The sequence below is a fragment of the Sphaeramia orbicularis genome, chromosome 8 (genome assembly GCF_902148855.1).
Source record: "Sphaeramia orbicularis chromosome 8, fSphaOr1.1, whole genome shotgun sequence".
In the NCBI taxonomy this organism is placed as follows: domain Eukaryota; kingdom Metazoa; phylum Chordata; class Actinopteri; order Kurtiformes; family Apogonidae; genus Sphaeramia; species Sphaeramia orbicularis.
In genome coordinates, this window is record NC_043964.1 from 10,483,086 (window position 1) to 10,555,174 (window position 72,089).

The following is a 72,089-nucleotide window of genomic DNA, read 5'->3' on the forward strand; positions in this document are numbered from 1 at the left end:
AATATAGAGAAAAAAAAATCATTTGGGAACTATCACAAAAGTAGCACTGGGCCTTTATGGGTTAAAAGGGATTCTTCCGCAAAAATAAAACACATGGAAATGTCATGTAGAGACAGAATCTTTTAACGGTCTTCTTTTACAACATTTGATTCACCAGTAAAACCCCTGGAGTTGGATCAATAATAGCGGTCAAAGACACTTGTTTATGTTGAATTAATGATATATTTTTCCAAAAAAGTCACTTTTTCTTTAGTTTTCTGTTTTTTTTGTTGTTTTTTTTGTTGTTTTTTTTGGTATAATCTCGAATTTAACCTGAGTTTTTATGAACATCTATATGATCTGTACATTAAGGTCAAGGTCAAGGTTACTTTATTTATACCCGTATGTAGATTTGTTTTGCAGCCTAGGTGATTGCCTTGGCATTACAACAACACATACATTAAACATGCGAGACAGGCACTTGATCACGCTTACAGACAGGACAAAAAGACAGGAAAGAAAGTGTTCAGTGTTCCACCATTCATCGGTATAGCAGCATGGATAGATAAAAGAATAAAATAAATAAGATCAAATAAATAAAAACAAGATGCAATAAAACACAATAAAAACCAGAAAAGATAAAATTAAAACAATCTGGGATAAAAACCAGGATAAGAACATGAAATTTAAAAATTTAAAAAATTAAAAATTTTAAGTCACAATAATAATAATAAAATATTAAATATTGGAAATTACTGGATTTTTTTTTTGGATTTTTTTAATTTATAAATACATTTATAAATTATTTATAAATTAAAAACAAAAAAAAAGTAAATTACTGGATTTTCACTGAAAAACACTGATGTTAAGTTTCACTTTCGTTTCACGCCAGCGTTGTTTACGTTAGTTTGTCAGTTATGGACCGCACCCCAATGTATATAACTGTTGCCCACCTCCGCTCCCACAAACAAACAACCAAACAAAAAAGCCCCCCCCCCCCCCCCCCCCCACACACACACACACACACACAATGGATATCTGTACAGCTAGTTGTCAAACGCTAGTGAAGACAATTCAATTTTTATTTTACAGCCCAATATCACAACAAGGTCACCTCACAGGGCTATGGGCGAATTTGTTGAATTTATGCAAATAGTCAAATAATGAGTTAAACAGTGGATGAAGTAAATGATTAATGTACTGGACCTCCCCCGTTTTTAGACCCTCGTTTTCGGCAAAGAAAAAAAACTCCTTGGGGGTAGGACTACATAAGTTACACAAGTTTTTACTTCTTCCTACTCCTTTTCGAGCATGTATAATTTCATTTCATTTATTTTATTTAGCTGCTTCTTCTTCTATCTATTGTTCTATCGATCTATCTATATCGCGTGCTATCGTTCTATCTATCGTTCTATCTTTTGTTCTATCATTCTGTCTATCATTCTGTCATTCTGTCTATTGTTCTATCGTTCTATCGTTCTATCTATCGCTCTATCTATTCTATCATTCTATCATTCTGTCTATCGTTCTGTCATTCTATCGTTCTATTTATCGTTCTCTCTATGGTTCTATCTATTGTTCTATCGTTCTATCTATTGCTCTATCGTTCTATCTATCGCTCTATCTATATCGCGTGCTATCGTTCTATCGTTCTATCTTTTGTTCTATCATTCTGTCTATCGTTCTGTCATTCTGTCTATTGTTCTATCGTTCTATCTATCGCTCTATCTATATCGCGTGGTATCGTTCTATCTATCGTTCAATCTATTCTATCATTCTATCATTCTGTCTATCGTTCTGTCATTCTATCGTTCTATCGTGCTGTCTATCATTCTATTGTTTTATATATTGTTCTATCTATTACATTTCTTTCTTTCTTTCTTTCTTTCTTTCTTTCTTTCTTTCTTTCTTTCTTTCTTTCTTTCGTTGGTTGGTTGGTTGGTTGGTTGGTTGGTTGGTTGGTTGCTTATCAATCATTTTTGTACCTGTACTTATATTTTGTTGGTTGATTTTTGTTTTGATTTCACTGTCGACTTGTTCGAAAATAAAGATTTCATTCATTCATTCATTCAAAAAAAAAACCCGGTGGGAAAAGGACAAACCTCGAGGAGATCCACTCCCATGAACAGACAGACTGTAGATGAACCCAGGACTGATGGACGTCCATTTGCTGATGTAGTTCCAGTCTGTACAGATGCAGTAGGGTGGGGGTACGATACTCAGATGAGGGTGGGGACAGAGTAGTACCATGTAATACGAGCCCTATCCCACAGCTCTGTATATTAATCAAACGGCCGCTGATGGGGATCTGCTCTGTTTGTTTTGTTAGCCCATCAGTAACACAGTACGACGGAGGACAGCCTTGTTTATATTGTGAGTGGTCAGGAAGGGCAGGCTGAGTAGATTTCCGGAGATGGGAAGGTTTACTCGCTCATTTTCTCCCTGCCCTTCCTCTGGTCAAACCCTTCTATAACGTGCCAGCGCATTTCTCTGTGCAACACTTCGTCATATGTCAACATGTCTTTGCAATCTGTGTGTTTGGTAAGCACGAGGCCAACTGCCGCTCTAAGGTTACTGCCGTCTGTTTTATCTCGGTTGTAATTAGTCAGATTTTTTTTTTTTTTTTTTTTTTGCAGTATCCGTTTGTGATGGCTTGGATCACTTTGCACAGATAGTGACAGTTACTAATGATCTAGAATTTGTTTACTGACCCCGTAGGTCCAGCTGGATCACAGTGAAGTGGGTTGTAAAGTTCTTCTGCCATGTCTCATTAGGAAAAAAAAAACAAAAAAACAAACACTCAAAGTAAATGCTAAATGGGTATTTCTGGCGCTCGGTTAAATCGCTGTGGCCAGTATTTCGTTTTTGCCTATTCTCTGTGATGAAGTCGGGACTCTCGCGGTGTCGACACGCTGCCAACTGCTGCCCCACACCGTCCAGTTCCATTTTTTCCATTTAGATACCATGCCCAGTTCACAGATGAGGTTGGTGTCGAGCCATGTTCACTGTAAAAAAAAAAAAAAATCTGTACTTTAACAGAATTTTCACCAGGGTAACTGAGGGACGTAATGCGGGACGTACTTGTGGTCCAGATCAGGAGTCTGGAGGAGGTTTTCAACTTCTGTCTCAGTGACCGTGGACTAGTCCAACCTCCAGGGAAAAAGTTCCGATGATGATCCGTTACGATGGCTATCCCAGCCGCAGCATCGCAGCGCGGACAAACAATCAGCTTTCAGACAGGATGTAGAAAAGGGCAATTCACCGACAATTAATAATTTAATCGAGTAAATTCTTATCGACAATTAATTGTTAGTGGATTAATTGCTTACATCCCTAATAGAGGCGTTAGAAAATATCGGTTCTGCAATATATCGCGATATTTCATTTCACAATACTGTATGGATATTAAAAAAGAAATAAAAATCTTGAATTAAGCAAAAAACAATCTTGAATTAAGCAAAAAAAAAATAAAAATCTTGAAGCAAAAACAAACAATTGAATTAAGCAAAATCAATCAATCAATCATGAATTAACAAAAAAAAATCTTGAATTGAGAAAAAAAATCTTGAATTGAGAAAAAAATATTGAATTAAGAAAAAAAAAAATCCTGAATTAAGCAAAAAAAAATCTTGAATTAAGAAAAAAAAACTTGAATAAAAATTTTGAATTCAGCAAAAAATCTTGAATTAAGCAACAAAAAAAAGGGAATTTAGCAAAAAAAAAAAAAAGTTAAGCAAAAAAATAATAATCTTGAAAGAAAATCTTGAATTAAGCAAAAAAGAAAACCACAAAAAAATATATATAAAATCCGATTTGGTAAATGTATATAATTTATTGCATAAATAACACAAAGATGCTTAACGAACCTTTTCAAATATTTTACAAGTGAATATTGGTTCCAAATATTAGATATATACAATTAAAATTGTAATAAATTAAAACTATACTCAAATATTTGACATAAAAGCAGATCTTTACATAGGGTTTTTTCCCCTAAAAGTGCGGTAATCAAACACGGTTATCATGATAATAAGAATTAAACGGTAATACTAACAGTTGGGAATTTTATCGCGGTTCATTGTTATACCAGTAATCGCTACATCCCTAGTTTGAACACAGGAATATTTTGTGATACAATATCAGATCCTGTTGTGATCAAATAAAAATGTGTTTAGTATTTGTGCAGATTTCTGGTGTAATTCAGTTCTTCCAGAAAATAATCATTTAAAAAAAGAAACAAACAAAAAAATTGCCTTTTTTAACAGTATCATGATATATCATGATATATTGTATTGTGATCCTAGTATTGTGATTTATATCATGTGGCTAGATTCTTGCCAATACACACATACAAAAAGAAACAAACAAAAAAATGGCCTTTTTAACGGTATCATGATATCTTGTGATATATCATATCGTGATCCTAGTATTGAGATTTATATCATATGGCCAGATTCTTGCCAATACACGCATACAAAAAAGAAACGAACAAGTGGTCTTTTTTAACAGTATCATGATATATCGTATCATGATCCTAGTATTGTGATTTGTATCGTATTGCCAGATTCTTACCGATACACACATACAAAAAAGAAACAAACAAAGAATGGCCTTTTTAACAGTATCGTGACATATCGTATCGTGATCCTAGTATCGAGATTTATATCGTATGGCCAGATTCTTGCCAATGCACACATACAAAAAAGAAACAAACAAAAAAATTGCCTTTTTTTAACAGTTTCATGATCTATCGCGATATATCGTATCGTGATCCTAATATCGTGATTTGTATCATATGGGCAGATTCTTGCCGATACACACATACAAAAAAGAAACAAACAAAAAATGGCCTTTTTAACAGTACCGTGATATATCGTATTGTGATCCTAGTATCGAGATTTATATCGTATGGCCAGATTCTTGCCAATGCACATATACAAAAAAGAAACAAACAAAAAAATGGCCTTTTTAACAGTATTGTGACATATCGTATCGTGATCTTAGTATCGAGATTTATATCGTATGGCCAGATTCTTGCCAATGCACATATACAAAAAAGAAACAAACAAAAAAAATGGCCTTTTTAACAGTATTGTGACATATCGTATCGTGATCCTAGTATCGTGATTTGTATCATATGGGCAGATTCTTGCCAATGCACACATACAAAAAAGAAACAAACAAAAAATGGCCTTTTTAAACAGTTTTATGATATATCGCGATATATCGTATCGTGATCCTAGTATCGTGATTTGTATCATATGGCCAGATTCTAGCCGATACACACATACAAAAAAGAAACAAACAAAAAATGGCCTTTTTAACAGTACCGTGATATATCGTATTGTGATCCTAGTATCGAGATTTATATTGTATGGCCAGATTCTTGCCAATGCACATATACAAAAAAGAAACAAACAAAAAAATGGCCTTTTTAACAATATCGTGATATATCGTATCGTGATCCTAGTAGATCCTATTTGTATCGTATGGCCAGGTTCTTGCTAATCCACAGCCCTAATCCCCAATTCTGATCAGAGACAATAGGACCGAGCAGCAAGAATGCGAAGCGTGGTTTGTGAAGGCGCTGGGTCTTGTTTAACATACCAAAATACTTCTGGTTTGTCGAACACGCCGACGCCAGAGCAGGGCGTTCTTGTCTGCTATCCGCTGTCAGTTCCATCAAAGCGGACGAGAATGAAAGAGATGAAGTGTCACGTCTGGAGGCTGTGTTGGCTGTAAATGTAAAAGAGACAAGTCATCTCCTCGTGGGTACCAGGGGTCAGCTGGTCCATGTCCAACCCACCGGCTGCAGGCCTGCTCTCTGACAGGAACCCTGTCATTGGCTGGGGGGGTTCTTTTGAAAGCTGCACTCTCTCTCTCTACTCTGTCCTGGTCATAATCTGTCCATCACTTTTATTATTCTTCCTTCTGGCTTATGGAGCGAACACAGGACAGGGACTTGTATATACTTGGCCTATTGATGATGATGAGGAACCTTTTAAGCTGTGTTAATGAAGTGTAGAGCTGTCATTTAAAGGTTGAAAGTGTAACGCGACGAATAAATTTACATGTTTTTATCCGTGTTTTGGTTTCAATGTGTGAACACCTACAAAATTAGCACCTTCTGTGATTGACTGACGCCGCTATGGTTGAAAAGGCTCGGAATAAAGAGATGAAAATGTTGGTATTTCTTTCTGGGTGCATTGTTGGTTCTTATTTTTCATTAAAATATCATCTGACAGAATTTTTATTACACGGCAGAAGTTACGTTTTCATCAGGGTTTGTCTGTGTTTGTCCGTTAGCAAGATAACTCAAAAAGTTATGGATGGATTTGGATGAAATTTTCCGGAAATGTTGATACTGGCACAAGGAACCAATGATGAAATTTTGCTGATGATTGGGGGTAGGGGGGGCACTGATCTGCCTTGGCGGAGGTCTGCGCTCTCCGAGTGCTTTTCTGGTTATTATTGTTTTATATCCCAGACAGACTGATCTCATGAAATCGCGTTGTATGTCACGCCAGTTCTTGTTGCATTTGGCGTGATATACGTACGTATTTTCATCCCTTTCGCGTGTTATTCAACGCCATTTTTTCGTGTCAATGTACACCAAGATCTCCGGTTTACATATCTGTAACCGCTAACCCTAACCACTAATCGCGCTAGCTGCTAATCATGCTAATCGCTAACCCTAACCGCCAATCGTGCTAATCGCTAATGGCACTAATCGGGTGTTATTTTATGTGGTGTGAACATACACGCGGATATAATAATGTATAATGCGTAGAGATAACGCCCCAATTTAACCCTTAAGGGTCTGAGCCTATTTTGTCCATTTTTGAGTACTTTTGATTTTGCCTTTATATACTATATAAAGAAATGTTTATTATACCCATGTTTGGTGTCTTTTTTTTCAGCACAACTTCATCTATCTTATCAGCCTATTATTTTTCACTTTAACCTACTATATCAACATAAAAGGCCAAAAAATATGAAATCCAGTTTGAAAAATGTATACATTTTATCGAATAAATAACACACAGATGCTTCATGAAACTTTTCAAAGACTTTAAAAGTGAATGTTGGTTCCAAATATTAGGTATATAAAATTAAAATTGCAATAAATTAAAACTATACTTAAATATTTGACATAAAAACAATGTCTTTATGTAGGCATCCCCCCCCAGTCCTCCCGGTTTCCACATCAGGTTCAGGTGGGGGTCATTGTCACTCTTAGCTGCTATGCTAATAATACAGTGTGTGGATTAGAATTTGCAGATTCGGCCAGTTTTTTCCATTTTGAAAAAGGACAAAAAATTACAAAGATATGGTCAGAAATATAACCCCCCCCCCCCTTTACTTTTACTTACATTTGTTCGCTCCGGATTCAAACCGTCAAATCTCCGCTTGTATTTGCTCTATTAACATCAAATGAAAAAGTGGGCGAGTGTGTCTATTCCGCACTTTCGAATACAATTAGGTCTATGTGATCGAATTCCGATGCTACGACGTGTTGAAAATGTCATGTGATTCAGTCGCGGGGCTGTGACCGTGGACCCCAAAGGGTTAAAGACGCGTGTTATCTGTACACAACTCATGACATCACATTGATCCCAAACCCCTGTTGGAAAAGAAACACCTGAATTCACCATGTCCCAATACTTTTGTCCACATAGTGTATGATTTATGCTATGAGGCTAACGACCTGCCACCAAAAAAGTTTCATTTTGTTGATATGCTCAGAGCATGTAAATTGTAAATGAACTCATCAATCTTCTGGGACCAGCGTCCATATGTAAATACTTCAGACTCCAGTGCTTGATAGTCTTACAGCATCACAGCGCAAAAAAAAAATCCATAATTCCCTTTAATCACATGGTAACTCATGAGGTCATCGAGGACGTGAGACTTGTGCATCTGCTCCTTTACTGTGTTATCAGGCGGTGGAAAATCCACCCTGTGATGTAGCTGTTTTCAGACAGTTAAGGAGGTTAAATACATGATTGACAGGTGGAATTTGCAGATGCTAATCAGACTCAGAATCCGAACGTATGCAACATCAGAATGACTTCATGTCTTCTGTGTCTGAACATGGATAGATGGAATATTTGTGTCACTTTTCAGCGTTAAACATTTCAAATTCAGCTATATTTATATTTGTATTTATATTTATATTTATTTGTATTTATATTTATATTTAGTCATTTCCTGGGACACCGCTACAAATTGTGGACCCCATGGAAGGTAAATGTTGTGGGCCCTTCAGAAAAAACAGAATCTGTAAATGTGTTGTTGGAACCTGGGGGGGTAGTGTGAGGAGTGGAGGGATAGATAGATAGATAGATAGATAGATAGATAGATAGATAGATAGATAGATAGATAGATAGATAGATAGATAGATAGATAGATAGATAGATAGATAGATAGATAGATAGATAGATAGATAGATAGATAGATAGATAGATAGATAGATAGATAGATAGATAGATAGATAGATGTGGACAGGGGTCTGGATCAACACTTTGTTTTTTGTTTGTTATTACGTCTGTCAACATCTGTTTTTTTTGTTTGTTTTGTTTTTTGTTTGACTCTCGTTGCAGAAAAGCTCTTTCCATTGCAGTTTTGGTGTTATATAACATTAGCACTACTCCTGAAAAACCACCTCTTGCCAGCGCAAAAACTTTTAATCGAAAATTTGACTTGTGGCGAAATTGTCGTTTTTCCATCAGGTCAATTTTTATGCGCAAGTTATATTTGCGCAATTTGCGGGTCAATGGAAAAGCGACTACTGTTATTGTTGTAATGTGCTTATTTATTAACTCTTTGTTTCTGTATATTGTATAACCTTGTTTTTACTTTTAGCCCCCCCACCCCTTTAGGAGCCATTGCTCTATGATCAGGCTGCATTTGTGAATAACAATCTGTTCTTAATTAGAATAGAATAGAATAGAATCGAATAGAATAGAATAGAATAGAATAGAATAGAATAGAATAGAACAGAATAGAATAGAATGTCTTTATTGTCATTGTACAGGTACAACGAAATTAAAAAGTGCAATCATCCTAGGTGTCATTTAAGAAAGAAAAAAAAAAAAAAGTATAAATATATATAAAAGAGTATAAAAGCTAAAATATAAAAAGAAAACCCAGACGGCATAAATATCTAAAAAGCAGCATAAAAAAAAGAGTTTGCCTTGTAATTGCTTGCATGGGTAAATAAAGGTTAAATAAAATTAAAAAACAAAATAATAATATTAACACAAGAAGTCATTCCATAAACATGGCGACAAACATAAATATGGTGTTGATTTACAGATATATTCATTATTATTATATATTACCCCTCAATCCCGTACTAAATTTAACACATATCACATCATGTTTCTTTAAAAAACTCTTCTTCGCTTGTTGTAATGTCTGCAACATCCTTTTTTTTTTTTAATTCACATGACTGTAGTTGCAGAAAAAGCTCTTTCCATTGCAGTTTTGGTGTTATATACCACTAGCGCTACTCCTGAAAAACCACCTCTTGCCAGCGCAAAAACTTTTAATAAAAAAATTTGACTTGTGGCGAAATTGTCGTTTTTCCATTAGGTCAATTTTTATGCGCAAGTTATATTTGCGCAATTTGAGGATCAATGGAAAAGCGACTACTGTTATTGTTGTAATGTGCTTATTTATTAACTCTTTGTTTCTGTATATTGTATAACCTTGTTTTTACTTTTACCCCCCCCCCCCCCCCCCCCAAACCCTCACCCCTTAAGGAGCCATTGCTCTATGATCAGGCTGCATTTGTGAATAAGAATCTGTTCTTAATTGCTTGCCTGGGTACATAAAGGTTAAATAAAATAAAAAATAAAAAAATTTTAACACAAGAAGTCATTCTGTAAACATGGCGACGAATGTAAATATAGTGTTGATTTACAGATATATTCATTATTATTATATATTACCCCTCTACCCCGTAGTAAATTTAACACATACTGCATCATGTTTCTTTAAAAAACACTACTTCTTCGCTTGTTGTAATGTCTGTCAACATCCTTTTTTTTTTAATTCACATGTAGGACTGGGTAAAAAAATCGATTTAATCCATCTTAGATCGATCTCATTTTAATTTTGCGTAATCGATTAATAGTGGATGAGATCGATTTTTCAGAGCAGGACTGGGCGCGGGCGGCTCCGTCTTGTGAACCCCTGGGGAAGACTTGGTCTCACTCATGTGCCACTGTACAAACATGGCAATGTTTGTGTCCTGTTCATTATTTCAGAGCACATTCAGCTACTTCCTGCTGAAACGTCATATTTATTTCCTTTCTAATATCAATATCGATCCCAGTATTGATGTATTGCATGACTGCGGTACTCAAATAATCGGGTTACAACTCAAAATTGTACTTTGGTATCACTAAATTACTCTGAATCAGTCAATTAATACTGAATCGAATCGATATTGAATCGAATCGTGATTAATCGATTCAGAACCTTATGAATCGAAATCGAATCGATTATGGAAATTGGCCATGATACCCAGCCCTATTCACATGACTCTAGTTGCGGAAAAAGGTCTTTCCATTCCAGTTTTGTGTGATATACCATTTATGCTGCGCCCAAAAAATCACTTTTTGCAACCACAAAAACTTTTAATCGAAAAAGTAGAGTTTTGGCGAAATTGTCATTTTCCGTTAGGTACATTTTTATGCAGAAGTTACAGTCACAGAAAAAATTATTAAACCATCAAAAGTCATCGAAAACAATGGTTCTGCATTTCCAGTCCTAACTCCTGTGTGTATCATGTGACTAAAACAGACAGAAAAGAAAACATGGAATGTCTAAAAGCACTGTTTTTGTCAGTACACTGCCATAGACCAGTGGTTCTTAACCTGGGTTCGATCGAACCCTAGGGGTTCGGTGAGTCAGTCTCAGGGGTTAGGCGGAGGTCAAGACACACACTTGACTCATTAGTCGGGTGTGTTTGTCGGGCTAGGTCCGTGTATGTAAACAAACGGCTTCAGAGACTCTTTCTCTGATTGACATCCAATATACGCGGTGTATTGTTGTTGCTTATAACACTACAACACATCCAGAAGTGTTTATAATCTCTTCCACTCGTCTGACGATTAATTATTTGAGTATTTTCCACATCGTTGTTATGACTTTTGCTACTTCCTGTTAACCACGGAGGCAGCCATGTGTAGCGTTTGTTTACATTTTTCGGTCACCGCACTGGTCAGTTACAATCATGTGACGACCGACACATCGTCACGGACGGAGAAATCGTGTTACGCTAAAGCCGAGCTAGTGCCGTAATAAAACAACGATCACAAAAATACTGAAGGAGTAACGAGAACTTTTTTTTTTTGATACACTACATACAGTTATCTTTTTTTATGTCAAAATTGCGTGGTTCGGAAAGTTCGGAGCGAGATGAAACGAAAACTGGGTTGACCTGACGGCCTACACATACATATACACAACAGCAGAAGTCACACTGATTTGCAGTAAATATTCATTATTATTGTAGCCTAATAGAAATAAGGTGATGGGTGTGTGTTAAAATGTTAAAAATGATAAATAGCATAAATATAATAAGTTCATTATTGGAATACATAAGGTTAAAAATTAAAACCACTTCAGTGTGGTAGTATTAAAAAAGGTCATGACTTTGTGAAAAGGTATGGAATATGTTGTGAGTTCATGCACTGTGTTGGTTTTGTTCTTTGAACACAGTGATGTTAATGCACAGTTCATTTTGTGCACCAGTAAAACATATACCTGTGTCTTGAATTTGAAAAAAAATCATATTGTATTTTTTTAATAAAGAAGGGTTCGGTGAATGCGCATATGAAAGTGGTGGGGTTCAGTACCGCCAACAAGGTTAAGAACCACTGCCATAGATGATGTAAGAGCTGAAGTGATTTTGGTTATTATCAAGAAAACATGGAAAATGGAGAGATATCAGCTCTGAAATTAAACTATTATGAGTTATTTTTGTTGTTCTCATTATATTTGTCCAAACAAATGGACCTTTAGTTGTACCAGGCATTAAAATGAACAAGAAACTGAAGAAAACAAGGGGTGGTCTAATAATTTTTTCCCTGACTGTATGTTCTAATGTTCTAAAATACATGTTCTTTTCACCTTACATGTGTTTATCTTGTTTTGTTTTGTTTTTTTTTATAAATACTTCTTGGATTTTTTTTGCCACTTATGGGTAAGGAACTAAATCTGGTAACTTCATTAACCTTGATTTTCTATATAACAATAAAAAATGTTGAAAATTCTCACAAAAGTCGTAAAGTCTGAAGTCTCTAGTGTCCTATAAAGGGTTAAAACTGAACTGAGGAAACACCCTCCATGTAAGTGCGTCCCATTGCCTCCATCCCAGATAACAGCCTGTGTCCTGATTTTCTATGTCGAATATTTGGGTTGAGTTTTCTGCAGGAGACAGCCACACAAATCCTCTCCTCTGATCCTCTGTCATTAGCTTCAAATGGAGTCCCTTAACTCCAAGAAATGACTGACTGCCAGCATTACAACCGACGACAGAGGATTAGGGCCGCAGAAGAAAATAAAAACGCATAACACTACCAGAATAAAGTCGTTATATTTCAGGAATAAAGTCATAATATAATGAGGATAAAGTCGTAGTTTAAAAAAATCATTATTTAACGAGAATAAAGTTGTAATATAAGACTTTTTTCTCGTTAAATAATGTGTTTTTTTGAAACTACGACTTTATTCTCATTATATTATGACTTTATTCTTGAAATATTGCGACTTTATTCTCGTTAAAAAATGAGTTTTTTTTTTATTACGGCTTTATTCTCGTTATATTATGACTTTATTCTTATTATTTAATGACTTTATTCTTATTATATTATGACTTTACTCTCAAAATATTAAGAATTTGTTCTCATTAAATAACGAGTTTTTAAAACTGCAACTTTATTCTCATTATATTGACTTTATTCTCGAAATATCACGACTTTATTCTCGTTAAATGAGTTTTTTTTAAAACTACGACTTTTATTCTCATTATATTATGACTTTAATCTCGAAATATTACGAATTTATTCTCATTAAAAATGAGTTTTTAAAACGACAACTTTATTCTTAAAATATTTTGACTTTATTCTTGAAATATTACGACTGTATTCTTGTTAAATAAGTTTTTTTAAAAGGACGACTTTATTCTCATTATATTATGAATTTATTCTTGAAATATTGCAACTTTATTCTCATTAAAAAATGAGTTTTGTTATAATTATCACTTTATTCTCATTATATTATGACTTTATTCTTATTATTTAATGACTTTTTTCTTATATTATGACTTTACTCTCAAAATATTACGAATATATTCTCATTAAATAACGAGTTTTTAAAACTGCAACTTTATTCTCATTATATTGACTTTATTCTCGAAATATCACGACTTTATTCTCGTTAAATGACTTTTTTTTTTAAAACTACGACTTTATTCTCATTATATTATGACTTTAATCTCGAAATATTACGAATTTATTCTCGTTAAAAAAATGAGTTTTTTAAAACGACGACTTTATTCTTGAAATATTTTGACTTTATTCTTGAAATATTACGACTTTATTCTTGTTAAATAAGTTTTTTTAAAAGGACGACTTTATTCTCATTATATTATGACTTTATTCTCAAATTATTACTTTATTCTCATTAAGTAATGAGTTTTTTAAAACTACAACTTTAATCTCATTATATTATGACTTTATTGTCGAAACATTACGACTTTATTCTCGTTTAAATGAGTTTTTTTTTTTTTAAATTGCATCTTTATTCTCAAAATATTACGACTTAATTCTCATTAAAAATGAGTTTTTATAGAACTATGACTTTATTCTCATTATATTAAGACTTTATTCTCATTATATTAGGATTTTTTTCTCAGAATATTATGTCTTTATTCTCTTAGTGCCAAGTGTTTTATTTTCTTACGTGGCCCTAATACGTCCTCATAAAACAACCTTCGTATAATCACTGAGCCTGTGTGAACGTTCCATTGTGCGTCTTTAATACAGATTATATAGAAATTATTGGTGTGAGTTGTATAACCATAAACAGATTTTTCCAAAGCTGCAGTTTGTTCTGGTTGAAGCTGCTTACCTCTGAATTCCTCCCACTGTGGGCTTTCGGACTTGCCTATATGAATGTGAAGTGGAAAACCTGCAGGTGCTTTTATTAGTGGGTAGGCTCTAAAAGTCTGTTGTGCTTTGATCCTTCACTAGTGGAGGGTCCTGCTGGGGGGGGGGGGGGGGGGGGGTCTGACATCAGTAGAACATGGAGCTTCACACCAGCTCAACAGGACAAGTGGGTGTTGATGGACACTTCATTCACTTCAATTCATCACCGTTTTTGCTTTTTCCAGGAGCATATTACTGACTTTAATTGTCTGATCATATAGAAACTAATGCCAAAATGGTAATGTTTAGATAAAGTTTGGTGTGAGCGGGGGCTGATGTGTGTCACAGTTCCACATTTTTGGATTTTCCTTGCTCTATATATCACGGCGGATTTCCACTTTGATCGATGAACCCTTGGCTTTCATGCTGTATCGGATCTTCATGCTGGATAATAGCGTAGAAAAATGTGCGGTCAGGCTGGAGTTCACTTCAAATCCACCGTAAGGCGAGACTAGGGCTGTGGTTTGGCAAGAATCTGGTGTTATGATACAAATCCCAATACTAGGATCACAATACGATATGTCACAATATGTCATAATACACTGTAAAAAAAAATGTAAAAAAAAACAAAAACAGTATTATTCCAGCAGCAGGGGTGCTGAAAAAATACTGTTAAATAACGGAAAATAACCATCTCATAAAAATACGGTAATTTTCCTTAATTAAAATACAGTTTTTTGCCCTAACTTTACATAAGATTTTTCTTTTTTTTTTTTTTTTTACTTGTAATGTTTAATAAAGAATATTTACATATATTAAAACAATCAAATTACCTATAAATATATATCTAAATCATTTTCAGTGAGACTAAGTTGTACAATCCACTGATAAAAACTGTATTTGGACAGTTTATCAGTGCTTATACGTGTTATACATTACAAAAATACATTTATTCAACATTTTTGTTGTAATTACACAAGATATTTTTCAATTAACAAACCAGTCTTGTTAAACTTACAGAACAAATACTTCTGTTACGGCTAATTGTCAGTAATTGTATCTTTTTTTTTTTTTTTTTTTACAGTATTAAACTTTAAATTAACAGTTTAATCTCATAAATAGAAAAGAAATATTTGTGAAATTATGATACATTGGCAAATGTATTTTAACTGTATTTTTCTGTGGAAAAAAGAAAAAAAAAATTTAAAAAAATTGAATTTTTTTGGCTATTCACAGTTACAGTTTTTCATGTTATTTTACATTTGACATGTAAAATCAGTCTATTTTTGTCATTTCATTGATATTTTCCTGTATCTTAACAGGTGCCAAGTAAACCATTGACAGATAAGATGGACTTTTGTCGAAGAAACTTGAGAATACAGGGTGTAATCTGTAATCCAATCCTTATTTTTGAATCAAGTAAACAACCGACAACAGTTGTAAAGAGATTCACAGACTTGGAACTGACTGACACATAGTGTTAATTCAAGTTTTTTTTTTTTTTCCGCTTAATTCGACTTTTTTTTTTTTTTTTTGCTTATTTCAAGATTTTTTTTGCTTCATTAAAGATTGTTTTTACTTAATTCAAGAGGTTTTTTTTGCTTAGTTCTACATTTTTCCCCTTAATTCAAACTTGTTTTTTTTTTTTTTCTTAATTCAAGATTTTTTGCTTAATTCAAGATTTTTTTGCTAAATTTGCATTTAAAGAAATTGAATTTAGCAACAAATCTTGAATTAAGCAAAAAATATTAAATTTTGCAAAAAAAACTCTTGAATTAAGCAAAAAATCTTGAATTAAGTAAAAAAAAAAAAAATCTTGGATTAAGCAAAAAAAAAGGAGCTTGAATTAAAGAAAAAAATGTTGAATTAAGCAAGAAAAAATCTTCAATTAAGTAGAATTAAATAAAAAATAAAAAAATCTTGAATTAAGCAAAAAAAAAAAAAAATCTTTAATTTAGCAAAAAATCTTGAAATAAGCAGTTCGCCTAAAGAGGAACTTTTCAGTGAGATATAAGAACTGATTTTTAGATGATAGATCTGGAAAATCTGATTTCAACAAATCTTACCAAGATAATTTACACTTGTTCCATTGGCAGATTTTGTTGCTGAATTAACATTTTTTTGTTTTTGTTTTTTTGCTTACTTAAAGATTTTTTGTGAATTTTTGTTTTTGCTTAATTCAAGATTTTTTGACTTAATTCAATTTTTTTTTTTTGCTTAATTCAAGATTTTTTTTGATTCATTAAAGATATTTTAAACTTAATTTCAAGATTCTTTTTGCTTAATTCTACTCTTTTTTTCCCCCTTAATTCAAACTTTTTTTTTTTTTGCTAAATTCAACATTATTTGCTTGATTCAAGTTTTTTTTTGCTAAATGTGAATTAAAACATTTTCAATTGAGCAACAAATCTTGAATTAAGCAAAAAAAAATAATTTTGCAAAAAACTCTTGAATTAAGCAAAAAACTCTTGAATTAAGCAAAAAAAAAAATAGCTTGAATTAAAGGAAAAAAATCTTCAATTAAGTAGAATTAAACAAAAAAAAAAGCTGAATTAAGCAAAAAACAAATCTTAAATTTAGCAAAAACCTTGAATTAAGCAGTTCGCCTAAAGAGGAACTTTTCAGTGAGATATAAGAACTGATTTTTAGACGATAGATCTGGAAAATCTGATTTAAAGAAATCTTACCAAGATAATTTACACTTGTTCCACTGGCAGATTTTTTTTGTTTGAATTAAGTAAAAAAAAAAAAACTCTTTAGGTGATTATGTCTTATTTTAAGTGTGATGAGATATTTTGACTAGAAATAAGAAAAATACACTTGGTAAGATTTAGATTTTTGCAGTGCATGCACCATCCCATACACTGCGATTCATACCAATGTTAAATAATAATAAATAACATATAAACAATAAAGATAAACAAAAAAAAAAAAACCTCCGCCATATCTGCATTTGAAAAAATACCTTAAAAAATCTATACAGTACTTTTTAAAATCGATACAGTATTGTGAAATGAAATATCGCGATATATTGCAGAACCGATATTTTCTAACGGCCCTAGCCCAGACCTGAATCGTCGGTAAACGTGCCTCTGCGGAGCGTATGAACGGGCCGTTAAAGGAACTAGTAAATGTAGCGTTTGTGCTGGTAGGAGGGCTTTATTTGTAGCAGTCATTAGCTCATTGTGCTTACCGTTAGCTGTGTTTATCTCAGAGGACAGTGTCAGCTGGATGTCTGTTGTTTCCTGTCTGTGTGATTGAGAGATAATGGGATTTTCACTGTGTGTCCTTGGGCAGATCCTTCCTAAATGAGATATTCAGGGCCCACTAACGCAGTTGCATGGCAGATACCGATCTACCACAGGCCATTTGTCTGTTTAATTACTGGTGTGTGTGTGTGTGTGTGTGTGTGTAGGCTATTCCTGAACCACTGTTTACCCATAAAAATGTTAAGTGCTTAAACCAAGTGCATTTTAGTCTGTGTTTGTGAATCAGAGGTGATTTCTCACAGACTGCAGGGGAAACTCATCTTCCCCTAAAATTACTCCAATTAAATGGTCAAACATTTTCGGTCGTATTTAGGGATGGAATCAAGAACCGGTTCTTTTTGAGAACCGAATCCCAGTAGCTCGATTCCTTGAAATCATTTGCCTGCCCGCTTAACGAGTCTGCTTTTATCGATTCCACCTTCGTTGCACATGTGCGATGACGTCACGCGTACGCTGCATTGTTTTGGTCAGAATGTAGCCAACATGGTGTTTAGGCAGAACCGGTCTAAATTCAAGATTTTTTATTTTTTCACTTAATTGAATATATATATATATATATATATATTTTTTTTTTTTTTTTTGGCTTAATTCAAGATTTTTTTTTGCTTAATCCAAGATTTTTTTATTTTTATTTTTTTGCCTAATACAATTTTTTTTTTTTTTCTTAATTCAAGATTTTTTTTTGTTTAATCCAAGATTTTTTTTTCTTCATTCAAGATTTTTTTTTTTTTTTTTGACTTAATTCAAGATTTTTTTTCTTAATTCAAGCAAAAATATCTTGTATTATTATTATTATTTATTTATTTATTTGTTTTTTAACTTGTTTTAGAGGGGCATTTTCTCCAGTGTAGTGCTACTTTTGTGACAGTTTCCAAATTAATTGTCTCTAATTAACCTTTCTTAAGTGATTAAATCACCGTTCATCATAATATTACCCTCTCCATTTTGCATTTTTTTCAGTGATTATTATTATTATATTATATTTTTTATCGATTCCGCCTTCGTTGTGCATGTGCGATGACGTCACGCATACGCTGCATTGTTTTGGTCAGAACATGGTGTTGAGGCAGAACCGGTTTAAACAGACGACACCAGGTCCAGTTGGAACACTGTCAGAGCTTCTTCTAAACAGTGGAATCCCTCCAGTATGCTCAAACATTTGTCCACAGCATGGGATTCATTTGATTCGCTGCTTGTCGGTGCTTGTGAGTGTAGCGGCAGAGTGAACACCAGGCCGTCATCCAGGTCCAGTTCCGGTTCTGGTGCGGCAACAAACGTCGTAGCCCCTCAAATACAAGTTTCTGAAGGTAGGGGAAAGAAAATGAGACGCACAACAACAGGAGACAGACCGAGTCCAACTGGTTCCATGTAGTGGACATGTGGAAATAGAGGAATTAGTACACAGGTCATATAGGATATATATACAGGTCATATATACAGGTCATATAGGATATATATACAGGTCATATATACAGGTCATATAGGATATATATACAGGTCATATAGGATATATACAGGTCATATATACAGGTCATATAGGATATATACAGGTCATATATACAGGTCATATAGGATATATATACAGGTCATATATACAGGTCATATAGGATATATATACAGGTCATATAGGATATATACAGGTCATATATACAGGTCATATAGGATATATATATACAGGTCATATAGGATATATACAGGTCATATATACAGGTCATATAGGATATATATACAGGTCATATATACAGGTCATATAGGATATATATACAGGTCATATATGCAGGTCATATAGGATATATATACAGGTCATATATACAGGTCATATAGGATATATATACAGGTCATATAGGATATATATACAGGTCATATATACAGGTCATATAGGATATATATACAGGTCATATATACAGGTCATATAGGATATATATACAGGTCATATATACAGGTCATATAGGATATATATGCAGGTCCTATATACAGGTCATATAGGATATATATACAGGTCATATAGGATATATACAGGTCATATATACAGGTCATATAGGATATATATACAGGTCATATATACAGGTCATATAGGATATATATACAGGTCATATATACAGGTCATATAGGATATATACAGGTCATATATACAAGTCATATATACAGGTCATATAGGATATATATACAGGTCATATATACAGGTCATATAGGATATATATACAGGTCATATATACAGGTCATATAGGATATATACAGGTCATATATACAGGTCATATAGAATATATACAGGTCATATATACAGGTCATATAGGATATATATATACAGGTCATATAGGATATATACAGGTCATATATACAGGTCACATAGGATATATACAGGTAATACAGGATATGTGTGTGTGTGTATGCATGTATTTATGTATGTGTGTGTGTGTGTGTGTGTATATATATATATATAGATAATACAGGATATATATTTGCAGGTAATGCAGAATATATACAGGTGAGATTAGGAAAATAAGGTTTTTGGTGTTGTAAGTATTGCACTGAGGTAGGGTGAGTATTGTACTGTCCATTAGATGGGGAGGGGGGGGGGGGGATTCAGTCTGTATGTGTGTGTGTGTGTGTGTGTGTGTGGGGGGGGGGGGGTCACATTTAACCACTTGAGGGTAAAACCAGTGCTTGAGTCTGTCCTAGTCCTCAGTGTATACATGTGTATACGTGTGTATACGTGTGTATACATGTGTATACGTGTGTATACGTGTGTATACGTGTGTATACGTGTGTATACGTGTGTATACGTGTGTATACGTGTGTATACATGTGTATACGTGTGTATACATGTGTATACATGTGTATACGTGTGTATACGTGTGTATACGTGTGTATACGTGTGTATACGTGTGTATACGTGTGTATACGTGTGTATACATGTGTATACGTGTGTATACGTGTGTATACATGTGTGTATATATGTGTATACATGTGTATAAAGCTGGTGGACTGCTTTCCCCTCAGCTTGGGGTCCATGTGGCCTCCCACCCCCTCATGTCACTTCACCCTCAGGTCATGTAGTTATCCGTCCAGGTCAGTAACTCCTAATGGGGTAGACTGAACCCCCCCCCCCCCCGCTCCCAGACAGTAGAATACACACAGGAAGAATTAAAGTCAAAGACGCTGCGTCAATACTCAATTAGGGAAATGCTCCGTCAGTCCTGTTTGAGAGCGGACGCATGTGAGCGGATGTGTGGGACTGACTGTTCCAGCAGACCCACATGTGGGAAAATACTGGCAAGACTGAAAAATTACACTCCTTTTAAAATCACAAATTAACCAGCGGGTCGATAATGTCGTGGAATAGACTTCATGTCACAAAGACGAGTGGTGGGTCTGTGGAAGGGCTGTTTGTTTTCACAGACGTGTACAGGCGTCAGATGGATGCGTGTTCACTGCTTCAGTGATTTTGGGTTTTAACTCGTAGCTGCTGTCTGTTCACTTCCTGCGTGTGTTAAGCATCTGTTAAAAAAAAAAAAAAAAAAAGGATGAGTATTTCCTTTGAGACGCTGAATTCTCAGATGTGAGTCGACCAAGCTTATCGCCCCATTTTCCCCACATTTAGTCCAAGTTAAAGAACCCGTTTGTGTTTACTGCCTTCGTGTATTATTTGAATCCCTCACATCAAGTGGGTGTGCTTTTTTTTTTTTTTTTTTTCCCACAAACTCGTTACCACAACCATATAATATTTAAGCAGATTTAGAATCATAGACCCAGGCTAGGTATTTTTACCGATAATTAACTTATGTGATCTATAAACAGAGCTAACATCACATTCCCATGGTATAAATACATTTGGGGATGCGGACTCAAATAAAACGTACCCAGCAGATGTGAAGCAGTTTAGGCAACGCTTACGCAAAAAAAAAAAAAAAAATTGACTTTTTACTCAGCAGTTGAGAAATTCCACATCCACGTCAACACTAGAGATGACCCCTTAACCCTTAAAGACCCAGTGTTACTAATGTGTCACTGCCCAAACAGATTGTTCTCTATATTTAACCTTCCTTAGCTGATTTATCATCATTTATTGTCACATTATCCTCTGTATTTTGCATTTCTTCAGTATAAATCAGGAATGTTTCTATATTTAATTCACTGATTATGTAGATGTTCATTAAAGCTTAGATTAAATGCAAAGGTTATTATATCAAAACCAAGAAAATGGAAGAAAAACTGACTTTTTCAGTCAAATCTATCATATCAATTCAAGATTTGTTTTGTGTAATTCAAATTTTTTTTTTTTTTTTTTGCTTAAAGTGTTTTGTTTTTGTTTTTTTTGCTTAATTCAAGATTTTTTTTTTCTTCAAGATGTTTTTGGCTTAATTCAAGCAAAAATATCTTGTATTAATTTTTTTAACAAATTTTTTAGAGGGGCATTCTTTTCAGTGTAGTGCTGCTTTGGTGGCAGTTTTCAAAATCATTTTAATTCATTCTTTAGGGGTTAATTTGCTTTATATGTGTCATTAAAAAGAAAAAAAAAAAGATTAAACTACTCTGAAGTTTTTTTTTTTTTTTTTTTTGCTTAATTCAATATTTTTTTTCTCGCTTAATCCAAGATTTTCTTTTTTTCTTTTTGTTTTTTGCTTAATTCAAGGTTGTTGTTTTTTTTTTCTTAATTCAAGATTTTTTTTTTTTTTTTTTTTGCTTAATCCAAGATTTTTTTTTTTTATTTTTGTTTTTTGCTTCATTCAAGGTTGTTGTTGTTTTTTTTTTTTTCTTAATTCAAGATTTTTTTATTTTTTATTTTTTTTTGCTTAGTTAAATATTTTTTATTTTATTTTATTTTTGTCTTAAGTCAAGATTTCTTTTTTTTTAGTTCAGGATTTTTTTGGGCTTAATTCAAGCAAAATATCATGTATTATTATTATTTTTTTTTTTTTTAACTTGTTTTTAGAGGGACATTTTTTTCTGTGTAGTGCTTCTTTTGTGGCAGTTTCCAAATTAATTTTTCACTATAATTAACCTTTCTTAAGTGATTAAACCCAATGTGTCCATCCACTGTCACTGATCCAACTCCATGGGTTTTACTGGTGAATCAATGTCATGGAAGATGACAGCGTTTCCATGGTAACTACAGACCCTCTGAACGTCTAAATGGGTCATATCTGAAGATGAACAACTGTATTTTACACCAATTATTTACATATATTAACCCTTTCATGCATGAATTATGAGAACCTTAATCAAGATTTTTTTTTTTCCTGAGTGTTTTTATTCCTCTTTAGGCATGAAAAAAAAAAAAAGTGATTGAATTTTTTTAAAAATCAACCTGTTTTTCATGGACTTACAAAAATGTCCACTCAGCTACACCATGAATTTTATTGTTGAAGCAAAGAAACATGTATTTAAAACCCAATATCATAAAGTGATATGAAAACAGTGAAATGAAACCATGTTTAATGCAGCTAATCTGATGTTTTCTCACATTTTAACATGTTCTAATACTAGTTATTACTCACTTCATGGAGATAATATGCAAAAAATAAATATTAACAATTGATTTCCACTCAAGAAACAATCAAGAACAGCAAAGTTACAATAATGGTATGAATTGCAGTTTATGGGATGATGCATAAGTGTCCACTGTGTTGGTTGATATGGAACTAAAACAACAAAACCCATGAATATACAAGAGTAAAGCTGTAGAGGAACTGTCCACTGGAGTGACCACTATGCATGAAAGGGTTAATAGAATTACTGGATAAACAGATATTAAACATTCAAAGTCAGTCGATGTTTTAGTTTTCGGTGGATGTTTGGGTCTTTATGGGTTAAAATCAGTCGTCAGTCCCACAGCCAAAGGTTAAAAGGTCATAAAAACTGTGAAATGTGTGTTTTTCAGACGCTTGTGCACATTTTTTTTTTCTATTTCGTCCATGTCAGAATGAAGCGGTTCAGATGTGCTCCTCCTGTTTCCACCAGTGGACTAGTGCTGCAGTGTTGTGAAAGTCTGTTTAGAAAGTCAATCCCCCCGCTGTGACCCTCAGGTTCCCACGCTAACTGCAGCCTTCTCAGGCCCTTTGCCACTTTTCATTCACATGTTCAAGCCGCACATGCATGAACTCACACTAACACACACATACACACAGCTATAAATATAACCGCTGCTGTGAATCAGATCTGATGGAAATGTGAGAGGCCTGCACAGATCTGCTTTACATCCAACTGGTGCTCTGCAACAGATCTGTGCATCCACGGCCCTGAAATGGACTCCACCGAGTTCTGTAGTCTGATGAAGAGTGGAACAGACTCCAAGCATTTCTTTGTTTCTTCTGGTTTGTTTACGCCACCAGAAACAGGATAGTCCGGGAAAAAAAAAAAAAAAAAAGACTTTTTTTTTTTTTTTTTTTTTTTTTTTTTTTTTTTTTGCTGGGTGTGAATTATTTCTCCCTCATTATTTTCTCCCCAAACAAATCAGAACATGTTGCTTGAATAATAAACATGTTTCTGTGAAAATAAAGGGCTGTGCTTGTGTATTTTGGCATGAAATCATTGAGAGTTCATGGAAAGGTTTGTTGCACTGTAAAAATCCAAATCTTTTCAAGAAAAAATCTTGAAATAAGTAAAAAATGTTGAATTAAGCAAAAAAAATCTTGAAAAATCTTTTCAAGAAAAAATCTTGAAATAAGTAAAAAATGTTGAATTAAGCAAAAAAAAAAAAAAAAAAAAAAAAAAAAAAAAAAAATATAAATAAATATATATATATATATATATATATATATATATATATATATATATATATATATTTTTTTTTTTTTTTTTTTTTTTTTTTTAATTAAGCAAAAAAAAAATCTTGAATTAAGCAAAAAAAAAAAAAAACTTGAATTACGCAAAAAAAATCTTGAATTAACCAAAAACTTGAAATAAGCTTAAAAAAAAATCTTGAATTAAGGAAAAAGAAATGAATTAAGAAAAAAAAAAATTGACTTAAACAAACAAACAAATAAAAGTGGAAATAAGAAAAAAAGAATCTTGAATTAAGAAAAAAAAATCTTGAAATAAGCAAAAAAAGAATCTTGAATTAAGAAAAAAAATTGAAATAAGCAAAAAAATCTTGAATTAAGAAAAAAAAACTTGAATTAAGCAAAAAAAAAAAAAATCTTGAAATAAGCAAAAAAAAAAAAAAAAATCTTGACTTAAGAAAAGAAAATCTTTAGCTTGATGATGATTGGAACAGACCCCAAGCATTTCTTTGTTTCTTCTTCTGGTTTGTTTACGCCACCAGAAACAGGATAGTCCGGGAAAAAAAAAAAAAAAAAAGTCTTTTTTTTTTTTTGTTTTTGTTTTTTTTTTGCTGGGTGTGAATTATTTCTCCCTCATTATTTTCTCCCCAAACAAATCAGAACATGTTGCTTGAATAATAAACATGTTTCTGGGAAATAAAGGGCTGTGCTTGTGTATTTTGGCATGAAATCATTGAGAGTTCATGGAAAGGTTTCTTGCACTGTAAAAATCCAAATCTTTTCAAGAAAAAATCTTGAAATAAGTAAAAAATGTTGAATTAAGCAAAAAAAAAAAAAAAAAAAAAAAAATATATATATATATATATATATATATATATATATATATATATATATATTTTTTTTTTTTTTTTTTTTTTTTTTTTTAATTAAGCAAAAAAAAAATCTTGAATTAAGCAAAAAAAAAAAAAAACTTGAATTACGCAAAAAAAATCTTGAATTAACCAAAAACTTGAAATAAGCTTAAAAAAAAATCTTGAATTAAGGAAAAAGAAATGAATTAAGAAAAAAAAAAAATTGACTTAAACAAACAAACAAATAAAAGTGGAAATAAGAAAAAAAGAATCTTGAATTAAGAAAAAAAAATCTTGAAATAAGCAAAAAAGAATCTTGAATTAAGAAAAAAATTGAAATAAGCAAAAAAAATCTTGAATTAAGAAAAAAAAAACTTGAATTAAGCAAAAAAAAAAAAAAATCTTGAAATAAGCAAAAAAAAAAAAAAAAATCTTGACTTAAGAAAAGAAAATCTTTAGCTTGATGATGATTGGAACAGACTCCAAGCATTTCTTTGTTTCTTCTTCTGGTTTGTTTACGCCACCAGAAACAGGATAGTCCGGGAAAAAAAAAAAAAAAAAAAAAGACTTTTTTTTTTTTTTTGTTTTTGTTTTTTTTTTGCTGGGTGTGAATTATTTCTCCCTCATTATTTTCTCCCCAAACAAATCAGAACATGTTGCTTGAATAATAAACATGTTTCTGGGAAAATAAAGGGCTGTGCTTGTGTATTTTGGCATGAAATCATTGAGAGTTCATGGAAAGGTTTCTTGCACTGTAAAAATCCAAATCTTTTCAAGAAAAAATCTTGAAATAAGTAAAAAATGTTGAATTAAGCAAAAAAAAAAAAAAAAAAAATATATATATATATATATATATATATATATATATATATATAATTTTTTTTTTTTTTTTTTTAATTAAGAAAAAAAAAATCTTGAATTAAGCAAAAAAAAAAAAAAAACTTGAATTACGCAAAAAAAATCTTGAATTAACCAAAAACTTGAAATAAGCTTAAAAAAAAAATCTTGAATTAAGGAAAAAGAAATGAATTAAGAAAAAAAAAATTGACTTAAACAAACAAACAAATAAAAGTGGAAATAAGAAAAAAAGAATCTTGAATTAAGAAAAAAAAAAATCTTGAAATAAGCAAAAAAAGAATCTTGAATTAAGAAAAAAAATTGAAATAAGCAAAAAAATCTTGAATTAAGAAAAAAAAACTTGAATTAAGCAAAAAAAAAAAAATCTTGAAATAAGCAAAAAAAAAAAAAAAAAATCTTGACTTAAGAAAAGAAAATCTTTAGCTTGATGATGATTGGAACAGACTCCAAGCATTTCTTTGTTTCTTCTTCTGGTTTGTTTACGCCACCAGAAACAGGATAGTCCGGGAAAAAAAAAAAAAAAAAGACTTTTTTTTTTTTTTTTTTTTTTTTTTTTTTGCTGGGTGTGAATTATTTCTCCCTCATTATTTTCTCCCCAAACAAATCAGAACATGTTGCTTGAATAATAAACACGTTTCTGTGGAAAAAAAAGGCTGTGTATTTTGGCATGAAATCATTTAGAGTTCATGGAAAGGTTTCACACACTGTAAAAATCCAAATCTTTTCAAGAAAAAAATCTTGAAATAAGCAAAAAAATTTTGAATTAAGCAAAAAAAAATCTTGAAATAAACAAAAAAAAAAACTTGAATTAAGCAAAATAAATCTTGAATTAAGCAAAAAAAAAAATCGTGAATTAAGCAAAAAAAAAACTTGAAATAAGCAAAAAAAAAAAAAAAATTGAATTAAGAAAAAAAAAATTGAAATAAGCTACAAAAAAATCTTGAATTAAGCAAAAAAAGAAAATCCATGAATTAAGCAAAAGAAATCTTGAACTGAGGAAAAACATTGAATTAAGGGAAAAAAATATTGAATTAAGGAAAAAAAAAAATCTTTAATTAGGCAAAAAAAAAAAAATCTTGAATAAAGCAAAAACAATCTTGAATTAAGCAAAAAATAAAATAAAATAAAATAAAAAAATCTGCCAGTGGAACAAGTGAATATTATCTTGGTATGATTTCCTGAATTTTCTTAATTTTTTTCCCCCCTTAATTCAAGATATATTTCTTTATTTGCTTAATTCAAATTTTTTTTGTTTGTTTGTTTTTTGCTTAATTCAAGACTTTTTTTTTTTTTTGCTTAATTCAGGCACAAAACCCCACTTGTTCAGATTCAGATTGTTGCGATGCAGTTGGATGTTTTATCATCTTTCTGTGCGTTTGTGCTCATCCTCATTTCCATGTCTTGTGCACGGACACATTTCCATATTTTGGAATAAATTCCGTCTTTGACAGTCCAAACCGGCGCTCAGAACACACATGAAGTAAATGCATGTAAACGCAGATCTAACAGAGTCTGGTCGCAGAAGGAGGCCGTGTTCTGCTGCTCGTATCAGGCCCCAAGCGTTCTGCAACCTTTGACAGGAAACGCTGTTGCTTGCTTGCATTGCTTGCGAGAGGGTGTTTCCATGGAAACCGAGGCAGGTGAGGGCATTAACAGGAAGAGCAGTTAGAGGCTCAGCTGGCAAATACAAGAGGGGGGGGTGGAGACAGAAGAATGAGGTCAGCGCAGTAAAAAGGCTGCTCCGTTAAACAAGCCAAAGCTCCCAAAGGCACTTCCACCTTAAACAGGTCTGACTCAGTGTGTGTTTGGAAAGGCTGGAGAAGTCCAGGTGAAGCAGGAACAGTTTAGATCAGCCTCCTGTTGGTGCTGGAGGAAACACCATGAGCACAAAAACACACACACTGCAAGGTAAGCACTTTGGGTTTTTATTTGTGACGATTTTTTTTTTCCGCCCACAAGTTTAGAGGTCCGGATGCGTTTGATGTCTGTCTGTACAAACGTCTGGCACCTGGTTCTGCAGACCACCGAGGCAGTGGTGTGTTCAAGTGCACTTTAGAACTAACGGATGGATCTAATAAGACGTCCTGCTCACATCTAATAAACATAGCACCTGAGGAAGGAGCATTTGTTTTTGGCTTAATTCAAGATTTTTATTCAAGATTTTTTTTGCTTAATTCAAGATTTTTTTTTTGCTTAATTCAAGATTTTTTTTTGTCTTAATTCATTGTTTTTTTTTTTGCTTAATTCACAATTGTGTTTTCTTGCTTAATTCAAGATTTTCTTTTTGCTTAATACAAGATTTTTTTTTCTAAATTCAATATTTTTTTCTTGCTTAATTCAAGATTTTTATTCAAGATTTGTTTTTTTCCTAATTCAAGATTTTTGTCTTAATTCAATGTTTTTGCTAAAGTCTTTTTTTTTTTTTTTTTGCTTAATTCAATTTTTTTTTTTTGCTTAATTCAAGATTTTTATTCAGGATTTTTTTTTTTTGGCTTATTCAAGATTTTTTTGTCTTAATTCAAAATTTGTTTTGCTTAATTCAATTTTTTTCTCAATTCATGATTTTTTTTGTTTCTGCTTAATTCAAGATTTTCTTTTTGCTTAATTCAATGGGGTTTTTTGCTTCAAGATTTTTTTTTTTGCTTAATTCAAAATTTTTTTGTGTTTGCTTCATTCAAGAGTTTTTCCTTAATTCACGATTTTTTTTTGTTGTTGCTTAATTCAACATCTGTTTCACTTAATTCAAGATTGTTATTCAAGATTTTTTTTTTTTGCTTAATTCAAGATTTTTTTTTGCTTAATTCAAGATTTTTTTTTTTTTTTGCTTCAAAATTTGGTTTGCTTAATTCAGTTTTTTGCTTAATTCAAGATTTTCTTTTTGCTTAATTCAATGGGGTGTTTTGCTTCAAGATATTTTTTTTTCCGTATTTAAGATTGTTTTTTGCTTAATTCAAGATTTTTTTTTTTTTTTTTGCTTAATGCAACATTTGTTTTGCTTAGTTGAAGATTTTTTTTCCCTGCTTAATTCAAGATTTTTTGCTTAATCCAAGTTTTTTTTTTTTTTTTTTTTTTTTATTAATTAAAGATTTTTTGTTGTTGTTTAATTCAGTTTTTTATTGCTTAATTCATGATTTTTTAAAGCTTAATTCAAGATTTTCTTTGCTTAATTCAATGGGTGTTTTTTTTTTCTTCAAGTTTTTTATTGGCTCAATTCAAGATTTTTTTTTTTTTTCTTTTTTGCTTAATTCAAGAATTTTTGCTTTTTTGCTTTATTCAAGATTTTTTTTCTTAATTCACTTTTTTTATTGCTTAATTCAAGTTTTTTTTTTTTTTTTGCTTGATTCAATTTTTTTTTTTTTTTTTGCTTAATTCAATCTTTGTTTGTTTTTTTTGTTTGTTTTTTTTTTTTTTTTTGCTTAATTCATGATCCAGGCGGTCCGGGTACTTTTGATGTCTGTCTGTACAAATGTCTGGCCCCTCACCCTGCAGACCACCGTGGCAGTGTTGTGTTCATGTGCGCTTTTAGAAGAAACGTATGGAACTAATGAGACTTCCTGCTCGTGTCTAATAAATGCAGCACCTGAGGACAGAGCAGTGACTCACCAGCAGAGGTTTCCTGTCCAAGGCTGAGCGCTGTAATAATGCAGATACACCTTATCAATCAGCTGTCAATCATACGTTCCTCGGGGGCGGGAAAGATAAAGTTCAACAAAAAGCCTGTATTTTGTCCTAATTCCATTAGACATGTAACGACATGAAAGTTTCATATCACGGTTATTGTGACCAGAATTATCACGGTTATCATTATTATAGTGGTTTTATTGAAATTGTGCTCAAAATGTTCAAAAAGTACAAATACACACACTGAAATAATTTCACCAAATTGTATTTTGAAAGAAAATAAAAAATAAAAAATAGTAGGCACAATGTACCTGCTGTTGGCAAAAACATTCAAATATTTACCCTTAGGGGTCTGAGCCTATTTTGTTCGTTTTTCAGTACTTTTGATTTTGCCTTTATATACTATATAAACAAATGTTTACTATAGCCATGTTTGGGATTTTTTTTTTTTTTTCAGCTTAACTTCATCTGTCTATTATTTTTTCACTTTAACCTACTATATGTACGCAAAAGGACAGAAAACACAAAAAAATATAAAATCCGATTTGAAAAATGTATACAATTTATTGCATAAATAATACAAATTAAGCAATTAATTATTATTAATTAAGCAAAAAAAAACAATCCTGAATGGAAATCTTGAATCGAGCAAAAAAAATATCTTGAATTAAGCAATAAAGTGGAATTAAGCAAAAAAAAAATCATGAATTAAAAAATAAAAAATCTTGAATTAAGCAAAAAACAATCTTGAATAAAGCAAAAAATGGAAAAAATCCATTGAATTAAGCAAAAAGAAAATCGTGAATTAAGCAAAATAAATAAATAAATAAAATTGTGAATTAAAAAAAATCTTGAATTAAGAAAAAAAAATCTTGAATGCAGCAAAAAAAATCTTGAATTGAGCAACAAAAAAAATCTTGAATTAAGTGAAACAAAATCTTGAATTAAGCAAAAAAAATTGTGAATTTAGCAAAAAAATGGAATCAAGGAAAAAAATCTTGAATTAAGCAAAAAAAAAAACCTTGAATTAAGCAAAAAAAAAAATCTTGAATAAAAATAGTGAATTAAGCAAAAAAAAAACATTAAAAAAAAATATAAAATCCGATTTGATAAACGTATATAATTTATTGCATAAATAACACAAAGATGCTTAACGAACCTTTTCAAAGACATTAAAAGTGAATGTTGGTTCCAAATATTAGGTATATATAATTAAAATTGTAATAAATTAAAACTATACTCAAATACTTGACATAAAAGCAGATCTTTACATAAGGTTTTTTCCCCTAAAAGTGCGGTAATCAAACACGGTTATCGTGATAATTAGAATTTAAACGGTAATACTAACCGTCTGCAGTTTTACCGCGGTTTATCGTTATATCGGTAATCGTTCCATCCCTAAACTCATATATGTTTGTCAAACTGGTGTCTGAGACGTTCAAATGGCACAACCAGCCGACAGGTACGTCATTATTTTCTAATGCGTTCAGAATTTTCGTTGCTTTTGTTGTTGTTTTTAGTCAGATATGCTTTGAGTTTTGCAGCAGAAAATCCCAGTCAGCCCACAGCCGTCCCACTGCACTTCATATTGGTCTGTGGTTGGAGTTTTGGTCTCAATTATAACACAGATTCAAGTGAAATCCTGCGGTATTCCCCGCCTCTCTCTCTCTCTCTTTTTTTTTTTTTTTTTTTCCCCAGTGCATTTCAGAGGTCATCTCACAGCGATGGTGGAGGAGCGTTGCTTATCATTATGGAGTTTCATAATTGGTAGCTTCGATGCTTGTAATTAGTGGAGCATTTCAAATTCTTAGAAATGTTTTCGCTCATGTTTTCAGACCATGGAAGATGTTGAGTAAATACACAGAGAGAGAACATTTAAGAAAAAAAAACTATCCTGAGGGAAGGGTTTTAATCAGAATACTTTATTTATGTTAGTCGCTCCATTCAAACATCATAAAAAGTAGCAGGAAAGAATTATCAATACAACAGAAAAAGAAAAGTATGTCAAAAAAAAAAAAAAAAATATATATATATATATATATAAAGCTCTAAATATACAAACATATATAGCTCTGAATGAATGAATGAATGAATGAAAATTAGAACAGCACGTTGTACAATATATACCAGACAGTAGGGGTGTGTTTTGGCGAGAATCTGGTGATACGATACAAGATAACCAAGATAATTTTCACTTTTTCCATTGGCAGATTTTTTGCTTGACTTAAGCAAAAAAAAAAAACCAAAAAAAAAAAAAAGATTGGCTTGAGTTTAGGAAAAAATGTTGAATTAAGCAAAACAATCTTAAGTTAAGGAAAAAAGAAATCTTCAGTTAAGCAAAAAAAAATCTTGAATGATGCAAAAAAACAAAAAAAAATCTTTAATTAAGCAAAATGTTGAATTAAGCAAAGAATCTTGAATTAAGCAAAAAAATTTTGAATTAAGCCAAAAAAAAAAAAATTGGAATTATAAAAAAAAAATAAATAAATCTTGAAATAAGCAAAAAAAAAATCTGCCAATGGAACAAGTGAAAATTATCTTGGTAAGATTTCTTGAAATAAGATTTTTTTTAGATCTATTTTCTAAATAATTCAAAATTTTTTCATTAATTTAAGCAATTTTTTTTTTTTTTTGCTTAATTCACGATTTTTTTGCTTAATTCAATTTTTTTTTTGCTAAATCTAAGATTTTTTGCTTAATTCAAGATTTTTTTTTGCTTAATTCAAGATATTTTTAGCTAAATTTAAGTTTTTCTGTTTTGTTTTTTTTTTTTTACTTAACTGAAGATTTATTTTTTGCATGATTCAATGTTTTTTCCTTAATTCAAGCTTTTTTTTTTTTTTTTTTTTTTTTTTTTGCTTGATTCAAGAATTTTTGCTTAACTCAACATTTTTTCCTTAATTCAAGATGAATTTGTTTTGCTTAATTCACGACTTTTTTGGCTTTATCCAAGCAAAAAAATAAATAAATAAATACAAATCTGCCAATAGAACGAGTGAAAATTTTCTTGGTAAGATTTCTTGAAATCAGATTTTCCAGATCTATTGTCTAAAAATAAGTTCTTATATCTCACTGAAAAGTTCCTCTTTAGGCGATTATGTCTTATTTGAAGTGTGATGAGATATTTGGACTAGAAATGACAAAAATACACTTGGTCAGATTTAGATTTTTTGCAGTGTGCAGCCCCTGGAACAAATAAGTTTGACCCCCTTGCCTTAGAACGATAACAGTTCATTAACTAGAAACACAAATGCATATTGAGCGGTATTAAACGACAAAAAGCAAACCAACTTTGGAATTTCGCATTAATACCAGAAGCAGAATGGACTGCTGTCTTTTATCGGAGTCTGTTCTCTGCATGTCCTTCTGGTTTGTTATGTTTTTTTACCAAGTCGATTAAATACTAATGTTTTTTTTCATTTTCTGCTTCTGTTTTTCAGGTTCCAAGGTTGCCTGAAACTGCAGCATCAATAATCATCCCAAGGACTGTGTTGAACATTTCGGATCCCAACTGAAGTTCGATCGCTTTTCTTTTTTTTTTCGTGTAAAAGCATCAAACCGAAGCCGTCGCCATGCCGATCTTAAAGCAGCTGGTGTCGGGCTCCTCCCAGACCAAACGCCGGTCTCGCATGGACCTGACCAGGGAGATGATCAGCGCTCCTCTGGGTGACTTCCGCCACACCATGCACGTAGGTCGAAGCGGCGACGCCTTCGGGGACACCTCCTTCCTCAGTACCCGTTCGGGGGAGCCTCCATCTGAGACCACCTCCTTCCCTCGTTCCCCGCGGCCCGGCCTCTTGTCTCGGACCTTTAGGAGCAGCAAACGCTCCCAGTCGGTCACCAGGGTGGACCAGCAGAAAGACGACTCCCTGGTGGTCGCCGGTGGGTCGCCCACTTACGTAAAGAACGCCATGTCCCTGCCGTTCCTCAACGACGAAGACCGAGGAGATGATATCGTCTCAAAGAGCATGTCCTCCAGCCCTTTAAACCACCATCATCGCGTGGAAGTGGACGGGAAAGGGGCGGCGGCTGCCAGCTACTTAATGGAGCTGGATGAGCGGAACTTCGGGGAGTTGACCGAACTTCCGGAAAGTTCCCATCACTTCGGGGGCGGAATGAAACACGCCGAGTCGGTGATGTCCTTCCACGTGGACTTGGGTCCGTCTATGTTGGGTGACATCCTGGGAGTCATGGAGAAGGAAGAGGACGATCTTGGATACGAAGAGGGGAAGAGTAGCGAGGATCGCGACTCGCCACCGCTGAGCACCCACGGCGAGGAAGAGGATGGTGGAGATAAAGAGGACCGGACCAGACAAGAAGAAGAAGACGAAGAAGATGACGACGATGATGATGAAGAAGCGGCAGAACTCCAGCCACCCTCTACGCATCCACCCAGTTCTTTCGATTTGGGACCTGAAAACGGAGGACCATACACCCCCGAATACACCCCCGAGACCCGTCCCAAGCACTTACAACATCTGGAGGACAGCTGTTCCATGTCCAGCTCCGGTTCCGCCGCCTTCGACGAGAAACCCAACAGCCAAACGTACGCCGGAGACACCGACAGCGCCACCTTCAGCGCCCCGCCGGAAGAGGAAAGCAACTTCTCCTCGTTCTTGGAGGATGAAGACGACGAAATCCGAGTGTGAGATTCCAAAAAAGAGAAAAAATAGGACGGAGTTCCGGAGCTTTAGAAGGTGTTTATGTGAAAATAGCAAGTCCTTTGACAGTGTGGATTTGCATTTGAACAGAAATAAGACGTCGTAGTCGGGTGCGGTGGGAATGGGATTGTTGAAGAAGAAGAAGGAGAAGAAGAAGGAAATCTCTCGCTTTGTCAAGTCGTCTCCTTTAGGACGAGCCCAAAACTCCATCTGTCAGAGAGCCTTACCCTGCACTTTTCTGATCATCTGTCAATCTGCTTCTGTCTTTGAACACTGAGGGAAGTGACATGGAAGAGCAGACTCATGTTGAATATGGAACATTCCAGACGCAAGCCAAGGACGGGGGTAGAAAGGAACTTTTTGGAGGAAAAAAACACTTTCCATAACTAAAGCCTCGGTTCACGCTTTCTCTCTTCCCTCTCACTTGACCTGTCACATGTGCTTTTTTTTTTTTCATCTGGTTCGCCTCGTTTCTCGTTGTTCTCTCTCTCTCTCTCTCTCTCTCTCTTTCCCTGGCTGTGGGACATCATGAGGCCTGAGTGGAACAGAAGGCCTCTGTCGCCACAGGATCACTGGTGGGTATCTTGTCACAATAAAAGGGGCTTGTGTTTGTCGCTGGAGTGTGAAACCCTGCCTTGAGCCTGTGTCATCTCCAAACATTAGAGTTCAAGTGCCATAGATCTGTCAGAGTTTCCTCTCTAATGTAACTCAGGGTCGTGGTGACGCTGTCTCAAAGGCTGCCATTTCCTGCTGCAGAGCCGGACCGCAAAGCCCCCCCCCCCCCCCCCCCCCCCCGAAAACCCAAAATTCCTCTGTTTTCCGAAGCAGTGCAACAACAGACAGGCTTAAAATCAGAGGATTGGACTGTGATAATGGAAACACATGGGGCTGCGGTAGCTATAAACTGAGGTGTTACTACAGGAAAACAGAGGGGTGGGGGGGTGGGGGGGGCAGCGTATGAGGAAAACTGCACTGATACACTGGAAAAAATCCAAATTTTGCTATGTGTATTTTTATCATTTCCAGTCCAAATATCTCATCGCACTTAAAATAAGACGTAATCACCTAAAGAGTAACTTTTCAGTGAGATGTAAGAACTGATTTTTAGACAATGGATCTGGAAAATCTGATTTCAAGAAATCTTAGCAAGATCATTTTCACTTGTTCCACTGGCAGATTTTTTTGCTTATTTGACGATTTTTTTTTTTTTTTTTTGCATAATCCAAGATTTTTTGCTTAATTCAAGATTTTTGATTTTTTTTTGCTTAATTCAAGATTTTTTGCTAATTGAAGATTTTTTTTTTTTTTTTTTTGCTTAATTCAAGATTTTTTTTTATTTTTATTTTTTTGCTTGACTGAAGTCAAGATAATTTTCATTTGTTCCATTGGAAGATTTTTATTTTTTTTTTTTTTGCTTGAATTAAGCAAAAAAAAAAGTCTTGAATTAATCAAAAATAAGTTTTGCTTGAATTAAGGAAAAATTTTGAATTAAGCAAAAATTCTTGAATCAAGCAAAAAATTCTTGAATTGAGCAAAGAAATTGTTAATTAAGCAAAAAAATTAGTTTGATTAAGGAAAAAAAATTGAATTAAGTAAAAAATATTGTCAATTAAATAAAAATCTTACATTTACCAAAAATATCTTGAATTAAGCAAAAAATCTTGAATTAAGCAAAAAAAATCTTAAATTTAACAAAAAATCTTGACTTTAGCAAAACTGTTGAAGTAAACTAAAAAAAAAAAAATTAGCTTGAATTAAGCAAAATAAATCTGCAATTAAGTTTATAAAATCTAGAAATTATTTAAAAAATCTTGATTTAAGATTAAACAAATCTTGAATTAAGTCAAAAAAAATCTGAATAAAGCAAAATCTTGAATTAAGCAAAAAAAAAAAAAGTTTCATTTGAATTAGGGAAAAAATGTTGAATTAAGCAAAAAAAAAAAAAAACAACTCTTTAAATAAGTTTAAAAAAATCTTGAATTAAGCAAAAAAATCTTAAATTTAACAAAAAATCTTGACTTTAGCAAAACTGTTGAAGTAAACTAAAAAAAAAAAAATTACCTTGAATTAAGCAAAATAAATCTTCAATTAAGTTTATAAAATCTAGAAATGATAAAAAAAATCTTGATTTAAGATTAAAAAAATCTTGAATTAAGTAAAAAAAAAATCTGAATAAAGCAAAATCTTGAATTAAGCAAACATATCTTGAATTAAGCAAAAAAAAAAAAAGTTTTGTTTGAATTAGGGAAAAAATGTTGAATTAAGCAAAAAAAAACAACTCTTTAAATAAGTTTAAAAAAATCTTAAATTAAGTTTAAAAAAAAAAATAAATCTTGAATTAAGCTAAAAAAAATCTTAAATCAAGCAAAAAAAGAAAAAAAAAATCTGGAATTAAGCAAATAAAAAATTGAATTAAGCAAAAAAAAACTTAAATTTAGCAAAAAATCTTGAATTAAGCAAAGAAAAATATCTTGAATCAGGCAAAAAAAAAGCTTGAATTAAAGGGAAAAAATATTGAATTAAGCAAAACAAAAAAATCTTCAATTAAGTAAAAAAAAAATTAAAAAAAATCTTGAATGAAGCAAAAAAAAATATCTTCTAATGGAACAAGTGAAAATTATTTTGGTAAGACTTCCTGGAATCAGATTTTCCAGATCTATTGTCTGAAAATCAGTTCTTATATCTCACTGAACAGTTCCCCTTTAGGTGAATCTGTCTTTTTTTAAGTGTGATGAAATATTTGGACTAGAAATGAGAAAAACACACTTGGTAAGATTTAGATTTTTTTTTATTTTTATTTTTTTTTCCCAGTGTACTTGTTTGTCCTTTGAAGCCATAATAACATTAATGCTTTTCCACACCTCTGACTGGAACTGACTGGTCTTTTCTTTGCTAATCTGTCGTTTCTAGTGTAAAGCCAGTCACGTCTGAAAACCACTTCCTTCTCTCTTCTGTTTTGTTCATCCGAGCGACTGCAGTGGTGCAACCCAGAGCGGTAGCAGTTGTCAATCCTCAGTAGTTGGGGGGCTTCTTCGTTCATGCATAAAAACTGTTTCCACCACTACTGCGGGGCATAAACTATCCATTGTTAAAAGCGTTGCACCAGCAGACAGTATAAACCTGACACTACAAGAATTAGCTGTTTGATCTGCCTTGTTTTTCTATCTTTGTGAATCCCCTGCTATGTTTGTGTTCCATCTTTTTTTTTTTTTTTTTTTTTTTTTTTGAGAAGTAGATGAAAAAAAAAAGGAGACGCAGCCGGCGATAGATGCAAGAGCATTAAGAACAGCCTGTTATTTTTAAGGCCTGTTGCATAGTCATTGCAGCTCCACTGTATCTCTTGCATCACTAAAAGCCACGGCCAGAAATACTAAGGCGCAGTCGCTCTAATTGATTCACTGCCTTAACTTAAACTGACAGATGTGCCAAATCCTAATTTTCTAGCCAAAAAAATAATAATTTTCGTCATGAATCTCATGACTTCTTTGGGGTAAACCTGTCAGCTCTGACTGTCACATTGCTCTGTGGGGCAACGGGGAATCATGGTTCAGCTGAAGTGAGGACTGAATCTCACACACATACAGAAAGAAAATGAAGCAATTCAAGATTTTTTGCTACATTTGATTAAAAAAAATCTTAAATTGAGCAACAAATTTTGAATTACGCAAAAAAAAAAATCTTAAATTACGCAAAAAAAAACAAACAAACAAAAAATAGCTTGAATTAAGGGGAAAAAAACTGTGGAATTAAGCAAGAAAAAAATCTTCAGTTAAGTAAAAACAATCTTTAATTAAGCATGAAAAAATCTTGAATTAAGTAAAAAAAATCTTAAATTTAGCACAAAAATTCTGAATTAAGCAAAAAAAAGTTGAATCAAGGAAAATAACAATAATATTGCTTAATTCTACATTTTTCTCTTAATTCAAGCATTTTTTTTTCTCTTTTGCTTAATTCAAGATTTGTTTTGCTTAATTCAAGATTTTTTGCTAAATTTGAATTTAAAAAATTTGAATTGAGCAACAAATCTTGAATTAATAAAAAAATTGCAAAAAATGTTGAATTAAGCAAAACATCTTAAATTAAGCAAAAAAAAAATCTTGAATTAAGCACAAAAAAAATCTTAAATTTAGCAAAAAATTTTGAATTAAGCAAAAAAAGTTGAATCAAGCAAAAAATAATAATTGTATTGCTTAATTCTACATTTCCCCCCTTAATTCAAGCTTGCTTTTTTTTTTTTTAATTTTGCTTAATTCAAGATTTTTTGCTAAATTTGAATTTAAAAAATTTGAATTGAGCAACAAATCTTGAATTAAGCAAAAAAAAAAAATTAAAACAATAGCTTGAATTAAAGGAAAAAATGTTGAATTAAGCAAGAAAAAAATCTTCAATTAAGTAGAATTAAGCAAAAAATAAATCTTGAATTAAGCAAAAAAAAAAAAAAAATCTTAAATTTAGCAAAAAATATTTTTAGTCATGAAGCCTATGACTTCTTTGGGGTAAACCTGTCAACTCTGACTGTCACATTGCTCTGTGGGGCAACGGGGAATCATGGTTCAACTGAAGTGAGGACTGAATCTCACACACATACAGAAAGAAAATGAAGCAATTCAAGATTTTTTGCTACATTTGATTAAAAAAATCTTAAATTAAGCAACAAATTTTGAATTAAGCAAAAAAAAAATCTTAAATTACGCAAAAAAAAAAAAAATAGCTTGAATTAAGGGGGAAAAAACTGTTGAATTAAGCAAGAAAAAAATATTTAAGTAAAAACAATCTTCAATTAAGCATGAAAAAAATCTTGAATTAAGTAAAAAAAAATCTTAAATTTAGCAAAAAATTCTGAATTAAGCAAAAAAATGTTGAATCAAGCAAAATGATAACAATAATATTGCTTAATTCTACATTTTTCACTTAATTCAAGCATTTTTTTTTTCTTAATTCAAGATTTTTTTGCTTAATTCAAGATTTTTTGCTAAATTTGAATTTAAAAAATTTGAATTGAGCAACAAATCTTGAATTAAGCAAAAAAAAAACTAGCTTGAATTAAAGGAAAAAATGTTGAATTAAGCAAGAAAAAAATCTTCAATTAAGTAGAATTAAGCAAAAAATAAATCTTGAATTAAGCATAAAAAAAACTCTTACATTTAGCAAAAAATATTTTTAGTCATGAAGCTTATGACTTCTTTGGGGTAAACCTGTCAGCTCTGACTGTCACATTGCTCGGTGGGGTAACGGGGAATCATGGTTCAGTTGAAGTGAGGACTGAATCTCATACACATACAGAAAGGAAACGAAATAAAAAATAAAATAAAATTTAAAAAAAAGACTAACTGTATATTTATATTTCCAAATTCCTAAACACTACATGTTTTCTTGTTAATTATTTGGTGTGAGTGAAGGACAGACTGTCTGCGTCCCCTTTTCTGTATAATTGCATATAATGCCTTAATGTCGTCTGTCTTCTTTTCTGTATATTTACAGCCTTTTCTCTGTATCATGCAAAAATAACCTCTATTTTTCAATAAAAGGAAACCTGAATATCTTTACCGCTGCATCACATTGCTACCTTTTTTTGTCGTGGTTTATCCAGGGTGCTTGCAAAGGTCTTGAAAGTCTTAAAAAGGATGGAATTTTGAAACATTGTTTTCCAGACCTGGAAAAGTCTGGAATTTCTTTTTTTATTTTATTTTTTACTCCATCCATCCATTATCTGCCGCTTTATCCGGGGCCGGGTCGCGGGGGTAACAGTCTAAGCAGGGACGCCCAGACTTCCCTCTCCCCAGACTCCTCCTCCAGCTCTTCTGGGCGGACCCCGAGGCGTTCCCAGGCCAGCCCAGAGACATAGTCTCTCCAACGTGTCCTGGGTCTTCCCCGAGGCCTCCTCCCAGTGGGACATGCCTGGAACACCTCCCCAGGGAGGCGTCCAGGAGGCGTCCGAAACAGATGTCTGACCCACCTCAGCTGGTTCCTCTGGATGTGGAGGAGCAGCAGCTCTACTCCGAGCTCCTCCCTGGTGACCGAGCTCCTCCCCCTATCCCTAAGGGTGCACCCAGTCACCCGCCGGAGGAAACTCATTTCGACCGCTTGTATCCGGGATCTTGTCCTTTCGGTCCTGACCCAAAGCTCATGACCATAGGTGAGGGTAGGAACGTAGATTCACCGGTAAATCGAGAGCTTCGCCTCTCGGCTCAGCTCCTTCTTCACCACAACCGACCGGTACAGCGACCGCATCACTGCAGATGTTGCACCGATCCGTCTGTCAATCTCACGCTCCATCCTTCCCTCACTCGTGAACAAGACCCCAAGGTCCTTAAACTCCTCCACTTGGGGCAAAGACTCTCCGCCGACCCGGAGAGGGCTGAGAACCATGGCCTCGCATTTGGAGGTGCTGATCCTCATCCCACTCACTTCACACTCGGCTGCAAACCGCCCCAGTGCACGCTGAAGGTCCAGGTTCGATGAGGCCAACAGGACAGCGTCATCTGCAAAAAGCAGAGATGAAATCCTGTGGTCCCCAAACCGGACCCCCTCCGGCCCCTGGCTGCACCTAGAAATTCTGTCCCTAAAAATTATGAACAGAACCAGTGACAAAGGGCAGCCCTGCCGGAGTCCAACATGCACCTGGAACAGGTCTGACTTACTGCCGGCAATGCGAACCAGGCTCCTGCTTCAGTCATACAAGGACCGGACTGCCCTCAGCAGAGGGCCCCGGACCCCATACTCCTGAAGCACCCCCCACAGGATGCCATGAGGGACACAGTCGAACACCTGCCCCAAATCCACAAAACACATGTGGACTGGTTGGGCGAACTACTGTGAACCCTCGAGCACCCGATGGAGAGTGCTCCATCGGGTCGTCGAAGAGCTGGTCCAGCCTTCGACGACCGGGACGAAAACCACATTGTTCCTCCTGGATCTGAGGTTCGACTATCGGTCGGATCCTCCTCTCCAGTACCTGGAAAAGACTTTCCCCGGGAGGCTGAGGAGTGGGATCCCCCTGTGGTTGGAGCACATCCTCCGGTCCCCCTTCTTAAAACTATACTATTTTTATTTATTTCTCATTTTTATCAGTACAATTCAATGTCCTCAGGTAGAGGAGCAGGAAAAGAAACAAAAAAAAAAAAAAAAAAAGGTACAAAAAAGGCACCCAACTATAACAGTGTAAAGCAGGCACTACAAAAAATCTAAGTCTTACTAAGTGTATTTTTCTTATTTCTAGTCCAAATATCTCATCACACTTAAAATAAGACATAATCATCTTAAGAGTAAATTTGAGTGCGATATAAGAACTGATTTTTAGACAATAGATCTGGAAAATCTGATTTCAAGAAATCTTACCAAGACTTACCAAGGTTTTGTTGTTGTTGTTTTTTTTTTGTTTTTTTTTCTTAGTTCAAGATTTTTTGCGATGCTTTTTTTCTTAATTCAAGATTATTTTGCTTAATTGAAGATTTTTTTTCAAATTCAAGATTCTTGTTAAATTTGTTTTGTGCTTAATTCTATATTTTTCCCCTTAATTCAAGCATGTTTTTCTTTTTTGCTTATTTCAAGAATTTTTGCTAAATTTGAATTTAAAAAATTTGAATTGAGCAACAAATCTTGAATTCAGCCAAAAAATATTAAATTTTGCAAAAATTCTTGAATTAAGCAAAAAATCTTAAATTAAGAAAAAAAATCTTTAAGCAAAAAAAAAAGAAAAAAAATCTTGAATTAAGCAAAAAAAGTATCTTGAATTAAAGGGAAAAATGTTAAGTTAAACAAGAGAAAGTCTTCAATTAAGTACAATTAAGCCAAAAAATAAAAAATAAATCTTGAATCAAGCAAAAAAAAAAAAGAAAAATCTGCTAGTGGTACTAGTGAAAATTAAACTTATCTTGGTATACTTTCTTGAAATAAGATTCTCCAGATCTATTGTCTAAAAATCACTTCTTATATCTCACTTAAAGTTACTCTTAAGATGATTCTGTCTTATTTTGAGTGTGATGAGATATTAGGACTAGAAATGACAAAAACACACTTGGTAAGATTTAGCTTTTTACAGTGTAATTTTACTTTTTCACTGTAGTATTTTTATCGCTCTGGCCTGCATGTGACTATATTAGACTGTTTGACAAAAAAAAAAAAATCACAATTTTGGAATTTTAATTTGGATAAAGATCCAACACCCTGTATATCTGCATATGAATCCTAACTAAAATGCAGTTAATGGAAGCAGCGTTAACAAATTCCTCGACGGCCCTTTTTTTTTTTTCTGTTTCCTGTCGCTGTGTTTTTGGCTTTCTCCCACCAGAGGAAGGAAGGAAGCAATAGAGACCCAGTTGGACATGTCTCTGAAGTATCGCTGTACGAGCTGACAATGATGTGATGACTGAGGAAATGTGTGTTTGAGCTGAACGTGTGAGAAAAAAAAAAAAAAAAAAAAGGGAGAGTCAGGAATGTGATGGTAACATTAAAACAGGGGTCTCAAACATGCGGCCCGGGGGCCAAACGCAGCCATGGGATGTTTTTGCCAAATGCAAAAATTCCACAGTCTTGAATTGAGCAAAAAATGTAGCTTGAATTAAGGAAAAAATTTTGAATTAAGCCAAAAAAAAAAAAAAGTTAAATTAAGTAAAACAAAATCTTGAATTAAGCAAAAAGAAAAGGCAAAAAAAATCACTTGAACTAAGGAAAAAATGTTGAATTAAGCAAGAAAAAAATCTTCAATTAAAAAAAAAAAAAAAAAAAAAAACTTCAAGCAAAAAAAAATCTTGAATTAAGCAAAAAAAAAAAAGCTTGAGTTAAGGGGAAAATGTTGAAATAAGCAAGAAAAAAAATCTTCAATTAAGTAAAAAAAAAACTTCAATTAAGCAAAAAATCTTGAATTAAGCAAAAACATCTTGAATGAAGCAAAAAAATAATCTTGAATTAAGCAAAAAAAAAATTGCTTGAATTAAGGGAAAAAATCTTGAATTACGCACAAAAAAATCTTCAATCAAGTAAAAAAAAAACTTGAATTAAGCAAAAAATAAATAAATCTTGAATTAAGCCAAAACAAATCAAAAATTTCGCAAAAAAATCTTGAATTAAGCCTAAAAAATCTCAAATTTAGCAAAAAATCTTGAATTAAGCAAAAAAAAAAGCTTGAATTAAGGCAAAAATGTTGAATTAAGCAAGGAAAAAAATCTTCAATTAAGTAAAAAAAAAAAAAACTTCAATTAAGCAAAAAAAAAAAATCTTGACTTAAGCAGAAAAAATCTCAAATTTAAAAAAAAAATCTTGAATTAACAACTTAAAAAATTTTACTTTGTTTTAATGCAAAAAATATTAAATTATGAAAATAATCACATTTACAAACTATCCTGTAATAAAATGTGAATAACCTGAACAAATATGAACAACCTGAAATGTCTAAAGAAAATTCAGCACAATTTTAACTCTTTTCTGCCTGTTCCTCAGTGTTTAGTGTCTTTGTAGATCCGATCCATAATGCACATGTAGAAATGATAAATTGAGGCCAAATATTGATAAAATTGCATTTATTTTTCTTAAGAAATTAAATTTTTTTCAGGTTATTCACATCTTTTTATGTTGGAATATCTCAGAAAGAATTAAAATACTTTGACACTGCATTTTTTACATGAGCAAATTTACTTTGTAGATTATTCTGGTGTTATTTTACTGGTCCAGCCTTCTGCAGATCAAATGGGGCTGAATGTGGAACCTGAAAGAACATGAGTTTGAGAGCCCTGCTTTAAAAGCTCTTAGACGGTAAAGTTGCCAGTGTAAAAAATGCAGTGTCAAAGTATTTTAATTCTTTCGAAGTTATTCCAACAACGGACAGAGTAAAATTTAACAAGATAACTTCCACTGTTGGTGAAAATAACTGGAGTTAACAGAGGTTTTACACTGTCAGTGTCATATATTCAGTGTTAAAGTAAATCGACTCTCTTAAAGTTAATTCAACACCGATAAGAGCAAAATACCTTTCAGCGTTCAAAAATAATGACTCTGAAAAGCCCCGCCCACCAACCTCTGTGTTCAACCTGAGTGAGAAGTTGGACTCTGGCGTCGCCATCTTCCTCACATTGAAAAACTGCGGTAATTTTGTGTAAATAAACGATTGTTTTTGTTATTTCATCCAAACACAATCTGTGCACAAGAATATAGTTACGTCGTCGTTGTCAATGTTGGGTACGTGTTTTCAAATACCGAATTTCAAATGGATAACGTGATATCGGGTCGGCGGCTTTTATTTTACATGTCATTTTATGTTTACTTTTAATTGCAATATTTAATTTTTACTCAGAATAAATCGGGTACAGAAATAAGTGTATCTTTTTTTGCCCCTGCAGACACTGGGACTATAGTACATCATATGTAACACTGGTAGGAGGCCGTTAAAAATCAACACTCTTTGGAGTATTTTATTTCTCAACATGTAGTGTTAAGTAGGTTTAACACTGGAAAAGTTATTTCTTAACACTTAACTCTTCAGTGTTGAATGTGAATAACACTATGGGTGTTACTTCTCACATGGTGTAAAACTTGACTGACACTAATTAGTGTAGTGTAGTGTAAAATATTAACTCTTACTAGAGTAAAGTTGACTCTGGAAATGTAACTCTATGTTCAGTGTAAATTTTACACTTTGTAGATAGGGACCATATGTTCACTGAGGTAGTGTTAAAATGAACTCTTTAAGTGTTATATAAACACTGGCGATTTTACTGTGTATAATTAATGACAACTCCAAATTTTTGTGTTTATTTTAGTGCAAAAAATAACATTAAATTATGAAAATATTTAAATTTACAAACTATCCTGTAACAATAAAACATGAATATGTAGCCAATATGTAGCATAGTTCAGAAAGTTGACCTGATTGAGCAAAATTAATGTGATTTTTGGATTCAGCACACCAAAATTATCCTAAATCAGCTCAAAAAACTGAAACAATAAATGTGTTGTTGACCAGTGTGATTTTTTTTTTTTTTTTAAATATTACAGGTGAATGAAATGGCTTCGACTAGAAGATCTTGTAAAAATAAGCCTGACGTATTCTGCTACATCTGCGGTGAATACACCATTGTACCTAACAGGAATCAAGTCACAAGTTTCATGAAGTGTGCTTACCAATCTTATTTTGGTATTAATTATTATATTTTGTGAGAAGATCCAATTTTTCCGAATCAAATTAGCAAAAAAAACCTGACCTGATTGAGAAAAACAGATGTCATTTTTGGATTTAGCGCTGCAAAATGGTCCTAATTCAGCTGAAAAAACCTAGACAACTTTCAAAAAACGTTTTTTTGGAACCCAGTGTAATTAATGACAACTCCAAATTTTTGTCTTTGTTTTAGTGCAAAAAATAACATGAAATTATGAAAATATTTACATTTACAAACTATCCTGTAACAATAAAACATGAATAACCTTATTGAAGCCAATAATGTAATAACAGCTGATAATGGAATAAATTTGTCATTTTTAAAATGTAATAGGCCAATAATGTAATAAAAGTCCAGAACCGATAATGTAATAGCTTTTAAAACCAATAACGTTATAACTTATTACATTATTGGCTGGTGATTTTACTGTGTATTTCTAATAGGTCCGAAGCTGCTTTAACTTTTTCTATTACACTGGGTTCCAAAAAAATGTTTTTTTGCAAGTTGTCTAGGTTTTTTCAACTGAATTAGGACCATTTTGCAGCGCTAAATCCAAAAATGACATCTGTTTTTCTCAATCAGGTCAGGTTTTTTTGCTAATTTGATTTGGAAAAATTTGATTACATTTTTGTGACTTTATCAGTTGATTTTTTTTATATAGTTCTCACCCAAAAAAGGTTTTAAGAGAAAAAAAATCATTTTCTAACAGGATGTATTTATTATTTATTATGTATTCAGCGCAGATGTAGCAGAATACGTCAGGCTTATTTTTGCAAGATCTTCTAGTCGAAGCCATTTCATTCACCTGTAATATAAAAAAAACCCATTAATCATAAATTGGCAAAATTAAAATCTTCAGAACTTGTTTATTGCAAGAAACATGAAATTATTTTGTATCATATGACGTGAAAATGCCCATAAATGGAAGCAAAAATGTTAAAAAGCCAATATATAGCATAGTTCAGAAAGTTGACCTGATTGAGCAAAATGAATGTGATTTTTGGATTCAGCACACCAAAATTATCCTAAATCAGCTCAAACAACTGAAACAATAAATGTGTTGTTGACCAGTGTGATTTTTTTTTTTTAATATTACAGGTGAATGAAATGGCTTCGACTAGAAGATCTTGTAAAAATAAGCCTGACGTATTCTGCTACATCTGCGGTGAATACACCATTGTACCTAACAGGAATCAAGTCACAAGTTTCATGAAGTGTGCTTACCAATCTTATTTTGGTATTAATTATTATATTTTGTGAGAAGATCAAATTTTTCCGAATCAAATTAGCAAAAAAACCTGACCTGATTGAGAAAAACAGATGTCATTTTTGGATTTAGCGGTGCAAAATGGTCCTAATTCAGCTGAAAAAACCTAGACAACTTTCAAAAAACGTTTTTTTGGAACCCAGTGTAATTAATGACAACTCCAAATTTTTGTCTTTGTTTTAGTGCAAAAAATAACATGAAATTATGAAAATATTTACATTTACAAACTATCCTGTAACAATAAAACATGAATAACCTTATTGAGGCCAATAATGTAATAACAGCTGATAATGGAATAAATTTGTCATTTTTAAAATGTAATAGGCCAATAATGTAATAAAAGTCCAGAACCGATAATGTAATAGCTTTTAAAACCAATAACGTTATAACTTATTACATTATTGGCTGGTGATTTTACTGTGTATTTCTAATAGGTCCGAAGCTGCTTTAACTTTTTCTATTACACTGGGTTCCAAAAAAATGTTTTTTTGCAAGTTGTCTAGGTTTTTTCAACTGAATTAGGACCATTTTGCACCGCTAAATCCAAAAATGACATCTGTTTTTCTCAATCAGGTCAGGTTTTTTTGCTAATTTGATTTGGAAAAATTTGATTACATTTTTGTGACTTTATCAGTTGATTTTTTTTATATAGTTCTCACCCAAAATAGGTTTTAAGAGAAAAAAAATCATTTTCTAACAGGATGTATTTATTATTTATTATGTATTCAGCGCAGATGTAGCAGAATACGTCAGGCTTATTTTTGCAAGATCTTCTAGTCGAAGCCATTTCATTCACCTGTAATATAAAAAAAAACCATTAATCATAAATTGGCAAAATTAAAATCTTCAGAACTTGTTTATTGCAAGAAACATGAAAGTATTTTGTATCATATGACGTGAAAATGCCCATAAATGTAAGCAAAAATGTTGAAAAGCCAATATGTAGCATAGTTCAGAAAGTTGACCTGATTGAGCAAAATTAATGTGATTTTTGGATTCAGCACACCAAAATTATCCTAAATCAGCTCAAACAACTGAAACAATAAATGTGTTGTTGACCAGTGTGATTTTTTTTTTTTTAATATTACAGGTGAATGAAATGGCTTCGACTAGAAGATCTTGTAAAAATAAGCCTGACGTATTCTGCTACATCTGCGGTGAATACACCATTGTACCTAACAGGAATCAAGTCACAAGTTTCATAAAGTGTGCTTACCAATCTTATTTTGGTATTAATTATTATATTTTGTGAGAAGATCAAATTTTTCAAAATCAAATTAGCAAAAAAAACCTGACCTGATTGAGAAAAACAGATGTCATTTTTGGATTTAGCGGTGCAAAATGGTCCTAATTCAGCTGAAAAAACCTAGACAACTTTCAAAAAACGTTTTTTTTTTAACCCAGTGTCATAAATTGGCAAAATTAAAATCTTCGGACCTCGTTTATTGCAAGAAATATGAAAGAATTTTGTATCATATGATGTGAAAATGCCCATAAATGTAAGCAAAAATGTTAAAAAGCCAAAATGTAGCATAGTTCAGAAAGTTGACCTGATTGAGCAAAATGAATGTGATTTTTGGATTCAGCACACCAAAATGATCCTAAATCAGCTCAAAAAGCTGAAACAATAAATGTGTTGACCAGTGTAATCTATCACTGAGCCTTAGTCGAAGAGGTGGAAGATGTATGGGTATGGGTGGGTGGTGAGGGTGGGTGGTGAGGCGGGGGGGCTTTATCATCATGGATAGATAGATCTTCTGTTCTGCTTCTGCTGATTGGATGATAGATTATCATAGCAGCGGTGTGAGACAAAGCCTCCACTCATCATCATAGCGGTGTCACTTGTGATCGCACACACCATCCTTTGGCTTTTCACACACTAATAAACCTCTCAGGGCTTTGACAAAGTTCACTGCGCTCTTGTTTTTGTTAACGCCCGCCGCTGGCACTTGAACGCCTCACCCACTGCATCCCACTGCCTCACTGAAACGTGTGCAGAAAACAACACAGCCCTGTTCCTTTTTTCTTTTGGTATTTTTTATTTTATTTTTTATTTTTTTTTCAATCTTTCATCTCCACTTGAGGGTATTTTTAATCTCCTTCTACTTGCACTTTTTTTTTTTTAGTCACATTATATCACCATTCAATCTGCCAGGGGGCTCGAAAAGGCCATTATTCTTAAACTTGTGGCTGGGAAGGAAAAAAACAAAAAAAAAAGGGCGTTTATATTGATTGCTGTCATCAATACAAACCAGTAGAGCTATCGATCCGACTTTTCTCCGCCGGTATAAAGTCATTATTCTTTTTTGGATTGTTAGGAGTTTTTCTTTCCCCTTCTTAAAAGAAAAGACTAAATCTTCTCCAGTCACTTCTTTTGGATTAGGTTCAAATGATCTTGCTTTTAATCACTCCTTTTTTTTTTTTTCTTTTTTAACAGATTTATATGTAGTTTCTTCTGCACCTCTGGCTGGGCTGTTGTACAGTGTGTTCTTCCAACTGTAGTTATCTACTGCCCTCTAGTGGTGATAGAATGAACACATCTGGGCATGGGTGTGTCTGGAATGACTGCTTTGACTTTGAATATGCAAATTGGATTTCTTTTTTTTTTTTTTTTTTTACTATCTTTATCATTTTTCATCCAAAAAAAAAAAAACAGGAAATTGATTGAGTATTTTAATCTTTTTTTTTTTTTTTTCTTTTTAATTACATTAACCATTTCATTGCATCGTGTTGACTCCAGTGGACAGTTCTTCTCCAGCTGTTCTCTTGTATATTCATGGGTTTTGTTGTTTTAGTTCCATATCAGCCAACACAGTGGACACTCATGCACCATCGCAAGCACTGCAACTCATACCTTTACTGTACATTTGCTGTTTTTGATAAACCTGATCTGCACTAACATGTTTTAGTGTAAATCAATTGATAATTATTATTAGACTATAATTAACAGGTTTGTTGTTGTTTTTTTTGTTTTTTTTTTGCACGAAAAGGTATTGTTTTTTGCCTATTATCTTAACAACTAATATTAGAGTATGTTAAAATGTGAGAAAACGGCATTAGCAGCGTTTAAAAATGTTTTTATGTCATAGTTTTCACACAGCATATCACTTTCTGATGATGGGTTTTAAATACATGTTTCTTTGCTTCAAAAATTAAATGCATGGTGTCCAGCTGAGTTTGTAACTCCATGAAAAATAGGTTCATGAAAAATGTTCAATTGCATTGTTTTTTTGTTTGTTTTTTTTAATGCCAGAAAAGGAATAAAATCACTCAAGAAAAAATATTAACTAAAGTTCTCATAATTCGTGCATGAAAGAGTTAATGTAACTTTCTTGTTTTTGATCAACCTGATCTGCACTAACATGTTTTAGTGTAAATCAATTGCTAATTATTATTAGACTATAATTAACAGGTTTGTTGTTGTTGTTTTTTTTTTTTGCACGAAAAGGTATTGTTTTTTGCCTATTATCTTAACAACTAATATTAGAGTATGTTAAAATGTGAGAAAACGGCATTAGCAGCATTTAAAAATGTTTTTATGTCATAGTTTTCACACAGCATATCACTTTCAAAACCAAAATCACTTCAGTTCTTACATCAATATCTATGGTATTGTACTGACAAAAACAGTGTTTTTAGACATCCCATGTTTTCTTTTCTGTCTGTTTTAGTCACATGCTACACACAGGTGTTAGTACTGGATTGTATAACCATTGTTTCTGATGATTTCTGATTTCTAATAATTTTTTCTGCTATTTTCTGCGAAATCTTACTTTTCACTTGTTCCATTGGCATATTAAGACATTTTTTTTGCTTAATTCCTTTTTTTTTCTCCCTTAATTCAAGATTTTTTTGCTTGATTCAAGATTTTTTTGCTTAATTCCACTTTTTTTTTTTTTTTTTTTTTTTGCTTAATTAAAGATTTTTCTTTGCTTAATTGAAGATTATTGTTATTTTTTGGCTTAATTTAAGATTTTTTTTGCTGAATTAAAGATTTTTTTTTATTAATTTAAGCAAAAAAGTCTGTCAATGGAAAAAAAAATTAAATTATCTTGGTAAGATTTCTTGAAATAAGATTTTGAAGATCTAAGTTGTTATATCTCACTGAAAAGTTACTTTTTAGGTGATTATGTCTTATTACCTCCGCCAGGTGGTGTTGTGATCACTTTGCTTTGTGTGTTTGCGTGTGTGTGTTTGTTTGTTTGTTTGTTTATTTGTTTGTTAGCAAGAAAACTCAAAAAGTTATGGGTCAGATTTTCATGAAATTTTCAGGAAATGTTGATACTGGCACAAGGAAGAAATGATTAAATTTTACTGGTGATTGGGGGTTGGGGGTTGGGGTTGGGGGTTGGGGGGGGGGGGGGGGGGGGGGGCACGGGGCCCACTGATCTGCCTTGGTGGAGGTCTGCACTCTCTGAATGCTTTTCTTGTTTTAAGTGTGATCAGATATTTTGGCTAGAAATGACAAAATACTCATGGTAAGATTTCCATTTTTCCAGTGTATGGCTCATGTCCACCTTATGAGCGAAGCTGTCATTATAGAATTATTGGAATGATCTGTAGTGTAGTCAGAGGAAGGACGTGAAACACAACTGTTGAAGTTTTAACTTGACACCGGAGATGGTTGATTTGTTCAGGGGTCTACACACACACACACACACACACACACACACACACACACAGTAATTGTAAATGCAGTGTGTCCTGCAGCTGTTTCTTTCTTTCCTCTTAAACTCATTGGTGTGTGTGTGTGTGTGTGTGTGTGTATGTGTGTGTTTCAGAGGTTGTCAAATGTCATTTCCCGTTGCTTTCCAGCTTTCTTTAAAATTTACCCCATTTGGATATTTAAACACATTTTAAGCAATATTTACAACAAAACTAACTCCTCTGTTGGAGGATGAGGATGATAATTCAAGATTTTTTTTTTTTTTTTTTTTTTTTGTGGTTAATTCAAGAGTTTTTTTTAATTGAGCAAAAGAATATTGCTGATTTAAGCAAAAAAAAAAAAAAAATCTTGAATTAAAAAAAAAATCTGGAATTGAGCAAAAAAAACTGGATTAAGCAAACAATCTTGAAGTGAGCAAAAAAAATTCTCTTGAATTAAGCAAAAAAAAAAAATCTTAACATTAAGCAAAAAAAAAAAATTTTGGATTAAGCAAAAAAAAAAAAAAAAAAAAAAAAAAATCTTAAGCAAGAAAAATATTAAATTGAGCAAAAAAAAAAAATTGGATTAAGCAAGAAAATCTTGAATTAAGCAAAAAATTTTGAACTGAGCAAAAAATATCTTGAATTAAGGAAATAACATAATCTTGAATTAAGCCAAAAAAAAAAAAGTCTTAAAATTCAGCAAAAAAATTGGGATTAAGCAAAAAAAAAAAAAAAAAAAAAAAAAATCATGAATTAAGCAAAAAAAACATCTTGAATTGACCAAAAAAATATGTTGATTAAGCAAAAAGAAAGTTCTTGAATAAAGTAAAAAACAAAATCTTAAAATTTAAGCAACAACAACAAAAAAAAAACAATGGATTAAGCAAAAAAAAAATCTTGAATTAAGCAAAAAATCTTGAATTAAGTAAAACATATCTTGAATTAAGCAAAAAAAAAAATCTTGAATTGAGCAAAAAAAAAAATTATAATTGGATTACGCAAAAAAAATCTTGAATTAATAAAAAAAAAAAAAAAAACTTGAATTAAGCAAAAAAAAAAAAATCTTGAATTCAGCAAAAAAAAACTTGAATTAAGCAAAAACAAAATCTTAAAATTAAGCAAAAAACATGGATTAAGCAAAAAATAAAAAAATCTTGAATTAAGCAAAAAAATTCTGAATTAAGTAAAACATATCTTGAATTAAGCAAGAAATCTTGAACTGAGCAAAATAAATAAATTAATAAATAATAATAATTGGATTAAGCAAAAAAATCTTGAATGAAACAAAACAAATCTTAAAATCAAGCAAAAAACTATATGTGATTAAGCAAAAAATAAAATAAAATAAAAAAAATCTTGAATGAAGCAAAAAAAAAAAATCTTGAATTAAGCAAAAAATCTTGAATTAAGTAAAACATATCTTGAATTAAGCAAAAAAAAAAATCTTGAATTGAGCAAAAAGAAAATTATAATTGGATTAAGCAAAAAAAAATCTTGAATTAAGCAAAAAAAATCTTGAATTCAGCAAAAAAAAACTTGAATTAAGCAAAAAACAAAATCTTAAAATTAAGCAAAAAACATGGATTAAGCAAAAAATAAAAAAATCTTGAATTAAGAAAAAAATCCTGAATTAAGTAAAACATATCTTGAATTAAGCAAAGAAAATCTTGAATTGAGCAAAAATAAATAAATAAATAAATAAATAAATAATAATTGGATTAAGCAAAAAAATCTTGAATGAAACAAAAAAATCTTAAAACTAAGCAAAAAACTATATGTGATTAAGCAAAAAATAAAATTAAATTAAAAAAAATCTTGAATTAAGAAAAAAAAAATAAAAAAAAAATCTTGAATTAAGCAAAAAAAAATCTGAATTGAGCAAAAAAAAAAAAAAAAAAAAAATCTGCCAATGGAATAATTGAAAGTTACAAACTACCCCACTTGGATATTTAAACACATTTTAAGCAACATTTAGAACAAAACAAACTCCATTGTTGAACACACACACACACACACACACTCATTGTAAATGCAGTGTGTCCTGCAGCTGTTTCTTTCTTTCCTCTTTAACTCCACTGGTGTGTGTGTGTGTGTGTGTGTGTGTGTGTGTGTTTCAGATTCTGTCAAATGTCATTTCCCGTTGCTTTCCAGCTTTTCTTTAAAGCGTCTCTTTTCTTCCTCCTTCCACAATAGGAGGCGCTCACTGCCTGTAGGACTCTATTATATCAGGACCCACAACCTTTTTCCGCCAAATTCCATCAGCAGATTTGTAACTCTTCCAGGAGGCCAACAGCATGCTGAAATCTGGAAAGTATTAAACAACCTGCTGGTGGAAGCAACTGGGGAAGGGGAGATGGGGGGGGGGGGGGGGGGGGTGAAGCAGAAAAAGAGAGAGAGAGGGGAAGTGAAAAGTGGGGGGATGGGGGTAAAAAAAAAAAAAAAAAAAAGCAGCAGAATCCAAACTAGTTCATATACCGCCCTTTGCCTGGCTCTACTCCCATTCCCCTCCCACACATGTACGTACACACATGCATTTAGCGTGTGAGCGACCCCGAAAAAGTCCAAAAAAGACCACTCCCCAAACAGCCCCGGCATTTTTTTCCCTCTTGTGTTTGCACCACTATTTTGCACGTTCCTTCTTTTTAATGGCTCATAAACAAACAGCCATTTTTTTTTTTTTGCTATGTAGTGGGAGTGTGTGGGTGTGGTGGACGTTGGGAGAAAAAAATGTGTGTGTGTGTGTGTGTGTTGAGATGTTTGCTGGCACAAAAACCGGACAGCAAGTGCCATATAGTCGAAAAAGACCCAACTGTGAAAAGGGGGGAATGGAAAACTGGACGCCATCCAAACATCCTTTCCCAAGCTTTGATACACAATATGACTGACCGCATGGATGTTCAGTGTGTGGAGGGGGAACTGGACCTGCATACGTCCACCCAAAGGAAGATGGACTGGATGGAAACTGGTTTTTAACCCATAAAGACCCAAAAATCCACTGATCTAAACTGTTTAATACCTGTTGATCCATTAATCCTACCCATACGTGTAATTAAATATGAAGAAAAAGCAAAAAAAAAAAGAAATAAATGCCAACATTTAAGCTTATATTTTTATTTTAATTACCGTTATTTCACTCATAAAGACTCAAAAATCCACTGATCTAAACTGTTTAATACCTGTTGATCCATTAATTCTAACAATAAATGTAAATAAGTATTAAGAAAAAGCAAAAAAAAAAGAAATAAATGCCAACATTCAAGCATATATTTGTATTTTAATTACCGTTATTTCACTCATAAAGACCCAAACATCTACTGATATAAACTGTTTAATACCTGTTGATCCATTAATTCTATCAATACCTATAAATAAGTATTAAGAAAAAGCAAAAAACTTATATAAATGCCAATATTCCAGTATATATTTGTATTCTAATTACCTTTATTTGACCCATAAACACCCAAACATCTACTGATCTAAACTGTTTAATACCTGGTGATCCACTAATTCTATCAATAAATGTAAATAAGTATTAAGAAAAGCAAAAAAATGAAATAAATGCCAACATTCAAGTTTATATTTTTATTTTAATTACCGTTATTTCACTCATAAACACCCAAACATCTACTGATCTAAACTGTTTAATACCTGTTGATCCATTAATTCTATCAATACGTGTAATTAAGTATGAAGAAAAGCAAAAAAAAGAAATAAATGCCAACATTTAAGCTTATATTTTTATTTTAATTACCGTTATTTCACTCATAAAGACTCAAAAATCCACTGATCTAAACTGTTTAATACCTGTTGATCCATTAATTCTATCAATACGTGTAATTAAGTATGAAGAAAAGCAAAAAAATGAAATAAATGCCAACATTCAAGTTTATATTTTTATTTTAATTACCGTTATTTCACTCATAAACACCCAAACATCTACTGATCTGAACTGTTTAATACCTGTTGATCCATTAATTCTATCAATACCTATAAATAAGTATTAAGAAAAAGCAAAAAACTTATATAAATGCCAATATTCCAGTATATATTTGTATTCTAATTACCTTTATTTGACCCATAAAGACCCAAACATCTACTGATCTAAACTGTTTAATACCTGGTGATCCACTAATTCTATCAATAAATGTAAATAAGTATTAAGAAAAGCAAAAAATGAAATAAATGCCAACATTCAAGTTTATATTTTTATTTTAATTACCGTTATTTCACTCATAAACACCCAAACATCTACTGATATAAACTGTTTAATACCTGCTGATCCATTTAATTCTATCAATACGTGTAATTAAGTATGAAGAAAAGCAAAACAAAAGAAATAAATGCCAAACATTTAAGCTTATATTTTTATTTTAATTACCGTTATTTCACTCATAAAGACTCAAAAATCCACTGATATAAACTGTTTGAATACCTGTTGATCCATTAATTCTATCAATATGTGTAATTAAGTATGAAGAAAAGCAAAAAAAAAGAAATAAATGGCAACATTTAAGCTTATATTTTATTTTAATTACCTTTATTTGACCCAAAAAGACCCAAAAATCCACTGATATAAACTGTTGAATACCTGTTGATCCATTAATTCTATCAATATGTGTAATTAAGTATGAAGAAAAGCAAAAAAAAAAAGAAATAAATGCCAACATTTAAGCTTATATTTTTATTTTAATTACCGTTATTTCACTCATAAAGACCCAAACATCTACTGATCTGAACTGTTTAATACCTGTTGATCCATTAATTCTATCAATACCTATAAATAAGTATTAAGAAAAAGCAAAAAACTTATATAAATGCCAATATTCCAGTATATATTTGTATTCTAATTACCTTTATTTGACCCATAAAGACCCAAACATCTACTGATCTAAACTGTTTAATACCTGTTGATCCACTAATTCTATCAATACATATAAATAAGTATTAAGCAAAAGCAAAAAACTTACATAAATGCCAATATTCCAGTATATATTTTAATTTTAATTACATTTTTTAATCCATAAAGGCCCAAAAATCCACTGATCTAAACTATTAAATACCTTTTGATCCACTAATTCTAACAATAAATGTAAAGAAGTATTAAGAAAAAGCAAAAATAATTAAATAAATGCCAACATTCAAGTTTATATTTTTATTTTAATTCCCGTTATTTCACTCATAAAGACCCAAACATCTACTGATATAAACTATTAAATACCTGCTGATCCACTAATTCTATCAATACATGTAAATAAATATTAAGAAAAAGCAAAAAAACTTATATAAATGCCAATATTCCAGTATATATTTGTATTCTAATTACCTTTATTTGACCCATAAAGACCCAAACATCTACTGATCTAAACTGTTGAATAACTGTTGATCCACTAATTCTATCAATAAATGTAAATAAGTGTTAAGAAAAGCAAAAAAAATGAAATAAATGCCAACATTCAAGTTTATATTTTTATTTTAATTACCGTTATTTCACTCATAAACACCCAAACATCTACTGATCTAAACTGTTTAATACCTGTTGATCCATTAATTCTATCAATACGTGTAATTAAGTATGAAGAAAAGCAAAAAAAAAGAAATAAATGCCAACATTTAAGCTTATATTTTTATTTTAATTACCGTTATTTCACTCATAAAGACTCAAAAATCCACTGATATAAACTGTTGAATACCTGTTGATCCATTAATTCTATCAATATGTGTAATTAAGTATGAAGAAAAGCAAAAAAAAAGAAATAAATGGCAACATTTAAGCTTATATTTTTATTTTAATTACCTTTATTTGACCCAAAAAGACCCAAAAATCCACTGATATAAACTGTTGAATACCTGTTGATCCATTAATTCTATCAATATGTGTAATTAAGTATGAAGAAAAGCAAAAAAAAAGAAATAAATGGCAACATTTAAGCTTATATTTTTATTTTAATTACCTTTATTTGACCCAAAAAGACCCAAAAATCCACTGATATAAACTGTTGAATACCTGTTGATCCATTAATACTATCAATATGTGTAATTAAGTGTGAAGAAAAGCAAAAAAAAAGAAATAAATGGCAACATTTAAGCTTATATTTTTATTTTAATTACCGTTATTTCACTCATAAACACCCAAACATCTACTGATCTAAACTGTTTAATACCTGTTGATCCACTAATTCTATCAATACATATAAATAAGTATTAAGAAAAAGCAAAAAACTTATATAAATGCCAATATTCCAGTATATATTTGTATTCTAATTACCTTTATTTGACCCATAAACACCCAAACATCTACTGATCTAAACTGTTGAATACCTGGTGATCCATTAATTCTATCAATACATATAAATAAGTATTAAGCAAAAGCAAAAAACTTACATAAATGCCAGTATTCCAGTATATATTTTAATTTTAATTACATTTTTTAATCCATAAAGGCCCAAAATCCACTGATCTAAACTATTAAATACCTTTTGATCCACTAATTCTAACAATAAATGTAAAGAAGTATTAAGAAAAAGCAAAAATAATTAAATAAATGCCAACATTCAAGTTTATATTTTATTTTAATTCCCGTTATTTCACTCATAAAGACCCAAACATCTACTGATATAAACTATTAAATACCTGCTGATCCACTAATTCTATCAATACATGTAAATAAATATTAAGAAAAAGCAAAAAAACTTATATAAATGCCAATATTCCAGTATATATTTGTATTTTAATTACCTTTATTTGACCCATAAAGACCCAAACATCTACTGATCTAAACTGTTGAATAACTGTTGATCCACTAATTCTATCAATAAATGTAAATAAGTGTTAAGAAAAGCAAAAAAAAGAAATAAACGCCAACATTCAAGTTTATATTTTTATTTTAATTACCGTTATTTCACTCATAAACACCCAAACATCTACTGATATAAACTGTTTAATACCTGTTAATCCATTAATTCTATCAATACGTGAAATTAAGTGTGAAGAAAAAGCGAAAAAAAGAAATAAATGCCAACATTCAAGCATATATTTTTATTTTAATTACCGTTATTTTACTCATAAAGACCCAAAAATCTACTGATCTAAACTGTTTAATACCTGCTGATCCACTAATTCTATCAATACATGTAAATAAATATTAAGAAAAAGCAAAAAAATAAATAAAATAAAATAAAACAAAGAAATGCCCACATTCCAGCATATGTTTGTATTTTAATCACCTTTATTTAACCCATAAAGACCCAAATATCCACCATCAACCAAAATGTAAACTGTTTAATACCTGTTGATCCATTAATCCTATCATTACATGTAAATAATTGGTGTAAAATACAGTTTGTCATCTTTTCATGGTCATCAGGTATCCATAGTTACCATGGAAACACCGTCATCTTCCACAACATTGATTCACCAGTAAAACCCATGGAGTTGGATCAATGATTAGTGGATGGACACACTGGGTTTATGTTCAGTTAATGATAGATTTGACTGGAAAAGTCACTTGTTTCTCTGTTTTTGATATAATAACCTTTAAATGTAATCTCAGCATGATGCTTAAAGTATATGATCAATAAATAAATATGTGGAAATACCTGATTTTCACTAAAAAAAAATGCAAAAAGGAGAGGATAATATTATGATAAAGGGTGATTAATCACTTAAGAGAGGTTAAATAGAGTGAAAGATTAATTTGGAAAGTGCCACATAAAGCAGCACTACACTGCAAAAAATGCCCCTCTAAAAAAAAGTTAAAAAAAAAAAAAAAAAAAAAAAATACAAGATATTTTTGCACGAGTTAAGCAAAAAAAATCTTGAATTAAGCAAAATAAATAAATGCATCTTGACTTAAGCAGGAAGAAAATCTTGAATGAAGCAAAAAAAAAAAAATCTTGAATGAAGCAAAAAAAAAAAAAATCTTGGATTAAGCAAAAAAAAAAAAAAAAAAAAATTGAATTGAGCAAAAAAAAAAAAAAAAAAATCTTCCAATTGAACAACTGAAAATTATCTTGGTAAGATTTCTTGAAATAAGATTTTTAAGATCTAAAATAAGTGCTTATATTTGACTAAAAAGTTCCTCTTTAGGTGATTATGTTTCATTTTAGGTGTGATGAGATATTTGGACTAGAAATGAGAAAGTGTAGGTCTTTACAGGTTAAGAATTAAAACTATTTCCACATTTACATTTTCTGCCCAAATAACCAAACAAGTGGAGACATTTCCAGTGTGTTTTCATAGATAGGTGGAGTCAGAGTACCAGACACAGACCTGTGTATGTGTGGAGGTGTTAGCAGGAGTTAGCCTGAACACAAACCAGTACCAGGGCTGACCTTTTGACCTGTAAACCCTCGAAGATTGGTAAGATTTAATTTTTTTCTAGTGTAGAGTCCTTACGCTGAAAAAAACAAAAAAAATATATATATATGTATATGTATATATATATATATATATATATATATATATATATATATGATTTAGATAAACTGACCTGAATTTGACATACTTATCTTGAAAGATTTTTTTTTTTTTTTAGATTTATTCACTTATTGAGACTTGATCTTGTTATTAAGATTATTTGACTCGTTCAAAGAATTTTTATCTTGAGCTACCCCACTGGATATTTAAACACATTTTAAGCAGTATTGAGGACAAAACAAGCTCCATTGTTGAAGGATGAGAATGATAATTGAAGGTTTGGGGTTTTTTTGGGGGGTTAATTCAAGATTTTTTTTGAATTATGGAAAAGAATATTACTGAATTAAGCAAAAATAATAATAATAATAAATCTTGAATTAAGAAAAAAACCTGGAACTGAGCAAAAAAACCTTGAATTAAGCCAAAAAAAAAAATTCTTGAATTAAGCAAAAAATCTTGAACTGAGCGAAAAATGTCTTGAATTAGGCAAAAAAAAAAAAAAAAAAATCTTGAATTGAGCCAAAAAAAAATTTGGGATTAAGCAAAAAAAATAAAATAAAATAAAATCTTGAATTAAGCAAAAAAATGTTTAATTGAACAAAAAAATCTTGAATTAAGAAAAAAAAATCTTGAATTGGGCAAAAAAAATTTTTTTGATTAAGCAAAAAAAAAAAAAAAAAAAATCTTGAATTGAGTAAAAAAAAAAAAAAATCTGCCAGTGGAACAACTGAAATTATCTTGGTAAGCTTTCTTGAAATAGAATTTTTAAGATCTAAAATAAGCGCTTATATCTCTGTGAAAAGTTCCTCTTTAGGTGATTCTGTCTTATTTTAAGTGTGATGAGATATTTGGACTAAAAATGACAAAAATAACTTGGCAAGATTTAGATTTTTTCCAGTGCAGGTCTTTACGGGTTAAGGATTAAAACTATTCCACATTTACATTTTCTGCCCAAATAACCAAACAAGTGGAGACATTTCCAGTGTGTTTTCATAGATAGGTGGAGTCAGAGTACCAGACACAGACCTGTGTATGTGTGGAGGTGTTAGCAGGAGTTAGCCTGAACACAACCAGTACCAGGGCTTGACCTTTTGACCTGTAAACCCTCGAAGATTGGTAAGATTTAATTTTTTTCTAGTGTAGAGTCCTTACGCTGAAAAAAAAAAAAATATATATATATATATATATATATATGTATATATATATATATATATATATATATATATATATATATATATATATATATATGTGTATATATATATATATATACATATATATATATATATATATATATATATATATATATATATATATATATGTATATGTGTATATATATATATATATATATATATATATATATATATATGATTTAGATAAACTGACCTGAATTTGACATACTTATCTTGAAAGATTTTTTTTTTTTTTTTTTTTTTAGATTTATTCACTTATTGAGACTTGATCTTGTTATTAAGATTATTTGACTCGTTCAAAGAATTTTATCTTGAGCTACCCCACTTGGATATTTTAAACACATTTTAAGCAGTATTGAGGACAAAACAAGCTCCATTGTTGAAGGATGAGAATGATAATTGAAGGTTTGGGGTTTTTTTGGGGGGTTAATTCAAGATTTTTTTTGAATTATGGAAAAGAATATTACTGAATTAAGCAAAAATAATAATAATAATAATAAATCTTGAATTAAGAAAAAAACCTGGAACTGAGCAAAAAAAACCTTGAATTAAGCCAAAAAAAAAAATTCTTGAATTAAGCAAAAAATCTTGAACTGAGCGAAAAATGTCTTGAATTAGGCCAAAAAAAAAAATAAAATCTTGAATTGAGCCAAAAAAAAAATTTGGGATTAAGCAAAAAAAATAAAATAAAATAAAATCTTGAATTAAGCAAAAAAATGTTTAATTGAACAAAAAAAATCTTGAATTAAGAAAAAAAAAATCTTGAATTGGGCAAAAAAAAAATTTTTGATTAAGCAAAAAAAAAAAAAAAAAAATCTTGAATTGAGTAAAAAAAAAAAAAAAATCTGCCAGTGGAACAACTGAAAATTATCTTGGTAAGCTTTCTTGAAATAGAATTTTTAAGATCTAAAATAAGCGCTTATATCTCTGTGAAAAGTTCCTCTTTAGGTGATTCTGTCTTATTTTAAGTGTGATGAGATATTTGGACTAAAAATGACAAAAATAAACTTGGTAAGATTTAGATTTTTTCCAGTGCAGGTCTTTACGGGTTAAGGATTAAAACTATTTCCACATTTACATTTTCTGCCCAAATAACCAAACAAGTGGAGACATTTCCAGTGTGTTTTCATAGATAGGTGGAGTCAGAGTACCAGACACAGACCTGTGTATGTGTGGAGGTGTTAGCAGGAGTTAGCCTGAACACAAACCAGTACCAGGGCTGACCTTTTGACCTGTAAACCCTCGAAGATTGGTAAGATTTAATTTTTTTCTAGTGTAGAGTCCTTACGCTGAAAAAAAAAAAAATATATATATATATATGTATATGTATATATATATATATATATATATATATATATATATATGATTTAGATAAACTGACCTGAATTTGACATACTTATCTTGAAAGATTTTTTTTTTTTTTTAGATTTATTCACTTATTGAGACTTGATCTTGTTATTAAGATTATTTGACTCGTTCAAAGAATTTTTATCTTGAGCTACCCCACTTGGATATTTAAACACATTTTAAGCAGTATTCAGGACAAAACAAGCTCCATTGTTGAAGGATGAGAATGATAATTGAAGGTTTGGGGTTTTTTTGGGGGGTTAATTCAAGATTTTTTTTTGAATTATGGAAAAGAATATTACTGAATTAAGCAAAAATAATAATAATAATAAATCTTGAATTAAGAAAAAAACCTGGAACTGAGCAAAAAACCTTGAATTAAGCCAAAAAAAAAATTCTTGAATTAAGCAAAAAATCTTGAACTGAGCGAAAAATGTCTTGAATTAGGCAAAAAAAAAATAAAAAAAAATCTTGAATTGAGCCAAAAAAAAAATTTGGGATTAAGCAAAAAAAATAAAATAAAATAAAATCTTGAATTAAGCAAAAAAAATGTTTAATTGAACAAAAAAAATCTTGAATTAAGAAAAAAAAAATCTTGAATTGGGCAAAAAAAAAATTTTTGATTAAGCAAAAAAAAAAAAAAAAAAAATCTTGAATTGAGTAAAAAAAAAAAAAAAAATCTGCCAGTGGAACAACTGAAAATTATCTTGGTAAGCTTTCTTGAAATAGAATTTTTAAGATCTAAAATAAGCGCTTATATCTCTGTGAAAAGTTCCTCTTTAGGTGATTCTGTCTTATTTTAAGTGTGATGAGATATTTGGACTAAAAATGACAAAAATAAACTTGGCAAGATTTAGATTTTTTCCAGTGCAGGTCTTTACGGGTTAAGGATTAAAACTATTTCCACATTTACATTTACATTTTCTGCCCAAATAACCAAACAAGTGGAGACATTTCCAGTGTGTTTTCATAGATAGGTGGAGTCAGAGTACCAGACACAGACCTGTGTATGTGTGGAGGTGTTAGCAGGAGTTAGCCTGAACACAAACCAGTACCAGGGCTGACCTTTTGACCTGTAAACCCTCGAAGATTGGTAAGATTTAATTTTTTTCTAGTGTAGAGTCCTTACGCTGAAAAAAAAAATATATATATATATATGTATATGTAATATATATATATATATATATATATATATATATATATATATATATGATTTAGATAAACTGACCTGAATTTGACATACTTATCTTGAAAGATTTTTTTTTTTTTTTAGATTTATTCACTTATTGAGACTTGATCTTGTTATTAAGATTATTTGACTCGTTCAAAGAATTTTTATCTTGAGCTACCCCACTTGGATATTTAAACACATTTTAAGCAGTATTCAGGACAAAACAAGCTCCATTGTTGAAGGATGAGAATGATAATTGAAGGTTTGGGGTTTTTTTGGGGGGTTAATTCAAGATTTTTTTTGAATTATGGAAAAGAATATTACTGAATTAAGCAAAAATAATAATAATAATAAATCTTGAATTAAGAAAAAAACCTGGAACTGAGCAAAAAAACCTTGAATTAAGCCAAAAAAAAAAATTCTTGAATTAAGCAAAAAATCTTGAACTGAGCGAAAAATGTCTTGAATTAGGCAAAAAAAAAAAAAAAAAAAATCTTGAATTGAGCCAAAAAAAAAATTTGGGATTAAGCAAAAAAAATAAAATAAAATAAAATCTTGAATTAAGCAAAAAAAATGTTTAATTGAACAAAAAAAATCTTGAATTAAGAAAAAAAAAATCTTGAATTGGGCAAAAAAAATTTTTTTGATTAAGCAAAAAAAAAAAAAAAAAAAATCTTGAATTGAGTAAAAAAAAAAAAAAAAAATCTGCCAGTGGAACAACTGAAAATTATCTTGGTAAGCTTTCTTGAAATAGAATTTTTAAGATCTAAAATAAGCGCTTATATCTCTGTGAAAAGTTCCTCTTTAGGTGATTCTGTCTTATTTTAAGTGTGATGAGATATTTGGACTAAAAATGACAAAAATAAACTTGGTAAGATTTAGATTTTTTCCAGTGCATGTCTTTACGGGTTAAGGATTAAAACTATTTCCACATTTACTTTTTCTGCCCAAATAACCAAACAAGTGGAGACATTTCCAGTGTGTTTTCATAGATAGGTGGAGTCAGAGTACCAGACACAGACCTGTGTATGTGTGGAGGTGTTAGCAGGAGTTAGCCTGAACACAAACCAGTACCAGGGCTGACCTTTTGACCTGTAAACCCTCAAAGATTGGTAAGATTTAATTTTTTTCTAGTGTAGAGTCCTTACGCTGAAAAAAAAAAAAAAAAAAAAAAAAAAAAAAAAAAAAAAATATATATATATATATATATATATATATATATATGATTTAGATAAACTGACCTGAATTTGACATACTTATCTTGAAAGATTTTTTTTTTTTTTTTTTTTAGATTTATTCACTTATTGAGACTTGATCTTGTTATTAAGATTATTTGACTCGTTCAAAGAATTTTTATCTTGAGCTACCCCACTTGGATATTTAAACACATTTTAAGCAGTATTCAGGACAAAACAAGCTCCATTGTTGAAGGATGAGAATGATAATTGAAGGTTTGGGGTTTTTTGGGGGGTTAATTCAAGATTTTTTTTGAATTATGGAAAAGAATATTACTGAATTAAGCAAAAATAATAATAATAATAAATCTTGAATTAAGAAAAAAAACCTGGAACTGAGCAAAAAAACCTTGAATTAAGCCAAAAAAAAATTCTTGAATTAAGCAAAAATCTTGAACTGAGCGAAAAATGTCTTGAATTAGGCAAAAAAAAAAAAAAAAAAAATCTTGAATTGAGCCAAAAAAAAAATTTGGGATTAAGCAAAAAAAATAAAATAAAATAAAATCTTGAATTAAGCAAAAAAGGTTTAATTGAACAAAAAAAATCTTGAATTAAGAAAAAAAAATCTTGAATTGGGCAAAAAAAAAATTTTGGATTAAGCAAAAAAACAAACAAAAAAAAATCTTGAATTGAGTAAAAAAAAAAAAAATTCTGCCAGTGGAACAACTGAAAATTATCTTGGTAAGATTTCTTGAAATAGAATTTTTAAGATCTAAAATAAGCGCTTATATCTCTGTGAAAAGTTCCTCTTTAGGTGATTCTGTCTTATTTTAAGTGTGATGAGATATTTGGACTAAAAATGACAAAATAAACTTGGTAAGATTTAGATTTTTTCCAGTGCAGGTCTTTACGGGTTAAGGATTAAAACTATTTCCACATTTACATTTTCTGCCCAAATAACCAAACAAGTGGAGACATTTCCAGTGTGTTTTCATAGATAGGTGGAGTCAGAGTACCAGACACAGACCTGTGTATGTGTGGAGGTGTTAGCAGGAGTTAGCCTGAACACAAACCAGTACCAGGGCTGACCTTTTGACCTGTAAACCCTCGAAGATTGGTAAGATTTAATTTTTTTCTAGTGTAGAGTCCTTACGCTGAAAAAAAAAAAAAAAAAAAAAAAAAAAAAAAAAAAAAAAAAAAAAATATATATATATATATATATATATATATATATATATATATATATATATATATATATATATATATATATATATGATTTAGATAAACTGACCTGAATTTGACATACTTATCTTGAAAGATTTTTTTTTTTTTTTTTTTTTAGATTTATTCACTTATTGAGACTTGATCTTGTTATTAAGATTATTTGACTCGTTCAAAGAATTTTTATCTTGAGCTACCCCACTTGGATATTTAAACACATTTTAAGCAGTATTCAGGACAAAACAAGCTCCATTGTTGAAGGATGAGAATGATAATTGAAGGTTTGGGGTTTTTTGGGGGGTTAATTCAAGATTTTTTTTAATTATGGAAAAGAATATTACTGAATTAAGCAAAAATAATAATAATAATAATAAATCTTGAATTAAGAAAAAAACCTGGAACTGAGCAAAAAAACCTTGAATTAAGCCAAAAAAAAAAAATTCTTGAATTAAGCAAAAAATCTTGAACTGAGCGAAAAATGTCTCGAATTAGGCAAAAAAAAAAAAAAAAAAATCTTGAATTGAGCCAAAAAAAAAAATTTGGGATTAAGCAAAAAAAAATAAAAAAATAAAATCTTGAATTAAGCAAAAAAATGTTTAATTGAACAAAAAAAATCTTGAATTAAGAAAAAAAAAATCTTGAATTGGGCAAAAAAAAAATTTTTGATTAAGCAAAAAAAAAAAAAAAAAAAATCTTGAATTGAGTAAAAAAGAAAAAAATCTGCCAGTGGAACAACTGAAAATTATCTTGGTAAGATTTCTTGAAATAGAATTTTTAAGATCTAAAATAAGCGCTTATATCTCTGTGAAAAGTTCCTCTTTAGGTGATTCTGTCTTATTTTAAGTGTGATGAGATATTTGGACTAAAAATGACAAAAATAAACTTGGTAAGATTTAGATTTTTTCCAGTGCAGGTCTTTACGGGTTAAGGATTAAAACTATTTCCACATTTACATTTACATTTTCTGCCCAAATAACCAAACAAGTGGAGACATTTCCAGTGTGTTTTCATAGATAGGTGGAGTCAGAGTACCAGACACAGACCTGTGTATGTGTGGAGGTGTTAGCAGGAGTTAGCCTGAACACAAACCAGTACCAGGGCTGACCTTTTGACCTGTAAACCCTCGAAAATTGGTAAGATTTAATTTTTTTCTAGTGTAGAGTCCTTACGCTGAAAAAAAAAAAAAAAAAAAAAAAATATATATATATATATATATATATATATATATATATATATATATATATGATTTAGATAAACTGACCTGAATTTGACATACTTATCTTGAAAGATTTTTTTTTTTTTTTTTTTTTTAGATTTATTCACTTATTGAGACTTGATCTTGTTATTAAGATTATTTAACTCGTTCAAAGAATTTTTATCTTGAGCTACCCCACTTGGATATTTAAACACATTTTAAGCAGTATTCAGGACAAAACAAGCTCCATTGTTGAAGGATGAGAATGATAATTGAAGGTTTGGGGTTTTTTGGGGGGTTAATTCAAGATTTTTTTTAATTATGGAAAAGAATATTACTGAATTAAGCAAAAATAATAATAATAATAATAAATCTTGAATTAAGAAAAAAACCTGGAACTGAGCAAAAAAACCTTGAATTAAGCCAAAAAAAAAAATTCTTGAATTAAGCAAAAAATCTTGAACTGAGCGAAAAATGTCTCGAATTAGGCAAAAAAAAAAAAAAAAAAATCTTGAATTGAGCCAAAAAAAAAATTTGGGATTAAGCAAAAAAAAATAAAAAAATAAAATCTTGAATTAAGCAAAAAAATGTTTAATTGAACAAAAAAAATCTTGAATTAAGAAAAAAAAAATCTTGAATTGGGCAAAAAAAAAATTTTTGATTAAGCAAAAAAAAAAAAAAAAAAAATCTTGAATTGAGTAAAAAAGAAAAAAATCTGCCAGTGGAACAACTGAAAATTATCTTGGTAAGCTTTCTTGAAATAGAATTTTTAAGATCTAAAATAAGCGCTTATATCTCTGTGAAAAGTTCCTCTTTAGGTGATTCTGTCTTATTTTAAGTGTGATGAGATATTTGGACTAAAAATGACGAAAAATAAACTTGGTAAGATTTAGATTTTTTCCAGTGCAGGTCTTTTCGGGTTAAGGATTAAAACTATTTCCACATTTACATTTACATTTTCTGCCCAAATAACCAAACAAGTGGAGACATTTCCAGTGTGTTTTCATAGATAGGTGGAGTCAGAGTACCAGACACAGACCTGTGTATGTGTGGAGGTGTTAGCAGGAGTTAGCCTGAACACAAACCAGTACCAGGGCTGACCTTTTGACCTGTAAACCCTGGAACTGTGGGGCAGGCACTGGGAGACCACACACACACACACACACACACATATATACACACATATACACACATATATACACACATGTGGTGGGGGAGGGGCATGTCGGATGCTAAACTTCTCGGGTATCCTCTGTTTGAAACCTCAGATTCCTGGACTGTGAAAAGTTCGCCCGTCCTCCAAACATCAGTCCAATCTTCCCACTCGGCCTGTGAAGGTATGTCAGGATCTGGGGATGGTTTTCTCAGATGGAAAACTTAGTTCAAGGGAAACACACATCACACTCCCCTCTCTCTCTCTCTCTCTCTTTTTTTTCTCTTTCTCCCTCCAGTCGTTGTGCAATAAGCACAGTTTCCTTTATAAATCTGCAGATTGTTTCATAACTTCTTTGGGCTGGACTCAAATCTCCAACTTTCAAAAGTGTTTTTCCATTTTGACAAAACCACAACTCCACAAGAACGACTCCATGTATTCTGCACGGTTTATTGTTCTTTTTATTGTGAATGAACGAGCCTCGACAATTTAGGTTTTACGCGGTTTTGTTTTAAAGGATCACTTTTAAAACCCTACCAGTCGTCATAAAAACCAACTTCTACTAATGTTCGTTATGATGTATTTTCACGTTTTATCCAGTGTGAAGGCTCATCATGTAAAAAAAAATAGAGAAACAGTACTGAAATTGCGCAAATATAACTTGCGCATAAAAAAATGACAATTTCGCCAAAAGTCTAATTTTTTGATTAAAAGTTTTTGTGCTGGAAAGAGGTGGTTTTTCAGGCATAGCACAAATGGTATATCAGGCAAAACTGCAATGGAAAGCCCTTTTTTCGCAACTAGATTTTTACCTAATGGAAAATTTGCCTAATGGAAAAACAACAATTTCACCAAAAGTCTCATTTTTTGATTAAAAGATTTCGTGCTGGCAAGAGGTGGTTTTTCGGGCGTAGTGCAGATGGTATATCACGCAAAACTGCAATGGAAAGACCTTTTTTCGCAACTAGATTTTTGCCTAATGGAAAAACGACAATTTCACCAAAAGTCTCATTTTTTGATTCAAAGTTTTTGCGCTGGCCAGAAGTGGTTTTTCAGGCATAGCACAAATGGTATATCACACAAAACTGCAATGGAAAGACCTTTTTTTGCAACTAGTCAGGCAAATTAAAAAAACGGATGTTGACATTTGTGTCAACAAGCGAAGAAGAAGAAGAAACATGTTGTGGTATGTGTGGACACGCCAGGAGTCAGTAGCAATTTAGGTTTTATGCAGTTTTGTTTTAAAGGATCGCTTTTAAAACCCTATCAGTCATCATAAAAAACAACTTCTACTAATGTTCGTTATGATGTATTTTCACGTTTTATCCAGTGTGAAGGCTCATCATGTAAAAAAATATGTGTGTCGCTTTTTCATTGACCCTCAAATTGTGCAAATATAGCTTGTGCATAAAAATATACCTAATGGAAAAACGACAATTTCTCCAAAAGTCTCATTTTTCGATTAAAAGTTTTGGCACTGGCAAGAGGTGGTTTTTCGGGCATAGCGCAAATGGTATATCACGCAACACTGCAATGGAAAGACCTTTTTTCGCAACTAGAGTCGGGTGAATTAAAAAAACGGATGTTGACGTTAATGTTTTTATTGTGAATGAACGAGCTTTAACAATTTAGGTTTTACGCGGTTTTTGTTTTAAAGAATTGCTTTTAAAACCCTATCAGTCATCATAAAAACCAGCTTCTACTAATGTTCGTTATGATGTAGTTTCACGTTTTTATCCAGCGTGGAGGTTCATCATGTACAAAAAATAGAGAAACAGTAGTCGCTTTTCCATTGACTCTCAAATTGCGCAAATATACTGTAACTTGCGCATAAAAAAATGACAATTTCGCCAAAACTTTAATTTTTCAATTAAAAGTTTTTGTGCTGGAAAGAGGTGGTTTTTCGGGCATAGCGCAAATGGTATATCATGCAAAACTGCAATGGAAAGACCTTTTTTCGCAACTAGATTTTTACCTAATGGAAAATTTTCCTACTGGAAAAACAGCAATTTCGCCAAACGTCTCATTTTTTTATTAAAAGCTTTTGCGCTGACAAGAGGTGGGTTTTTTGGGTGTATATGGTAATGGTATATACACAAAACTGCAATGGAAAGACCTTTTTTCGCAACTAGAGTCAGGCAAATTAGAAAACCGGATGTTGACGTATGTTACAACAAGCGAAGAACAAACATGTCATGGTATGTGTGGACACACCAGGAAACCAAATCATTTTTTCATTTAGTACGAGATAGAGGGGTAATATATAATAATAATAATAATAATAATAATAATAATAATAATAATAATATATATCTGTAAATCAACACCATATTTATGTTCGTCACCATGTTTATAAAATGATTTCTCGTGTCATCTTGCGATAATAAATAAACAAATCATCGCATTTGTGATTTAATGGTAAAAACCAACATTCTGCACGGTTTATTGTTTTTTTTTTATTGTGAATGACAACAACTTAACAATTTAGGTGTTAGGCGGTTTTGTTTTAAAGGATCGCTGTTAAAACCCTATCAGTCATCATAAAAACCAACTTCTACTAATGTTCGTTATGATGTATTTTCACGTTTTATCCAGCGTGGAGGTTCATCATGTAAAAAAATATGTGATTTAATTTGAAGTTTCTGTGCTGGCAAGAGGTGGTTCATCGGGCGTAGCGCAAATAGTATATCCCGCAAAACTGCAATAGAAAGACCTTTTTTCGCAACTAGATTTTTACCTAATGGAAAATTTGCCTAATGGAAAAAAGGCAATTTTGCCAAAAGTCTCATTTTTCATTTAAAAGTTTTTGCGCTGGCAAGAGGTGGTTCACCGGACGTGCCGCAAATGGTATATCACGCAAAACTGCAATAGAAAAACCTTTTTTCGCAACTAGATTTTTACCTAATGGAAAATTTGCCTAATGGAAAAACAGCAATTTCGCCAAAAGTCTCATTTTTTGATTAAAAGTTTTTGCGCTGTCAAGAGGTGTTTTTTTCGGTTGTACATGGTAATGGTATATACACAAAAGTGCAATGGGAAGACCTTTTTTCGCAACTAGAGTCAGGCAAATTAGAAACCCGGATGTTGACGGATGTTACAACAAGCGAAACCTGATCATTTTTTCATTTAGTACGAGATAGAGGGGTAATATATAATAATAATAATGAATATATCTGTAAATCAACACCATATTTATGTTCGTCCCCATGTTTATAAAATGATTTCTCGTGTCATCTTGCGATAATAAATAAACAAATCATCGCATTTGTGATTTAATGGAAAAACCGACTTTACACTTTTTTTTTTTTTTTTCAACATTTAGTAAATATCGGTAAAGTTTTGCGCAGATGTCCAATGGAAAAATGACTACTGTTAAGTTCTGTTAGTGGTGTGTGGTTCGGCCCACTTCAGATCATACTGGACTGAACATGCCGCCCCCCCCCCCCCCCCCCGCTCTAAACTGCACAGTTTAAAGTCTGAAACTGTACTTTCTACTATTATCATTATTATGGCTGTGGTGGTTTTACGACAGGACCCCAGAGTGGTGCACATGTAGGGGGTGTTTTCGTAGTACCCTCCTCGGCTCGGTATCACCCAGGCGAGGACAGGCCTTTGGAAGGGAAGCAGCTTCTGGCAGAAATGCAGAAATGAGGGGGTCCAAAGCAGCACAGCCCCCAGCTCCCAGCCCCCCCAGACCCATCCTCCATGGTCATGGCTCAGTGCAGGCCAGGCCAGACCTCCTGGGGACCCTCATGGCTGCAGGAACTGTTCGTCTCTTCAATGGAGTGAAACGGGATTAGAACAGCCCTGCACTGACACAAAGAAAGAAAGAAAGTAAGAGTGGAAAATGAAGGGATGAATCACTAGTCACTTTTCCATTGGACATGTGCGCAAAACTTTACCGATATTTACCAAATGTCGAAAAAACAGGAGTGCGCAATGTCGGTTTTTCCATTAAATCACAAATGCGACAATTATCGCAAGATGACATGAGAAGTCATTCCATAAACATGGCGACGAACGCAAATGTAGTGT

The 72,089-nt window shown here is 31.7% G+C and overlaps 1 protein-coding gene across 1 annotated transcript; it reads left to right on the forward strand.

Annotated features, from left to right (window-relative positions):
* Positions 1-27,211: 27,211 nt before the first annotated feature.
* Positions 27,212-34,898, forward strand: LOC115423378 (cdc42 effector protein 4-like). Its single transcript, XM_030140142.1, has 2 exons — positions 27,212-27,749; positions 32,903-34,898. The coding sequence occupies exon 2, from the start codon at positions 33,035-33,037 to the stop codon at positions 34,109-34,111; it is 1,077 nt and encodes a 358-aa protein (XP_029996002.1). The 5' UTR covers positions 27,212-27,749; positions 32,903-33,034; the 3' UTR covers positions 34,112-34,898.
* The last annotated feature ends 37,191 nt before the right edge of the window (positions 34,899-72,089 follow it).

Coding starts and splice junctions, on each gene's coding strand:
- LOC115423378 (XM_030140142.1), top strand. CDS start 33,035: ATGCCGATCTTAAAGCAGCTGGTGTCGGGCTCCTCCCAGACCAAACGC.